The following is a 72089-nucleotide window of genomic DNA, read 5'->3' as shown; positions in this document are numbered from 1 at the left end:
GAAGATTTTTTTGCAGGTCTGAGTTGAAAATTTAGAGTTTAATGTGCCATTGGAAATGCATGGGACCAGTGAAAATGTATGAGGACGTTTTTGTTAAATTTGAACGTCAGAGGCGAAACTGAAAAAGACCCAGTGATGCATGAGTTTTTGGAACATTTCAAAGTGGATCGGCCAAAGTGTGTGGGTTGAAAACCTGTATGGAAACAAAAAAAAAAAAAGAACATTATATCATTATATACATTAGAGGGAGGGATAAAAACATTTTAAAGGTGAGAATTGAGCATAGGACTCTAAATAAGTAACCATCTCACTAGATGCTGTGTTTTTACATGTTACCCTTGATACTGTATATTGAAAGAGCAGCATTCATTTATACCTCAATACACACTGTTATGAAAGAAATGCATGCATACATGAGCTTGTGTGGAATCAGAAGGCTCTTATCGCTCAAGGGAAGCTTCTTTTTCCCATGTAGAGCAGAGGACAAGTAAAGTATTTCACCCCAAAACACAAGTTACCATTATGTCCTTTACACCATGTTTTGGTAAATTGATACTTTGGTAAGCATTACAGCCATCCATGCGAACTGCTGCAAGGTGTTGCCATCTAATAGATGCCGTTTCCCATCCAGGTGGTTATGCAGCTGCAAAGAATGCTCTCAGAGGTCCTTTTGTACAATTCCGTGGGAGGAAGGACACATGGGTTCCTCAGCTTGTGTTAACAGTACAAATGCTTAAAGGCTTGTACAGATGATTTGGTGATGTTGTCTTCTATAATTCATTATATTGTTGGTATAATATAATAAATTATAGAAGACAACAATTTCACCTTGGAGATCTAAGCAAAAACTGCCACATTTTGGATTCAACCCCCTTTTTTTTTTTTTTTTTTTTTTAAGTTGTTTTTTTATGTTTACTTACTTGGCGGTTACCCAGCCAAGTAGATATCAAATCTGGTTGAAGTGATCCAATCTGGTTAAAGTGGACGAAGTTATGGGGGTTAAGTTTTTTTTTCACAACAGCATTCCTGCCCCATCGACCAAATCCTTTACAGTGATACGAAAGTGGTGAGAATGTTACTACATACAGAAGTTTCAGGTTAAGACACACCTCAACGGGAAAATATTGCCTCTTTTTAAGACAGAAATTTCTTGATACAAAACGCAAAAATACAGTATGGCTGGTACTCGCAGCTCCCAGAGTTTACTAAACATAATATACTTATAGCTGCTCTGCAGATGGCTATTGCCTAGCATTCCTGGTAAGCGGGACCTCTCCTGTTCGTATATGTGTGTATCCCAGCGTCCTCTTCATTCGCCCCTCGTGTTCCGACAGCTTTTTATGAGGGTATTAACTTGAGCTCTTTATTCTTGGTTTTTTACATTGTGCACAACTCAGATTTTATGTTTATTGTGCTATAAATTAATTGTAACATGTATTTGTTACATATTTTGATGCATTTCTATTCATTATAAAATATTTGTCGGAATTTGGGGGGGCTTGGAACGGATTAGGGTTTTTACATGGAAAACGCGTCTCTACTTCCAGAATTTTCAAGTTAAGAAACTACTTCTAGAACCAATTGATTTCGTAAGTAGAGGAACCGCTGTATATGAGCTTAGCTCACATTTTAATTAGTAATTATTGTGGCAACATGTGGGGGGGGGGTTTAAAAAATGTATTTAAAATTCGCCAAACAACGCCACCCTGGATTTTGTTCCAGGGAAAATAAGTACTTTTTAAAAAAGGTATCAAGGCACCAAAGTTCGTGCTACAGAGGGAGCAAGAGGCAGGATTCTGAATAGTACAATTCTTTATTTTGTCAATGAATAACTAAAATAAAAGAGACTAAGTAAAAAGACTCCAAAAATAGTTTGACAAACTCACGGGGCTGGGTCTTACCAGTGGGGGGACCCAAAACCGGCGGTGAGGCGAACCCCAAAACACAGCAAACAAAACCAAACCTAACACAAGAATTCACAGCAACCCGAGGTCGCCACCACCCAAACGCCACACCCACTGTTAAGTCCTCAGCCCTGAAAATAGAACAAACAGTGATAAACAAATAACATTGAAATAAATGTTCCAAACTAAACAGTGGGAAAATGGACAACGGCCTCGAGGGCCTGCCCGAAGGTACCATCCAGGTGCTACCAGTTCCGATTGGACGGTAGAGCAGTGCGCTTCATGCGACCCGTCTGCTCCGTATAGCGGTGACGTTCGCCCGGCACCGTGATGATGTCCGCTCCGTCCAACGCGGAAGAGTGAAATAAACGAAAAATGATGGGAAGCAAAGCAGCAGTGTCTCGAGATCGGCTGTGGCCACGTCACATGGCCAGCCCGCAATCACTTCATGCTAAAAAGAGAAAATTTAAAAAGCAACGCACATTAACCAAAACTGGCCTAAAAAGTTTTAAAAAAAGAGGCCATACATACCGATCAGTGTCAGTGGTCCCGCATGACAGTTAGAATGTCTGCAATTTGGTTGTCTCACACCAATCGTGCCAGATGTGACACATCTACGCTGACAGCAGCAGGAGGAGGAGATGTTCGCTAACCGCCGCAACACTGAAGCGATCGGTGTATCTTAGCGCAACATTAACAAAAAGTCACAACTATGCACATTCTTACCCAGCTGGCAGCTGACAGAAGCATAAGTGAGGCAATCGCTTGTGGGAGACCTCTAGACCAAAGAGTAATTGATGGACTCAAGATAGATCCCCTCCTTATATAGGAGGGGTCTACGATCTGATTGGCATCCTGGGCTGATTAGCCCAAAGTGGCAACAGGTGAACGGTCTAACTCCTACTGCCACAATCCGCCCCCCCCCAATTGCATCGACGCCCCGACGATGCACAGAAAACCAAAAATTTAACTCCAAGGTCTGAACAGCGATGAAACAATAGTTGAGACCGAGCCCGAGGCCTCAGATCCCGAGTCCCTAGTAGATCTCGGTAGATGGTGGGGGTTTGAGTGTTGGCCCGCTGTCGACCTCTGTGTCCGCCGAACTGCTACTTCATTAGCACCCGAAGATGATGCCAACTGGACCCGATCCATCACCCCAATTGGGGGAGAGGCCACTGATGGAAACTTTACCTGGGAGGAGTCTCTGGTCACTACAACAGTGGGGATGGTAAGAGGAACTTCCTGCCTCACCAAAACCAAATCACCATCATATTGGAAATCATCCCCAGAGATATCAAGAGGGGATGGACCAGGGGCTGCCGTAGTTTCTGGGTCATCCACTCCTACTGCAACCTTCAGGAGGGATCGATGGACGTGCTTGATCTTACTCTGATCCCCCACCGGGGCAATAGTGTACACAGAGCCCCCCGTTTTTGGGGCCTTAAGAACCCTGTAACACGTTGCACCCCACAAATCCTGGATCTTATGTCGCCCCTTGGCACTAAAATCTCGCAGCCACACTAATTGACCCTCTTCCAGTGCAGTATCATTGACATGTCGGTCATGGTTGTTTTTGCGACGTTGAGCAGCAACTCTCAGTCTTTCTCGGGCACCTTCAAATGCCACCTGTAAACGAGCTTGATGTTCTTGAACCCAGTCGTTGACACTGCCACTAACTGGGTCTTGAACGAGTCCCAAAAAGAAATCGACTGGTAGCCGAGGCTCCTGCCCGAACATCAAAAAATGTGGACATTCCCCAGTCGATTGATGGGGGGTAGTATTATAGGCATACAAGAGCTGGGGAAGGCAGGTGTGCCAATCACGCTTCCGAGAAACAGGGAGGGTTCGCAAAAGGTTGTGAAGGGTGCGATTGAACCTCTCACACTGTCCATTACCAGCCGGATGGTACGGAGTAGTTCGAGATTTCTCGACTGCATACAGCTGACAGAGCTGCTGAATCAGGGTGCTTTCAAAATTTCGCCCCTGGTCCGAATGTAGTCGTGCTGGCACCCCAAATTTGCAAAACCATTCGTTTGCCAAGACTTGAGCCACAGTGGAGGCTCGTTGGTCACGAGTCGGAACAGCGACTGTATATTTGCTGAACACATCTGTCATAACCAAAACATTCTCCAGCCCGGTACGGGTGGGTTCCAATATTGTAAAATCCATGGCCACGATTTCATTTGGCCGAGAAGCCAGCAAATGTCCCATGAAACTGCGAGCTACAGGCTGGGCATCTTTAGCGACCTGGCACCTCTCACATGCCTGACACCATCGTGTTGTATCGGCGGCCATACCCGGCCAGTAGCATCGCTGTCGCAACAACTCCAAAGTTCTCTCAATGCCTTGGTGACCCTGCCTTTGATGGACTTCAGTCAACACCTCGTTTTTGAGGGCCGCTGGCAACAGCAGCTGCCAGACTACTTCCGCCCCATCGGGACGCAAAACCTGGCGATACAAAGTGCCATCCTTTTCCACCAAACGATCCCATTGACGAAGTACTGCCAAGGCCGAGGGAGACAGTTGTTTACGCTCCTCCTGATTCGGTCGTCGCTTCAGAGTCCAAAATGCCCGGACTTCCTGAAGGACAGGGTCGGCCTGCTGGAGTACACAAATCTCATCTGGGGCACGACAGGGCAGAGCCACCATGGCAGCTTGAACTGCCCTAGAGTCTTGCCCCCTCAAAGCCTCCTGCAAAGGTATTGAAATGGAGGTGCTTGGTAGCATTGCCAGCATGTCCTGTGAACCAGGAGGGTGTTGACGAGACAGAGCATCGGCATTTTTGTTGCTGCGCCCAGCACGATACTTGACCTCAAAGTCAAATATAGCCAACTGAGCTGCCCAGCGCTGCTCCGTGGCACCAAGTTTAGCAGATGACAAATGGCTGAGTGGGTTGTTGTCAGTGAAGACAACACACTTATTACCAAGCAGGTATTCCCGGAACTTCTCAGTCATGGCCCACTTGAGTGCCAAAAACTCCAATTTCATGGAGCTGTAATTGGACATATTGCGCTCAGTGGGCCTCAAGCCCCTGCTGGCATACGCGATGGGCCTCACTACACCCCCTTGCTCTTGCGACAACACTGCTCCGAGGCCGCCATGGCTTGCATCGAGCTCCAGTATAAAAGGGAGGGAGAAGTCTGCATATGCAAGAACAGGCGTTGTAGTCAGCTTGCGTTTAAGCATCTCAAAGCTTTGTTGACAGTCTTCCGACCAGTTTTCCACAACGGCACCCTTTGACCCCTTCCGCGATTTGGAGCCATCACATGCTGCAACTAGCCGATGTAGGGGGGCTGCAAACTTGGCAAAGCCCTCCACAAAACGGCGATAGTAGCTAGCAAAGCCCAAGAATGACCTTAGATCAGAGACAGTTGCCGGAGGTTGCCAGTTAGCCACCACCTCCACCTTGCTTGGATCTGTAGAAACGCCCTCTGATGAGATCACATGCCCCAAGTAGCGCACCTCCTTCTGAAAAAAGGTACACTTACTCAGATTAGCTTTCAGGCCTTCATGCTGTAGCCTCCCCAGTACTACTTCCAGCCTCTCCAAGTGTTTCTCAACAGTGGGGGAAAAGACCACGATGTCATCCAAGTAGAGCAGCCATGACCGACTTTGTTGATCCCCAAATATTCTCTGCATCAGCCGTTGAAAAGTGCTGGGGGCATTACAGAGACCAAACGGCATGCGATTCCATTCAAAAAGGCCGAAAGGGGTACAAAATGCCGTTTTAGGCCGGTCACTTGGGGCCACTGGGACCTGGTTGTAACCACTGGCCAGGTCTAATGTAGAAAACCACTGAGCACCAGTCAGCGCATCCAGGGACTCCTCGATACGAGGGAGGGGAAAGGCATCCTTCCTGGTCTTGCTATTGAGTTGTCGATAGTCAACGCACATCCGGAGACTGCCATCCTTTTTTCTAGCAAGTACAATAGGAGATGCGTAAGGGCTGCTACTTTCACTGATTACTTGAGTTTTGAGCAAATTGTTGATATGCTCCTTCACAGTCTCATATTCTGAGGGTGGAATACGTCTGTAACGCTGCCGGACAGGTATATCATCTGTCAGCGGAATCTCATGTGCAATCAGGTCAGTGCAGCCAATATCGCTGTCACCAGCAGAGAAGACCAAGGAATACTTTGAAAAGAGAGCCCTCACTTTACCTTGCTGCTCAACAGGCAAGTTGGACAAATCTATTGCTGCCATCTGTTCAGGAACCGAGGCCATCACCGACTGTGACGCCATGACCGCAACGTTAGATGGTACTTCGGTCACGCCTGCTGGTAGGCTTACCACATTGACCTCCTCCAGACTGCCAACAGCCGTACGGGGATACAGTAAAGCATCCGTTGACCCAACATTCACAATGGGAATGTAAGCGGTGCCCCTTTCCACATGTACCAAGGCAGGTGAGGCAAGCAGTCCCGCCGGGAGACCGGAACTTAGGGGCTCAAACAACACCGTAGTTCCAGAGTATAATTCAGAACACGTGGCCGCCACAATTTTTGTCACTCCCCCAGGGATCCGCCACACCTTCTTGCCACGCACCCGGACCCTACCCGCGACCGGTAGTGGGGCCTGCATGGTTGCTTGGTGGCACCTCTGAAGTGCCTGCTGGATAAAGTCTGGGGCCTCAGATACTACAGGAGACTCAAATAAGGCTGGTCCATGTTGACCGAAGAGTTCTTGATAGCATCTCCTAAGCACATTCATTCCCAACACCCCAGGGACATGATCAGAGCCGCCATCAGGAGGGTCCCGAACCACTAACACACCACAATGTGGAATTTGCTTTTCACAGAGCTCAATTTCCAACTCCAAATAGCCTATATATGGAATGGCCAGCCCGTTGGCAGCCCGAAGCTGTAGCCAGTTGCAAGAACGCAGCTTTTCTTGGCCCCAGGGCTCAAATTGACCACGGAAGAAGCTTTCAGTTATAGTCGACACCATGGATCCAGTGTCAATCAAACAAGGGACACGAACTCCTCCCATACTTACACTCAGCTTGGGGCAAGAGGACATTAGCATTACCCTGTCAGAGCCTGTGGCTACACCCCCCGAACTGTGGCTCCGCAATTCGGCGGGTGCTAGTTTTCCGAAGGCTGCGGTGGCTGCTGGGTAAACCGGGGCGACGATGTAAGTTGTTGCGTGCCAGAAAGTGCACGAACCCCATTGCACTCTCTGGCAAAATGGCCAGGCTGCCGACACCGTCTACAAATAATAGGACCACGGGAAGTGGGGTGACTCGGAGGTATCTGGAGTTGGGCGATGGTCTGGGTGAGTCTATTCAGCTGTTCTTGTTGGGTTTTAAGCATCTCTCTCAACTCACTTAGGTCAGATGCCCCAGGTGGATTGGTCATCACTGGAAGACTTCTGACCCCATATTGAAGGCTGAGGACCGAAGGGACGGAATGACTTCGACTCCTAATTCCTCCCGGGCTACCCTCACGCTCCCATCGAATTGCCTCACCCCGCACCTCGAGCAATGTAGCCGTAGGCTGCCTACGCACAAATTGTTTTAATTCGCGGCGGAGAGCGCCATCAAGTACATACTCAACAAATTGATCGCGCAGCAGGATGTCCGAATTTGGCATGTCAGTGGGTGCACAATGTTTTACCGAGGCCATGAGACTCATCAATGCCAGGGAAAACTCCAGCAAGGTCTCCCCCTCCTGCTGCCGCCGTGAAAAGAAGGCCTCCTGCAAGGCCACATACGAGTCGGAGCAGCCGTACAGCTCCTGTAACACAGCAATAATTTTGGCTGGGTCTGCTCGCTCGGCATTAGATCGAAATTTTATCTCCTCCCGGGCCTCCCCCTCAAGGTGATCAAACAAGAAAAACGCCTGATCGGCTGTAGACAAATGGCGTGCTCTCATACATGCTTGAACCTCTTCCAACCACTCTGTTAAACTCACCCCTGTTCTTCCCCTAAACAGTGGACATCTACGGTCCCTGGGAACAAACACCAATCTCTCCATAACTGTGGCCGTAGATGGTGCAGAGGCCGACTCTGAAGTTGAGGGCCCCATATTAGGGCTAGGCCTAGCCATGGCCTGTTCCCGCCGCAGCTGTTCATTTTCTGCTCTCAACTGGGCTACTATATCCCTCAACTCCTGCATTTCGCCTTCCATAGCTGCACCGTTTAAAAAGGAAAGAAGAGAAAAAAAAAAAAAAAAAAAATTTTTTTAGGGGCAGTTTTAGCTAGGGCGGTCCCACGAGCAAAAAATTTATATATATATATATATATATATATTATATATATATAGAGTGGTAAGGTTTACCGTTTCAACCACAGATAAAAACAAATGTTTAAAAAAAAATAAAAATAAAAAATAACACACGAGACCGACTGCTGCTTTGCTTCACGAAATTAAAAGGCACCCTCATACAAAACCAACGAAGGAATGAAATAAACCAAGCCTTTGCTCTCAATGTAGCGTCCTGCCAACAACGCCAGAATGTGGCAACATGTGGGGGGGGGGTTTAAAAAATGTATTTAAAATTCGCCAAACAACGCCACCCTGGATTTTGTTCCAGGGAAAATAAGTACTTTTTAAAAAAGGTATCAAGGCACCAAAGTTCGTGCTACAGAGGGAGCAAGAGGCAGGATTCTGAATAGTACAATTCTTTATTTTGTCAATGAATAACTAAAATAAAAGAGACTAAGTAAAAAGACTCCAAAAATAGTTTGACAAACTCACGGGGCTGGGTCTTACCAGTGGGGGGACCCAAAACCGGCGGTGAGGCGAACCCCAAAACACAGCAAACAAAACTAAACCTAACACAAGAATTCACAGCAACCCGAGGTCGCCACCACCCAAACGCCACACCCACTGTTAAGTCCTCAGCCCTGAAAATAGAACAAACAGTGATAAACAAATAACATTGAAATAAATGTTCCAAACTAAACAGTGGGAAAATGGACAACGGCCTCGAGGGCCTGCCCGAAGGTACCGTCCAGGTGCTACCAGTTCCGATTGGACGGTAGAGCAGTGCGCTTCATGCGACCCGTCTGCTCCGTATAGCGGTGACGTTCGCCCGGCACCGCGATGATGTCCGCTCCGTCCAACGCGGAAGAGTGAAATAAACGAAAAATGATGGGAAGCAAAGCAGCAGTGTCTCGAGATCGGCTGTGGCCACGTCACATGGCCAGCCCGCAATCACTTCATGCTAAAAAGAGAAAATTTAAAAAGCAACGCACATTAACCAAAACTGGCCTAAAAAGTTTTAAAAAAAGAGGCCATACATACCGATCAGTGTCAGTGGTCCCGCATGACAGTTAGAATGTCTGCAATTTGGTTGTCTCACACCAATCGTGCCAGATGTGACACATCTACGCTGACAGCAGCAGGAGGAGGAGATGTTCGCTAACCGCCGCAACACTGAAGCGATCGGTGTATCTTAGCGCAACATTAACAAAAAGTCACAACTATGCACATTCTTACCCAGCTGGCAGCTGACAGAAGCATAAGTGAGGCAATCGCTTGTGGGAGACCTCTAGACCAAAGAGTAATTGATGGACTCAAGATAGATCCCCTCCTTATATAGGAGGGGTCTACGATCTGATTGGCATCCTGGGCTGATTAGCCCAAAGTGGCAACAGGTGAACGGTCTAACTCCTACTGCCACATTATCATACTTGTTTAGGTGATTTCATAATACAGTGTAAACTTAAGATAAAAAATTGATTATTCAACATTTCCAATTTAGGTTTTTATATTCCTGAATAGGCAATGTTATTGGGATGGATCTGCCAATATCTTCCAAAGATCAGAAAAAAATCATATTGCAAACAACAAAGCATATTGCCTCTTGTGTAGAATTTAGCTCATTATCGGTTAACGGAAATTTGGCAAACATCATAATCTAATTATAGATAATTCGTACTAAATTTATAATCACATTATCCAATTGATTACAAGACTAGAACACCATGAAATATCTACAGTTCAATGCACAGGCAATATTCTAAGTTTAACCTTATAATACTGGATGACTGAAAGTGACATGAGAAAGTTTATGCTATTTATTGTAAAACAAAGATTGTGATTAAAAAAAAAAACTATTCGACCAAAGTAAGTTGAATTGGATAATTTCCCAAAGCAGCCATAGTGACATCTCATGGCATACTGGGGACACATGGGAGCCTGGTTGGGAATTTGAGTGCTCTATTGGAGCACTATTCATTAGAACATTTCATATGTCCTATTGCTAAAGAGGAGATAAAAAATTTTTAAAAAAATAGAAATCTCTTTGAGGTTTGACTAGGCAATTCCAAAGTACCGAATTAAGAATAGCAGGTAACCATTGCTACAAGTGATGTTTTTAAGGCGGTAGTTGTCCCTTTGGCCCTTCAGCAATAAATGAATCACATGCCATTTTTAATTTTACTGACCCAGTATAATTAAAAAAACATGATTTTATGAAACTTGAGAATGGATTTCACTTATTTTAAGACATATCCCGCCTACTTATTCATTTGATGAATGACTTGTCTTGACTCAAGCTTCCACATGAGCAGAGTTGCTGGTAATCCACAATAGTTGAAGGTGTGTTCACTCTGATCCTCGGTAGGTTATCCCCTCAGTCATCTTCTGCCTTCTTTAAAGGAGCTATTATTAACTTTTGCAGAGGTGAAGCACTTTCTAGTTCTTCGACATTAATGAAAAGGTAGTCAGCAAATGAATAATTCAAGTTTATCGTCTTGATTCATTGCTGAACTCTCTTTGGGTACAAAACTCCAGTTTTTTGCCCTTCAGCTGCACTTCATTGCATAGCTGCACAGTTTTAGGAAATGTTTTGTTGCACATCCCTCTGAATAAAACATGATTAAAAAAAAAAAAAAAAAAAAGCTGCATAAAATTGTTTAGAAAGTCAGGAATTCTAGCTATCCCTTTTCAGTCAGCGAGAACAGCACCATTTAACCATTTGCCCTTCATATTTAAGTTCTAAGTCATGACTAATTAGAATTCAAAGACATGCTGAGAATGCATTTATGGAAATATTTGTAAGCCATTTCAGCATTTCATTTAGCTTTTGCACATTTTCCCACCAGGGTTTTGAGTCAGACCAGGGTCATTAAAGTGCTGCAATGCTTTTAACTTTGGTATGACCTTGTCACAAAGTTTATAGTACACTCATCACTTTCTAAATTGTTGTTTTCTGACTAGCCACATTTACTGACCAGTCACTCTTTCATAAAAAGAATAAAGTGATCCCTCGCTACTTTGCGCTTCAAACTTTGTGCCCTCAGTCAATAGCGGATTTTTTTCAATAAAAAACAAACAAACAAACAAACAAACAGTATTTTATTTAAAAATGTTAAGATACATGCATGTATACATGTACAAATCATTGTTTTCTTTTATACATATCTCATTTGCATCATAATCATTACATTTGCAGTGCTTAAAAACCATTTATAAAAATATATACGTACATATACCTGTACATACAGCATGAGGCTTTTTTTGTTTTGCTTTTTAATTATACTTTTGGGTTAACAGCTAAAAATAAGGGATCACTGTATTGACAATAACACATTGGTTTGTAAGCATCAAAACCGTTTTCAAAAACCAGAATATGCTCCTGAATATCACTCTTCTAACCTAGCCACCAGTAGGCTAATTTCCCTGTGGAAAAAAAGGGTATGAAATTTTTTTTTTTTAATTAGGGCTGTCAAACGATTAAAATTTTTAATCGAGTTCATTACAGCTTAAAAATTAATTAATCGTAATTAATTGCAATTAATCGCAATTCAAACCATCTATAAAATATGCCATATTTTTCTGTTAATTATATATCTATTCTGTAAAATAATTTGTTGGAATGGAAAGATAAGACACAAGATGGATATATACATTTAACATACGGTACATGAGGACTGTAGTGGGCATTTCACTCTACTGTCATTTAAATCTGTCTATGCTGTCCTCACTCCCAAGCGTCTACTTTTTCCAAAGCTAGACAGCTAATGAACGACGCCTTAATAATCAGACTTCTTCCTTTTTCATCTGATTTATTAATAAAATGGCCTCAAACCATTGTCCTCTTTAGACCGTAGTGAAACTACAAAAAAAAGTACACAAGCATTGCATTAGCAACAACGTTAGCTTAGCACTCTATACAGGTTCACTGAACATAAACAAAAAGCGTCTCATACAAAAAATATAACATTTCGCTTACTAACATAATATGTACATTCTTTACAACAACCATACTTACGGACAAATCTTGTCCAAGGATCATATAAGCACAACATTACAATGTAGGCGTCAGCCCGAGACGTCGTGCAGCCATATTGAACTGGCAAGAAAGCAATAAACCATGTCGCAAAGCGACCACAAGAGTTCGCTGTTAGACAGCACAAAAAACCTTGCTGTAAAACTTACCAAAAGGCAGAATACTGTCTGAGTGGGACATGTGCGTTAATTGCGTCAAATATTTTAACGTGATTAATTTAAAAAATTAATTACCGCGCGTTAACGCGATAATTTTGACAGCCCTAATATATATATATATAAAATACTTTTGACTCTTTGTGTACAAGACAACTGAATTTTTGGAGCTACTGAAAACAGATTTAATCACAATTTCATTGTCGATTTTAAAAACAGGTAATTCATTTACATGTTGAAACTATTATTACCTCAAAACACAATGAACGCCTAAACTACAGGTTTCTGTACTCATTAAAAGTTCTATATCAGTATATTAAACAAACAAAAACAGGGATTTGTCAAATCGGAGCTTGAGCTGATAGGGAAGACTAACAAAGGTGTGGCAATCCCACGCGGAATGCCTGGAACATGCATTGTGCCATTACTAACTATAACCTTGTCTTTTATACACTGTCTACCGATACCTCTGCTCTGCTCCCAGTGTTGGTAAAATGGGCTAAGAAGCTCAGTTTTGTGACCTTCAAGAGGTTTTGGATCAACCAGAATTTTATTTCAGAGCTAGTCAGAAGGGTAGTAGAGTGGGCAAGAGTTCTGAGGCAGAGCTGGGTGTCATATGCATAGCAGTGAAATTGAATGAAAATATGCCAAGGGGGAGGAGTTCGATGTTGAAGAGGAGGGGCTTCAAGACAGAACCCTGCGGCACGCCTAAAGTGACGGAGGCTAAGATGGATGGCGAGGACTTTATTTTGATAAACTGAATGTGGCTACAGAAATCAGACATGAAACAGTTGAATAGATTGTGGGGGATGCTGATAAATGTGAGTCTTTGAGGATGGTTGTGTGATAGACCGTCTGGAAGGCTGCATTTCGATCGAGAAGGAGTGAGGAGTCCAGAATAAGCTTCCATGAGGAGGTCATTAATAATCTTAATGAGTGCCTTTTTAGTACTCTGAACTAAGAGGAAACCAGACTACAACTTTTCATATATGTTATTATTAAATGGGTGGGACTGTAGTTCAGAGGCATTTTTTCCCCAATGATTTTGGATAGTAGTTGCTGAAGTTGGAAGGGATTGGTTTTTTTTTTTAGGATTGGGGTGTTGGCAACAATTTTGAAATATATGGGAAGAGTGAATGATGACAGTAATGAGGGGGATGAGAGAAGGAAGGCAGCCTTTGACAGGCTGTGTGTGTAGGGGATCCAGTTGACAGTTGGATTGCTTCAATTTCTAGATGAGTTCTGTGACTACTGAGGAAGTAGGGAGTTGGAAAGAAGAGAATGTGTGCATAGGGTCCCACATGGTCTGAGGTGGCACCACAACAAGCCCCCCTACTCTTTGACATTAGTTTGTGCAGGATTTAATATGTACTTTAGGCGAAATATGTGTGGTGACACCATATCCGAAACAAACAAAAAAAAAGGATTAGACGCGGCCCGTGCCTCACTCACAAGTAAGTAAATTTGCCGCCACTGCCGAGCATTGCAGTGCACTTCACTTTAATGTGATGTAAAGTACTTTGAGCACTTAGTGCTTTACAAATAAGTTTGCCTTGCCCGACTTACCTGAGTTATCACTTTGTCAGTGTATTAAAAAGATCAGCTCACAGCATGAATCAAAGAGGATAGCAAAAGTCTGAGGTTAAAAAATATAATAAGATGAAAGGCAGATTAAGCACATTTATAATTATGACAATTGCAAAAAGATTAAAATCATCAGAATGTAATCATTACAAATAACACAAGTCTAATTTGTTGTTTTGCTTCTGTACTGATGAAAATTAACAATTTATGCCTTTGAGTAAAAAAGCTTCCTTCCCAATCTGTTGCACCCGAGGCATTCAGAGCTTTGGATATAAGCAGCCACAAACATATGGCCCAACATAAAGTATACCATGGATTGAAGTAGTCCCCTCCTGTTTGAAAAGAAAGATTTCGATCAAAGTGGCAGTGCAGCCGGTGACATTTTAAAGGGCAAAGAATGGATGACAAAATGAGGCTCTCTCAACCATATGATTGACTTTTCCATCATGTCCTTCACGCTATCCCAAAAAACTGTCTTTGATACTGACTTGAGGAGGGCATTCAGCAAGGAATTAATCAACCATGAAAACAGTCTTCTGCAGGGTTTTATCGAAGTTAAATTCTCTTAGTCATAGCTGAAATGTAGCTCGCTTGTTATAAGGTGTAGAAAAAAAATCAACTTGTTATTAATACAAGACTGTAACACAGAATGGGAAGCAGCCCTAATGGTGGGCTACTGTGGTAGTTGGTTGTCAGAACACATGTCATTAAGTCATGTTTCAGAGTTGTCACAAAGTCACAGAAGAGTCCCTTGATCTCGGAAGTCAGAGATAGCGAAGGGACTGGTAGATGCGAACTTTACAGCCAGTAGCTGTTCCTGACCACATCTACAAGGTGGCAGCCACATACAGATAGAAAAGAAATAATTTTTCATCAAAATGTCTTCGACGTTAACTTATTTTGAGTTTATTTGGAATGGCTTTGTTTAAGAAATGCGAATCGACTTTTATATTCCCGTTGAATTGAATGCCACAAAGTGGATTTGCGTAAAAAAAAAAAAAAAAGTGATAAACCATAATCATGAGGATGTTTCGAACAAGTTGTTATGGAGATGCACTTCCAGTTTTCAGTTTCCTGTTTAGTTTTGTGTCGTCTCCATCTAGTTTATCTCGACATACGAACTCCTCGACATACGATCCTTTCGACATACGACGTCAAATTTGACTGGTCATTTGTCTCGATATATGACGACATGCTCGAAATACGATGATTTACAACAGCGTCGCAATTTGTCATTTAGTCCTTCCCACAAGAAGGCAGCACGGTGGATTTTCTTGTGAGAGAAATGAACATAGGTCCCAAGAACGCTAGTGGAGGGTGTGAGAAAGGGAAAAAGTTTACGCTTCCATTGAAATTAAGATGGAAATGATGGAATATAGCTACGATCTCGACGGTCCTCCTCCGACCTCCGTTCGCCAGTCTTTGTAAAGTTGTCACAACAACTTCTGAAATGAATGCACAACTGTTGTGCAACACAACACGGCTACGGTCCGCCGTAGCCGACGCCAATAACAGAACATGAGAAGTGAAAGTAAAAACTCTTCCGCACCTCTCTTACTTTCTCGTCAGTCACGGTGCGCTCAGGAACAGCATGCAAAACACAACTACCACATTAGAACCCGAACCGTTAGGTTATTATTATTTTATTATTATTGATATATCTGATTTGTATTCATAATTTCTTTGTTTTGCTATGTGCAAATGCTAGTTGTACTGTAATTGTACCTGCAGTATTTATGAAGGATTTAGCGTAGGTCTTTGGGTTGTGGGAGGAATTAATCGAATTATAATTAGAGCTGAAACGAGTACTCGAGCAACTCGAGTAACTCGAGTTTAAAAACTGATCCGAGTAATTTTATTCACCTCGAGTAATCGTTTATTTTGACAGCTCTAAGCATCACGTTTTGCTCGGACTACTTTTAATGCGGGACAACGCGCTGTCACGTGCGGAGAGGAAGAAGGTGGGGGGGGGGAACTTACTGCAGCCGACAGCCGCCACAAACGACGCCAACGTTGCTAAATACTAGCCCGCACGATGCTATGTTGGTACAGGTAGCGTCTCATGCGTCTCATAGAGATCACATGTATGTTGAACTAGATGGTAAATGACAGACTCGGCCGCGTCTGGGCAGCTTTAGTGAACAGCCGCCATCTTAAAGCAGTACAGCGCTAAGCGCTAATAAAGAGCGCTAAGCGCTAATAAATAAGATTAACGTTACTGTTCTGAAGTAACGTTAGCCCTGCGGAGGGCTAGGTTTCTATTAATTATGACCACTGTCGATGCTTGGCTAACGTGTCTTACATACAGGCTTTAACATAACATAGCATTGTGGAGTGATGAGGGTGTAAAATAAAAACTTAATCATGCTAACTATCAATTTTAGCTCAGTAGTCATTGCTGGATAAAACACCAAGTAGCACTGGTGCTAATGTGCTCCAATACAGCCTGTATCATACATTTATTTTGAACACTGCAAAAACTCAAAATCCTATCAGGACTTGCAGTTTAGACTAACTTAAAACTTAACTAGAACTTAAAAATGGCTTAAAACAAGGAGAAATTCAATTGAAAGACGTGGGGAAAAAATCCAATTTTTTAAGTGATGTGTGTTATCAAGCATAACGGCATTTTTAGGTAAGATATATATATATTTTTTTGTAATAAGATCTAAAGTTTTTTGAGCGAAAGCAGTGAATTAGTCTTTTTTTTTTTTTTTTAGTTCTAGTTCCATCTGAGATGCAATTGTTGGCTGTTTTCAACAATATACATCGAAAATAAAGACATTGATTGACTGAAAATGGTTCAAAATTAGATGAAATGTCTTGTTTTCTCATGTATATTTATAATTGCTCTTCACCTAAAAATATATTTGTTTTATCCGATTACTCGATTAATCGATAGAATTTTCAGTCGATTATTCGATTACTAAAATATTCGATAGCTGCAGCCCTAATTATAATGTATTCTTGATGGGAAAGTCCCACTCGGCATATGACCATTTCGACTTACAACCCAGGTCCTGGAATGAATAAATTGTTATGTATAGGTGCCACTGCACTACCAATACTATTCGTTTATGAAACAGGTAGCACTGTTATTTGCTAAATATACACTGTAGATCAATATTTTCAGATACAATAATAACATACAAAACAAAACAATAAAAGATGTTTTTTGACATGAATCAAATCCTTCAAAATGCTACATATTGATGAAGCCCAACAAAATATAGTAGATGGACTTTCAGTCAGCTGTGGCCTTTGCACTGAGCAGTAAGTGGTTCACAAAACTGAAGAAGTGGAACATTCACTTGTTGGAGAGTTGAGGAGCCAAAGCAAGCACCCAGCTGTGAATGAGTGGGGAGCCTAGATGCAATACAATGCAATCACTTAGGCCATGGCTGAGTGGTTGGTCTGCATCACACCAGCACACTGAAAGGATTTGATGTTTGAAATGTCACCTTCCTGCTGCTTTTACCAATCTTTTCTTTCGATCAATAATACGCATGATGTTTCTGACCTAATCTTTACCTGTATATATATATAAATGGAACTTTGTCTGTGTGTGGGGGTGGGAGGGTGGGGGGAGGTGTTCATTCCCTATGGACTCTGAAACAGCTCGGCGGATTTTGACAAATTCTACACAGTTGTGCGTTATGTGTCTGGGAGTGTTTTTAGATCAGTTTGATCCTTTATTTAGTGTGTAAAATTCATTCGAAACTTCAAAAATTTGCATAGAAAATCCCTGATTGTGGAGGTGACAGCATCATCTTTTGCGCAAAAGACGTACGTGTCTCTTGCGAATGTAATGTCGTAGTTGGCTGTCAAATTTTACAGTTTCATGTACAGATTTAAATGTGGTGCAATGACAAGTTGTGGCTTTCAGTACTCCACAACAAGACGCTGGATTTTTTAAAAAAATTGCAAAACTTTCCGGAATGTTAATAAGAGATTCATTTCGGCTCAAGGGCGTAGGTTTGCATAGGGACGGTAGGGACATAACACCACCACCTTTTCTGGATGCTTAAATTGTCCCCACCAACTTTTAAGCAAACTTATTTGCCTTCTATAATGACTTCAGTTACAGTGGGGCAAATAAGTATTTAGTCAACCACTAACTGTGCAAATTCTCCCACTTGAAAATATCATAGAGGCCTGTAATTGTCAACATGGTTAAACCTCAACCATGAGAGACCGAATGTGGAAAGAAAACCCAGAAAATCACATTGTTTGATTTTTAAAGAATTTATTTGCAAATCATGGTGGAAAATAAGTATTTGGTCTATACCAAAAGTTCATCTCAATACTTTGTTATGTACCCTTTGTTGGCAATAACGGAGGCCAAACGTTTTCTGTAACTCTTCACAAGCTTTTCACACACTGTTGCTGGTATTTTGGCCCATTCCTCCGTGCAGATCTCCTCTAGAGCAGTGATGTTTTGGGGCTGTCATTGGGAAACACGGACTTCCAACTAGTGTTGCACCGATACCATTTTTTGGCCCCGATACCAATACCAATACCTGGCTGTGCAGTATCGGCCAATACCGATACCATACCGATACCACCCTGTTTATTTATTTATTTATTTCCCCCCCCCAAAGAACTACATAATTAGATGGGAAATCATTGCTATCAAGGCTTTGTCAGGCTGTTGCTTACCTTTGCAAAATAAGAAAAAGACTAGTACAAAGTATAATACTAGCCCAACAGTAAGAAAGTAAAAATAAGTTAACAATAATAAACTCTGAATGAACTTAGTAAACTTTTTTAAACCTCTCAAAGGCCAAACAGTGCAACTTTCATGAAATTATGGTCACATTGTGCTGCTGGTTAGATTGTGTTTTGTTGCTGGGCTGTTAGTGGGGGCGTTCCTGACGTCGCACCTGAATCCAATGCAAGCTCATCAACGCAGCATTTAAGCACGGGTAAGCTCAGAGAAGGCTGCCGAGATATTTGCTTTGCTGATCGCCATTTGACATCTCGCACTATAGTCTCGCTACATTTGCTTGTTACGCCCCTGCATTGGGTTTTTTTCTGTTAGTGTGCTGCACTCGTTTGTAACCTCTACCCTGTGCAGGTATTTGAGTGTTTTTATTTTGGCTTTTTGGCTCGCTGCCTATCGTCTTAGTTAACCTTCGAGTTTGTAGTATTGAGCTCCGTCGACCTGCTGTCACGGACTCCTTTTGTTATTTCTGCTATCCCGCGATCGCGTGTTATTTATTGTTTGCAATCATTAAACCCTTGTACGTATCCCCCGCTTGTTGTCCGCTTCGAGGTCCAACCTTTTTTCTGCATTTGCGGACGCTAACAATTATAAGTAATAATAATTGACCACAGCATCCCGTCTCTCTATTAGCCTCCTTTTTTCGGGGGGGGGTCCCTTATTTCTATTTCTGAAAGGTGTCAACCCTACTTTGGAAACAGGTCCCAAATTACTGCGACATTTCTCTCAGTAAAAGACAATAAAAGTAAAGTAGACGTAGTAAACTGACCAGAGATTGTTGCTCCGGTCCTGCGCCCTTCCTCTGGAGAGCAGTCCTGCTCTTGCAGGCTCAAACTCGTTGTGTTCGTTCACGTTTCGTCTTCAAATGTTTTATCAGGTTCGAGGTATTGAAACTGGCCGATTTAACTCCACATCTCGAAACTTTCAGGCCGCAAATCTTGCATGCAGCCATTGATTTTAATTGACGGGATTTCTATTTTGAAATATTTCCGACCGCCGCCATGTCGGCGCCGCCAAGCGGCCTTGTCATTGGTCAGGAGTGGTTATTGGCCTGTTCTCATTGAGCAGGCCAATAGCGATAGCTGCTTGTTGTTCATGTGTCATCACACAACACAGAGACAGAGTGTAGTGAGCGCCAGGAGGAAAAAAAAAGGCTGCGGTCAAATGTTATAATATTGGACGTGTAAGTGGTATCGGCGCCGTCTTTGTTGGTACTCGCCGATACCGTTACCACCATTTCGGGCCGGATCGGCGCCCCCTGCCGATACTAGTATCGGTATCGGTGCATCTTTACTTCCAACTCCCTCCGCAGATTTTCTATGGGGTTGAGACCAGGAGAATGGCTAGGCTACTCCAGGACCTTGAAATGCTTCCTACGAAGCCACTCCTTTGTTGCCCTGGCTGTGTGTTTGGGATCATTGTCATGCTGAAAGACCCAGGCACGTCTCATCTTCAATGCCCTTGCTGATGGAAGGAGAATTTCACTCAGAATTTCTCGATACATGGCCCCATTCACTCTTTACTTTACACAGATCAGTCGTCCTAGTCCCTTTGCAGAAAAACAGCCCCAAAGCATGATGTATCCACCCCTATGCTTCACAGTGGGTATGGTGTTCTTCGGATGCAATTCAGTATTCTTTCTCCTCCAAACACGAGAACCTGTGTTTCTACCAAAAAGTTCTATTTTGGTTTCATCTGACCATTACACATTCTCCCAGTCTTCTTCTGGATCATCCAAATGCTCTCTAGCGAACCGCAGACGGGCCTGGACGTGTACTTTCTTCAGCAGGGGGACACGTCTGGCAGTGCAGGATTTGAGTCCCTGTCGGCGCATTGTGTTCCTGATACTGTGGTCCCAGCTCTCTGTAGGTCATTCACTAGGTCCCCCCGTGTGGTTTTGGGATTTTTGCTCCCCGTTCTTGTTGTCATTTTGACGCCACGGGGTGAGGAGGGAGTTGAAAGTCCGTGTTGCCCAACAACAGCCCCAAAATATCACTGCTCTAGAGGAGATCTGCATTGAGGAATGGGCCAAAATACCAGCAACAGTGTGTGAGAAGCTTTTGAAGAGTTACAGAAAACGTTTGGCCTCCGTTATTGCCAACAAAGGGTACATATCAAAGTATTGAGATGTACAGACCAAATACTTATTTTCCACCGTGATTTGCAAATAAATTCTTTAAAAATCAAACAATGTGATTCTCTGTTTTTTTTTCCACATTCTGTCTCTCATGGTTGAGGTTTACCCATGTTGACAATTACAGGCCTCTCTAATATTTTCAAGTGGGAGAACTTGCACAATTAGTGGTTGACTAAATACTTTTTTGCCCCACTGTATATAGGTCATTTAGATTGTCTCCCCATATGTTGTATGGATAGAATTGACTCTACCATTATGGAGTGAATTATTTTCATTATGTTCAGACTTATCCCCTTTTACTTGCTGAATGTGACAGTCCATTTTTTCCCCTCAAACGCACGTTTGATTGGCTGATGACTTGACTCCCCCACACCCACAAGCAGCCAACCCCGACAGACACAGAAATACAACATTTTGACAACATGCCGCCTCCTCCGCCGCCTTTGAAGAGGGATATTAGAAGTTATGTTTCGGCCAGCTGCAGACACTGTAAGTACTGGAAAAAGACGTCAATGTTGTGGAGGTGGGAAACACACCACTAATTTTTCTACTGAAAGTCCGACCAGCATCAGAGTTATTATTACATTTAACTGTCTGAACTTGCTAAACTGCAAAACTCGAGTAGGAAGCTGCTTGGAGAGAAGTGTCATCCTGTATTAATTTTCCACTGTTAACGTTAGTTAAACTGTGAAAAATGTAGTGAACTCTGCCGGAAACCATAGAACCAAAAAAAACGTGAGCAAGAAGCTGCTTAGAGAGGGAGAGAGAGGTCACAGGATGCAGTATCTGTTCCACAGGAAAGTGTTGACAGTCCAAAAAAAAAAAAAAAAAAAAACACTGGCTTATTGGTTTTCTTCTTTTAAACGGCCTGGTTTAGAAGGAAAGAAGGCTACAGCATGTTGTGACTTTACACGTTTGAAACTAAATATGTTTTAGTGCATTTCATTTATTAATTAAAATGTATGTATTTATTTTCTAAATTATTTATTTAAAACTATTTTTTATTTGCAGCCAATGCAAACATTTTTCAGCGAATCATACATTGATCATAATCGAGGTAAAAAGTTGAATTCATCCCGATTTAGATTTTTTCCCATATAACCAACTGATGCACTTTAGAGATGCCTGTGGACAAAAGCAGTAGCATTTTTACCTGAAGGAAGGCTCCATTTTAATTTATTTTTGCTGATCCCTGACTAAGAACCTCCTTCAGTAATATTTAATATATTTATTTAGACAGACAATGTTGAGTGGTTTTAAGAAAAATGTTATTTTTTTTTATTTTTTTTTTTTTTGCATTCCTGGATAGTTAAGAGATTAATAACAAGTTTGTATTTATTCAGTTTGCTAATATAATTTAAGTTATGTTCATATATTGCAATTTGAATTTGCTAATAAAGTCCAAACATTCTGGAATTGTAAAAAAAAAAAAATGGAGTAGTTTTTGACAACAAAGGTTGGAAACGAACAGATTATCACTTGAATCAGTACACATGAAAGTTAGTATGAGTCAATACAGATTTAATTTGCATTGATCATTTAGCCCAGGGGTCCCCAAACTACGGCCCGCGGGCCGGATACGGCCCACCTCCACATTCGGTCCGGCCCCCTGAACAATAGGCAAGGCAAGGGCAAGGCAAATTTATTTATATAGCACAATTCAACACAAGGCAATTCAAAGTGCTTTACATCACATGAAGATCATAAAAATCACATTTAAATCAACACAACGTAGAAACGAAAACAAAAGATCGCATTTAATCACAGAATAAAAATAAATAAATAAAATAAAAATAAAACAAAAACTACTACAAATAATAATAATTGAAATCAGCAATGGAGATAAAAACAAGAGGAATAGAAAGCAGGTAGATTGAAATATATAGACAGTTATAGATATGCAGTGCTAGTGCAATACCAGAGAGCTTTTTTTTTTTTCCCCCTAAAATTGTTATTTATTTCCTGGCTTTTTTCTGTGAAGAACCCAGAGAGGGTTATTTGGTTATTATCTATTTAATTAATAGTGTTATTATTATTTATTATTATTATAATGATATGATATGATATGATATGATATTATTCATTCATTCATTTTCCATGCCGCTTTTTCCTCACGAGGGTCGCGGAGGTGCTGGAGCCTATCCCAGCGAACTATGGGCAGTAGGCAGTATTATATATATATATATTTTTTTTACTTTTGTTCTGTGAAGAATCCAGAAAGGGTTATTTGATTGTGGCTGTCTGAAAAACAATACATTTTTACATTTAGGCACTCCTGCAATCGTCACACTTTTTCTGTTACAAACTGACCCCGGCCCCTCATCAGAGAAGGGAAATGTTATGTGGCCCCTCACAGGAAAAAGTTTGGGGACCCCTGATTTAGCCTATCAATTAATTAGGTTCATATTCGTAAGAAAAGTAGCCCTGACCTCCGTTCAATAATCTGTTTGGTCTTACTAATGCCCCGTCCCCAGCAAAAAGTGTACATGCAGGTTATGTTGTTATATCGTCCCTACCAATGTTGAGACCAAACCTATGCCCTTGTTTCGGCTGGATATCTTTGTCCGTCTGGCTGGCTGTGTGTTCATGTTATATGGACGCCAAAATGCTGGGCGGATTTTGACGAACTTTTACACAGTTGTACTTTATGTGTCTGGTGATGTTCTTGGATGAATTTGACCTCTGTAGGCCTCCATTTAGTGCGGAAAATTCTCTCAAAACTCAAAAAATTAGTAGAGAAAATGCAAATTTTCACTACTCCACCTGAGCAACGGCGGGCCATACTGCTCGATAAATCCATCCAGCATACATCCAAAAAAATATATATATCATGGGGAAGCTTTGATTTCCAAGTTTCTTATGTGTTGATTTAACAAACCTTGGCCCCAACAACCCAGCACAAGCAATATACGCCAGGCCATACTGCTAGTGTAAAAAGGATAAAATAATTGGAAGGGAAAAAAAAAAAAAAAACGGTCAAACGCTCTTTATATAGCATTTCCAGCCTCCCCACTTCTAATAAAATTTCAGACCTGAGTGTTTTTCCCCCAAAGCATTGAAATGATTCTTGACCCTGCTGAGTACCATCTTCAAAACACTCATAGAAATGGGGTGATGAGATGGACAGAGACATCGAAATCAATTTCAAACCGAAACAAAAAACCCATAGAAAGATGCCTTTTGAATTGCATTAACCTCTTGATCATCGACCAAGCCACACACTTCAGTGGTGAATTTATCTGCTAGTCCTGAAGGCAAAATATAAACAACAAAAAACGAGTGATTGTATAGATATACAGAGGTACCTCGACATACGATTGCCTCGACACACGATCTTTTCGACATCCAACATAAAATTTGACTCGCCATTTGTTTCTACATCCGACAACATGCTCGAAATACGACGATTTACGACAGCGCCGCAGTTTCTTTGTTTTCCCACAAGACGGATTAACGGCAGATTTTCTTGTGAGAGAAATCAACATAGGTTCGAAGAATGTTAGTGCGGCTGGTGAAAAAAGGAAAAAGTTAAGGCTTACCATTGAAATGAAGATGCAAATGATAGAAAAATGTGATCGTTGTGTGCCCATCCATGAACTGTTCGACAACACGGCCGTAGAATGTCTAAGATCTCGACTGTTCTCCTCCATTCGCCAAGCTTTATAAGTTAAGGTGACATTATTATTGTGGTAACATCACCTAAGAAATCGCCAGCTTCATTAGGTTTTTATTATATATTTCTTCAGTACTTGTGCAACACAACACGCCTGCTCTCCGCCACAGTTGATGCCAACCACAAAACACTAAAAGAAAGTTAAATCTCCACTGCACCTTTCTCTCTCTGGCACGTCAGCCACACGGTGCTTTCAGGTACAGCACACAAAACAAGTCCGTCACAATAGAACCCAATTCGTTACATTATTACAGGAATTATTATAGTTATTATTATTTTATTATTTCATTTTTTATACATAATTTATTTGTTTTGCTATGTGTGATTGCCATTTGTACTAGTATCAGCAGTATTTATCAACGGTTTACTGTAGGCTTTCAGGCTGTGGAACGAAGTAATGGAATTATAATGTATTCTTATGGGAAAATCCTGCTCGACATACGACCATTTTGATTTACAAACAAGGTCCTGGAACGAATTAAGTTCGTATATAGCGGTACAACGGTATATACTGTGTATGTATATATATATATATATACACAGTATATTAATTAATTATAGCTTAAAAATTAATTAATCATAATTAATCGCAATTAATCGCAATTCAAACCATCTATAAAATATGCCATATTTTTCTGTTAATTATTGTTGGAATGGAAAGATAAGAAACAAAATGGATATATACATTCAACATACGGTACATAAGTACTGTATTTCTTTATCATAACAATAAATCAACAAGATGGCATTACCATTATTAACATTTTGTTAAAGCGATCCATGGATAGAAAGACTTTCTAAAGAAATTTTATATCAAAACCCCTCTTCATGTTTTCGTTTGAATAAAATTTGTAAAGATTTTCAATCAAAAACTAAACTAGTAGCCCGCCATTGTTGATGTCAATAATTACTTACACAATGCTCATGGGTGCTAAAGCCTATAAAATCAGTCGCACCCAAGCACCAGCAGAGGGCGGCAAAACTCCGAAAAACACAAAAGTACACCTTTCACAGTGCTCTCATTTTAATCTGTCTGAGCGGGGCATTTGTGCGTTAATTGCGTCAAATATTTTGGAAGGATTAATTTAAAAAATTAATAACCGCTCGTTAACGCGATAATTATGACAGCCCTAATATATATGTATATAAATAAATATATATATATATATATATATTTTTTTATTTTTATTTTTTTTTTAATTTTTTATTTAATTTATTTATTTTTTTAACATGCAAAATTGACATATGTATATACATATATATGTACACACGTAATGTTCGTTTGTAGCTTATAACTTATAACTTAGTAACTTATATTTACTGTTATAAAAAGACGCACATCACACCGGTCCGTGGTGCAAATAAGGTTGGGGACCACTAGATTAGAACATCATTTTGAAGCATTGCTTGTGCACGATCTTCCCATACATCTGAGTTTTCTCTGGGTTCAGTTTCCAACTACTCACACTCACTTCAATGGTACTTAAAAATACCAGTGGAGTGAGTGTAAGTATACTATACTTTTATACTTGTAAATGTTTGTGTTCTATGATTAATCACCTCACTGTGTATTTAGAACCGTATTACCTGCAACGCTCATTAGGGCCAGAAGTGCAGAAAGTGAATGGATTAATCGGAATAAATGTAGACACAAAGAATTTCAGGTTGTGTCCATTTCTTATTTCCAGGTCCACTTCAACATCACCTATAAATAAACATCTGCAATGAGTCATTCTTGAATTGTGCATCACATAAAAAACATTTTGTTCCCTCTGTCAACTTTATTAAATAGAAAGTCAGCTTGAATTCAACGTGGGAGTCCATTTAAAAAGCGAGGCTCGGTTGAGAGAGAATAATGAGAGAAAGAGACTGTTATTTAAGACTGGTGCCATGACAACTGGGGACCACTGCTGCTGAAGGGCTAACAGTTGAGCTCTTTAAGCGAATATCATAAAAGTGAAAAAAGCAGATACAGTGTATCGCAAAAGTGAGTACACCCCTCGCATTTCTAAAGATATTTAAGTATATGTTTTCATGGGACAACACTGACAAAATGACACTTTGACACAATGAAAAGTAGTCTGTGTGCAGCTTATATAATAGAGTTAATTTATTTTTACCTCAAAATAGCTCAAAATATAGCCATTAATATCTAAACCCCTGGCACCAAAAGTGAGTACACCCCTTAGTAAATACGTAAAGTACATCCCTAAATGTCCAAATTGACTACTGCTTGTCATTTTCCCTCCAAAATGTCATGTAACGGTACACAAGAAAGTGTCTTTCTTGTGTACCGTCTTCAGAAGAGGCTTCCTCCTGGGGTGACAGCCATGCACACCAATTTGATGTAGAGTGCGGCGTATGGTCTGAGCACTAACAGGCTGACCCCCCCACCTCTTCAATCTCTAAAGCAATGCTGACAGCACTCCTGTAACGAGTTACATGATATTTTGGAGGGAAAATAACAAGCAGTACTCCATTTGAACATTTAGGGATGTACGTATTTACTAAGGGGTGTACTCACTTTTTTTGCCAGGGGTTTAGATATTAATGGCTATATTTTGAGTTATTTTGAGGGCAAAATAAATGAACTCTATTATACAAACTGCACGCAGACTACTTTTCATTGCGTCAATGTGTCATTTTGTTAGTGTTGTCCCATGAAAAGATCTAGTTAAATATCTGCAGAAAGGCGAGGGGTGCACTCACTTTTGTGATACACTGTATGTTGCTGTAATATTCTAAGGCATTTTATGACTAACAGTTTGTCACATTCTGTGTTTACTACTGTTGTCATGATACTAAAATGTTCAACTCGATATTGATGATCTAAAAAGTGCTCAATACCATTTTCTGTACTAAATATCCAGATATACTAGTTTATGTTTTCCATTATTAACAGAGGAGTAGCAACAATTTACCCATGTGTGTACAGTGGCACAAAAAGGTTTTTGCATACCCAGGTTGCCCAATGGGGAAGTTCAGAGTTTTTGACATCATAATCTTCGAGTTAGCGAGGGTTTAATTAGTCGGTTGAGTTGATTTCAACAAATTCCATGTAGTTTGTTAGTTATTTGTTAGTTTCAAGGCTCTGGAGAGGCTAAGGTAGCGCGAGTCAATTAGGCCGATTTAGCATGCCAATAAAAAACAACATATGCATACATGAAATCATTGATGACCCATCCATTCAATAGTCTTGGTTATGTTTTCTGGAAAAAGTTATTAAAACATACCATTGCATGTCAATAATTGCTGGTTGAAGCTCTGCAGAGGAGGAGGGCGGAGTGATATCACATCGTTTTTTTTCACCGCTTATTTTCTGTCGTAGCCAGAAGCAAGTAACCAGATTATGTTGTTCCTCTTTCTTCATAGGGAATTTGTGGAAACTTTCCTCTGGCCATTTCTTCTGTCTTCTGTTTCCACAGCCTCTAAATATACATTTCACCATGTTGCCGGCCGTCAGTTAACTCAGCAGACTGATGCTGCATTCAGGGAAGGTGGGAAGTCAGAGGTCCCAACCTCCGATCTGTAAAAACATCATTGGAACGCCTCCAGTATTTGATCGCTTATGACAAGGAAGGTTTGCTGGAGGTCAAAACGTCTTATGATGGGCAAAAAAATAAAACAGCTTGTCGCGATCAGCCATCTTTGCTGTTTTCATTCACTTGGAACGCTTTGAGGTCGCAGAGCGGGATAAGTCCGACTTTCCACATTCCTCGAATGCAGCGTGAGCACAAGTGGCCAAAGCACTCCTCTCTATTGTGATCATATTATGCATCTAAAAAATAGTCCTGCAGAATGAAATGAATTACGGCAGTTTTTTTGTGACATTATCTTGGCCGCATGTTTCGGAACAGTGAGCTGCATTTTGAATTTATTTGACTGTGTTGGATCTGTTCGTAGATCTGTATTGCTTTTTACTGACATGCCCCATTGACTCGCGCTAGCTTAGCCATTCCGGAGCTCGGAAACTAACAAATAACTTACAAACCGCACGGAATTTGTTGAAATCAACTAGACCAACTAATTAAACTCCCGCTAACTCGAAGATTAAGCCTAATGTCAAAAATTCTGAACTTCTGTTGTAAAAGTTTACAGGCCATATGATTATATCACAAATATTTTTTTTTTTCAATATTACCCTTTACTTTTGTGCTTTTCAAAATTTTAGAGATAACTTTTAACACTGTTTACATATATTTTAGGGCTGTCAAAATCATCGCGTTAACGGGCGGTAATTAATTTTTTTAAATTAATCACATTGAAATATTTGACGCAATTAACGCACATGCCCCGCTCAAAAAGATTAAAATGGCAGCACAGTGTCATGTCCACATGTTACTTGTGTTTTTTGGTGTTTTGTCGCCCTCTGCTGGCGCTTGGGTGCGACTGATTTAATGGGTTTCAGCACCATGAGCATTGTGTTATTATTGACATCAGCAATGGCGAGCTGCTTGTTTATTTTTTGATTGAAAATTTTACAAATTTTATTAAAACAAAAACATTAAGAGGGGTTTCAATATAAAATTTCTATAACTTGTACTAACATTTTTTTCAAACGGCAAGTCTTTCTATCCATGGATCACTTTAACAGAATGTTAGTGTTAATGCCATCTTGTTGATTTATTGTTATAATAAACAAATACAGTACTTATGTACAGTATGTTGAATGTATATATCCGTCTTGTGTGTTATCTTTCCATTCCAACAATAATTTACAGAAAAATATGGCAAATTTTATAGTAGGTTTGAATCGCGATTAATTACGATTAATTAATTTTTAAGCTGTGATTATTTTAATCGTTTGACAGCCCTAATACATTTTAATCGATTTTGAAATATTTATACAATACAGAAACGGAAAATGAAATATTTTTATGTCGTGTCTTGTTTAAGCATGCTTAAAGTGCTACATTTGGTGACCTATACTCCCACCCAGTTCTTTGGCTACCTATGGGAACTAATTATCTTCATCTTAACTATCAATCCATAACCCCGCCCACACACAAATACACACACACGCATACACACGTGCACCGAAGCTCTGAGGATCGTGGGAGATCTAAACTCTAAAGTATCAAACTCCTCAAGTGAAGGCGATTATTGACAAGAGGAATTAACACCTTCAATTAGTCTGTCTACAGTTAACTATTGATCACATGTGGAAAGAAAATTAGTTTCACACAATCACATGGGCATACAGTATGCACATTTTTCAATAATGTACATAAGTCTCTGACTCACAGCAAAGAAGCGAATCATCTGTAATGGTCAGTGATGCATAGCGTATTAAGTTCTATATATGGTTGAAGTCAATCATCCTCACACCAGTGGGTCATACTTAAGTGTGAATGAGCAAACCTTTATTTAGCTTAAACATCTCATGATGCCATGTGTCAAAGCTTCAAACGTGAGGCAATTTAACAACATTTACGTTTAAAAATATGACAGCTTTATATATCACTGCCAGTTCAGCAAGTCATGCTGACAAGCTCGTCACCAAAAATGCTAGATGAAGGAATGAGCGATAGAGAGAAAGAGAAACAGCAGGGGGAACGAAGGGTGATGTGGGAAGAGTGTGTGGGTGTGTAGATTTCCCACTGGGGACGGAGCTTTCACCCAGAACACTGCTTCACATGAGACACGCGAGGCACAATCTTGAATATAAATATAGATTTGAATTTAGGAAGAGACCGTTTTAATCACCCTTCATTAATTGAGATCTAAACTCACTGACCATTTCATCGGATACATCTGCAAGAACCTTCTTATTTCATCCAAAAATTCTTATTACGCTGCAATAATGGTCAGTTTTGAATGATGCTGTATCATAACAAAATATAGTTGTTTGGTTGTCAAAAGTGTCGAAAAGTATTGAAATATCCATACTGAAATCGGTACTATTTAATTTATTTGTTTTTGCACGACACAGATCACGAGAAAGTGTAAATTTGATTTTGCCCTACTCATGAGAGTAATGGAGGAATTTTTTAAATTTTCCTTGTGAACTCATTGGCTGCCATTGATGGGCGCAAGTCATCCAATCAATTTGAAGTGGGAAGGTTGGCAGCGAAGAAGGCATGTTCATTCGCTAGCTGCCATTCTCCCAATTCAAAAGGTTTGGACCTAATGACAAGCTCATTTAATAAGTTTTAAATGTATCTTTTAAGAGCCACATGATTGGACCTCTATCATTGTGAATGGCACTGGAAGAGTTCATTTATTAAAACATTTAATTTTTTTTTTCATTATCGTTTTTACAGTATCAAAAATTATATGGAGTATTCCTTCATTATAAAAATCAATGTCTGTTTTCAATCACAACTTTTAAGCAAATGACAAAACGACGTGAACCATGAGTGAAAAAGACTTACTTACATGTGATTTTCTTTCTTTCTTTTAATGTAGACATGAAGATTTGGATTATCAGAATATTACAACAGTTATGATCAGAACATTGGTGACACTTCTGTTTTCTAGATTTGTGAGTACAACTAAATCACAATATGCAAGAAAAGAACTGAAGCATGAAACTAAATCTCAACCGCTTTTAAAATGCTGACTTTTGTTTTTCATTCTACATGTCGCACATAGAGACAGACAAGATAAGCCGATTAGAAGATGAATTAATTCTTCATGTTCGTAAATCGCAATTCTGTATGAGCATTTCCTCAAAGTAACATTTCCAGCAATGCGTCAGAATTAGGTGTTTTTGTGCAATTTTTTTTTTTTTTTTTAAATATTGTGCTAAGTGCTTCACAACATATTTTTTGATATGGTGAATATATTTGACTGCTTAATCATAACAAACACCAAACAGAATTTTCATTCACTGATCATAACTACAACTCCAAAGTTTATTTTTAAAAAATCAATGTTACACGCCTAATTATAATTCTGCCATATAGTTTGTGATTTACCTCATACAGAGAATGACACTACACACTTGTGGAGAAAAGAGGTTCAGTGTTCCCTGAGGGAACCTCTATAGGAAACAGAATAATATTTCCAACAACCTTTTTTACTTTCTTGACCACAGCATTACCTTAACCTGCACCTCCAATTTAAATGTCTTTACAGTTTATCTGTAGGCCCCAATATGTTTATTATTGTACTTTACAATTGTGTATACTGCATTCTTTATGGAAAATATAGTCAGGGGTGGGTAGTTATGCGTTACATTTACTCCATTACATTTAACTGAGTAACTTTTTGAGAAAAATGTACTTCTAAGAGTAGTTTTACTTAGCCATACTTTTTACTTTACTTGAGTAGATTTGAGAAGAAGAAACGCTACTTCTACTCCAATACTTTTGGGCTACAATAGTCGTTATATTTTTCCTCTTTAATCTACATATTAAATATTTACTTTTTTTTCTTGCCAGAGACACCAACAGCGGCTCTACCAGTTTCACCAATGAGGCGTCTCAACAATAATCACATGCATCCATTATAGCAACCAGACTCAAGCTTGCTGTTCTATGATCACGCTGGCCTGTTCAATCACATGGCGTCTTTAAAGCACCATAAAAAATGAAGTATTTGACACAGAGCGCCGACGTCAACATGACTCGAAAGCACAGATCTAATCGTTCTCCCAGTTTTTATTTGGCACCGATTGACCACGGAAAAACGGCAATATGATCCTTTTAGTTTTATAATAGGAAATATGTTTTCTCCACTAGAGTCCACTCATGCTCTTTAGACGAATAATATGTCATTTCAGTAGATTTTTTTTTTTTTCTTTCTTCAGATTTCAATGATATTTGTATTTCTTTGGCTTACAGTGGTTATGTACCAGATTATAGTACAGTATAATAATAACAGTTCATATAGATAACTTTGTGCTGAGAAAAAAAACACCATTGTTTAAAAATAAATAAATAAATAAAACAGTGGAAGCAGTTACTTACAATGTTACTCATCACTTGAGTATTCTTCTGACAAAATAATTTTTTACTTGTACTTCAGTGCATTTTTTTGGATGACTACTTTTACTTTTACTTGAGGAATATCATTTTGAAGTAACACTAATCTTACTTGAGTCAAATTTATGGCTACTCTATCCACCTCTGAGTATAGTGATAGTTCAAGTATGTGCGGCAAATTATGAAAACGTCATATATAACCTTTTCCCGGGCCGCAACAAAATGGACAGAAGGCTTAAATGACTCCTGGACAAGGGCGTAGGTTTGCATAGGGACGGTAGGGACTTTGCATTATATAATGACTTCAGTTCTATAGGTTGTTTAGATTGTCTTCCCATATGTTGTAAGGATAGAATTGACCCTACCATTACTAAGTGAATTACAGTATTATTATGTTCAGACTTACACTACATTGACCCCTTTTCACTGGCTGAATGTGCCAGTACACTTTCCACCTCAAACGCACGTTTGATTGGCTGATGACTTGACTGCACCACCCCACCCCCACCACACACATGCGAAATACAACATGCCGTCTCCTCTGCCCCAGACAAGACAAGGACTGTAAGAAGTTTTACTGTAAGTAATATAAAAACATCAATGTTGTGTAGGTGGGGAACACACCACTAATTTTGCTACTGAAAGTTCGACCTGCATCAGAGTTACCAAAACATTAATCTGTGCAAATTTCTAAAACTCGAGATTTGTTTTCTACTGTTAACATTAATTAAACTGTAAGAAATGTAGTGAACTAAGGTTATCCCTCTACTCCCGTTTTCATTTTTATTTATGTGGTCTTAGAGCAGCCCAAAGGAGCTTTCATGTATTGTTGAGTTTGGCTGTGCTTGTTGACAAAAGCAGTTATGTTTTACCTGAAGGAAGGCTCCATTTTTATTTTTATTTTTTTTTATTCCCTGACTACCTGACTAAGAGTTTTTGTTGTTGTTGTTGTTGTTATATTTTATTTATTTAGACAATTTTGAGTGGTATTAAGATAAATGTTTTTTTTTTTTTTGCATTCCTGGATTCTTAAGAGATGATGAACATGTTTGTATTTCGTGTGTATTTTAATATGATTTGTGTTCAAATAATGCAGTTTAAATTTTCTAATAAAATCCAGACATTTATTCTGAAGGTTTTCAAAATGTTTCTTTGGTAGTTTTTGAAAACAAAGGTTTGAATCGAACGGTGTATAACCTGAACCAAAACATATGCACTGCAAAAACCCACCTCCTCCAAACTGAACCCCCCCCCCCCCCCCCAAAAAAAACCCCTTAAATTATCTTACCTTGTTTTCAGTGTAAATCTACTAGAAATAAGTGAAATTATCTGCCAGTGCTTCAAGTAAATTTTACTCAGATTTCTTGAAATAAGAATAACTAGCTATTAATAAGCTTAACAGACTTATTTTAAGCAAAACGTGTAAATATAGTTAAAAAAAACTTGTTTGTCAGAAATGTTTCAATTCAAGAATAGATATTTTCAAAACATTATTTGAAAGCATTTTTTCTTGATTTAGGTGAGAAATTACCGACTTTTAGATATATGTGCTTAATTAGAACAAATAGTAATATTTACTAAAAGTAAGTGGAAGAATTTAACGCATTAGTCTGTTAACTAGCCTTTAAAACTCAAAACAAGATGGAGAAAATTATTCAACTAGATTTAAGAAAAAATATCAGATTAAGACGTTATACTGTAAATTTGCAGTGTGAAACTTAGTACAGTAAAAGTCAATACATTTATTTTTGCATTAATCATTTAGCCTATCAATTAATTAGGTTCTTATAAATGTAGCCCTGACTGCCATTCACCCAATCTATTTGGTCTTATTAATGTCCCATCCCCAGCAAAACGTGTAAATGCAGGTTTTGCTGTCATATCGTCCCTACCAATATTGAGACCAAACCTACGCTCTTGCTCCTGGGCCGTAGTTTGGACATAAATGTTTTAACATACATACATACATACATACATATTTGAATATATATCGTATGTACAGAGTGTATATAGAAGTGTTTATTTTGATTGTTTTTTTTTTTTTTTTTTTTTACATTAAAGTCTGCAAGGTTATTAACTGTCATAAGTGTCATCTTTGTCATTGCCTTTTCGAGGAGCATCTTCACCAGATTTGAGTTCCATCAGTTCCACTTCATGCTTGGCGGCAGTCTCCAACACTTGCTGTTTGTTGTAGAACACCACAAAGTTATTAATGATGGGATGTATGGGTAAGGCAATGGCTATGACGCCGCACAGGAAACTGACGGCCGCGTTGCACTTGCCCAAAGTGGTTTTGGGGTAGATGTCTCCGTATCCCACCGTCGTCATGGTGATGATGGCCCACCAGAAGGATTGTGGAATGCTCCTGAAAAGAGTCTCGGGGTGACTTTGCTCCATGGTGTAACCTAGAGCTGAGAACACGAAGATGCCCACGCCCATGTACATGAGCAGCAGCCCCAGCTCCTTGAGACTCCTCTTGAGCGCGTACGTGAGTGTTTGGAGTCCCGAAGAGTGGCGCGCCAACTTGAAAAACACGCGCGATGCGCATAATGCGCAGCGCTTGCACCGCCTGCTGTACGTTGCCGAGTTCAATCATGGAGCTGGTGCCGAGGTAGGTTAGACTTAGGACCACGTAAAAAGGCATAATAGCCATGAAGTCCACGACGTTCATGAAGGAGAGCGCAAAGTGTAACTTATCTGGCGAGGAAGCAAGGCGCAGCAGGTACTCTGCGGTGAACCACAGCATGCACGCCGTTTCAATAGCCTCCAAAGTCGGGTGCTCCACAAGCTCCCCCTCGGCGTCCGTCACCTGCAATTCGGGGATGGTTCCCACGCACATGACCACCGCCGAGACCAGGACAGAGAGGAAAGATGTAATGGCGATGACACGCGCGGGGAAGGAGAACCAGGCTTCTCCATGAGGCGCCACAAGAACCTTTGGCATCTCTGGGTGCCCGTCGCATTTTGGTCTACCTCCATGTCCTCCAATATTACCTTCACTTTGCTCGCTATCTCGCTCAGCTCCCCCTCCTTTTCGCTCAAATAACTTTGCAGCACTCATCTAGAGCACTTAGGTCTATTTTCCAGAACTCCATCTCCTTGATGAAACAAATTGGGCAAAAGCCGCGTTTGATGTGGATTTCGTCGAAGTAATAAACATCGATGATGCACTTGAACGCATCTGGATCCCGGTCAAAATAAAACTCCTTCGGCCGGGGTCAAAGTCGTCACAAAGAGACGAAAAAAGTTCATCATTCTGCGCCGATGAGCAGTTCACCAACTCAGCCAGTCTGCTCTCGGGGTAACGATTCAAAACATCCTCGTAAAGTACTACTCGGACCCCGCCGATGTTCACGGTTATCTCACCGTCACCACACGAACCAGTTCTGTATCGTGGCTTGGGAATAGTCCACATTTTACATACAGATTTTTTTTTATTTTTTATTTTTTTTTAAATCAAACTAACTGCAGTAACTGGCGCAAAGAGTGATGCCCACTAAGTACAGTGGATGCACATGAGTTCCAGATGCAACATGTTTTGCTCTTAAAGCTGACAGAATGACAGCTTGTATGCGTGTGTCTTTTCATATCACCTCCTCTCGCACGCGCTCAGCGAGAGAGAGAGAGGAGAGAGAGAGAGAGAGAGAGAGAGAGAGAGAGAGAGATGAGAGAGAGAGAGAGAGAGAGAGAGAGAGAGAGAGAGAGAGAAGAGAGAGAGAGAGAGAGAGAGAGAGAGAGAGAGAGAGAGAGAGAGAGGAGAGACTGAGAGAGAGAGAGAGAGAGAGAGAGAGAGGAGAGAGAGAGAGAGAGAGAGAGATGAGAGAGAGAGAGAGAGAGAGAGAGAGAGAGAGAGAGAGAGAGAGAGAGAGAGAGAGAGAGAGAGAGAGAGAACCGTAATTGATACATTAAAGAAATAAATTGAACTTGCGCCCCCTAGCATTCGGCTATAGTATTGCATTCCAATACACTATTGGACAAAAGTTTTTAGACTTTATTCAAGTGTACGGTGAAAAGCCTCAAAACTTGTGACCGCGGGTATAGAATAACTACTGATTTCTGATGTGTGATGTGTTGACTCCGGTTGTCAAAAGAATCAAAAAGTATTGATGTACCGATACACAAAACATGACAACAGATGACCAGAAATTTGTTGTCATTGGGTAAATCTGATTTTGCCCAACTCTTGATGGTGATGGAGGATATTTTTGCATTTTCCTTCTTAATTCAAGGGCGGCGCTTGACGTCCAATCCATTGTGGGAGGGATGGCAGTGAATGTTCGTTCGTTCACACCCTCCCAATTTAAATGGATAAGATATCTACTAGTGATAGTGACTCATATAAAGAGTTTCAATTAGTTTTTGAGATGACTGGATGTCTATCATCGTCAATGGTACACCTGATCATTCACTGCCAGTATTCCCACTTTAAATGGATTGGACGTCTACGAGTGATAAACTCATTTAAAGAGTTTTAATTGGGTTTTGAAGAGCTACGTGATTGGACGTCCATCAAAATTTACCCATAGTGTTACTGCTACATGACAATAAGCATTAAAATGTCTTATTTACCTTTCTAATCTTATTTACTGCCCTCCTTTTAAAAGGGACTATTTTACTCGCGACTACCGCTTCTGGCCTAAAGCGTGCATGAACGGCCATGAACATAAAGGAACGAGCGTTTGGCCCATCAATCAGCACCAGAAGCGTAAAACCAGCTAGTAGCAAGTCTTAAGGGGGTTATTAAAGTGTTTTTGCCAAGCGGAGACAAGGTAGAGGACGTACATGTGTTCGCCCAGAGTGATCGACCCGAAGTCCTGAACCCTATCTATTTAAGGTTAAAAAAAAACATCAATAAAACATTAAGAGCTATGTAGATCATAGTTGGTGTTTTTATTGTTGCAAAATGTATTAATGTACTTAATTCATTGATATGGAACCTGGCTGGACATGACAGATTGTCCATGTTTGGTTCTTCTGATGGTGGAGTACTAGCTGAAGTCCTGCAAGTTGCTGTTGATATTAAAGCATATGTAGGAGAAACATTCCTGTTGGCAGAGTCCTGGAATGTCACAGGTTACCTGAGAGAAATACAAGGGTGACATATGTATGCTTTCATCCAAAAAACTAGTACCGGTATTACGAAATGTTTATAAATTCTCACTATTCTTTCAGATCAAAGTTTTTTCAGAGAAAGTAGTTTTGTATTTGACATGATGTGTTCGTGACTTCTTTAATTTTGTAATTTTGACCCTGTAAAAGTACTGTACATTTAACTTTTCAGCAAGCAAAAGGGTTGCACGCAAGCAAATGGATGACAACTTTGTCCCTCACCCAAACACCACCTGACCCAAAAATTACAATAAAACACTCAATACAAAGCAGTATTAATGTAAATGATTAATCCTAATGTAATGTTCAAAGAAATAAACAAACAAATGGATAAATACAGTGTGGGTACTTGTAGAAAACCTAGAAAAGCAGGGAGAGCATTAACCCCTTGATGCCTGAATTAACATTTAACTCTTTCAGTGCCATCAACAACGCTAGACATCCAATCATGTGACATCGAGTCATCCTTCTGCCGTGAATAGAAATACGTTTGTCAAAGTTGTCATTATAGTAGATGTCTAATCCATTTCAAGTGGGATGTGGCAGCAAATATATAGAGCATTGGAAGAATGAATAGGTACTTAAAAATACTATTGATTCAGGGGGAAAAAAACAGAGAAAGAAAATTCAATTAAAAAATAAACCTAAAAATTTGAAAATCATAAAATAAAATTTAAAAAGGAATTATTTAAAAATGAATTAAAATATTATGATAAATAAAAGTAATTGAGTAAAACATTTTTGTATTTATATATTTGCAAATATATAATGCAATCATGAAAAGAGGTTAAAAGGTATATATACAATATATATCCGTATATTTCAGGTATCAAGAGGTTAATGTATATGCCACATAGGAAGGTGGGAGCCTGGATTGGAATGCCTGACCTCAGAACTGTGAGGTGAAATGTAATGTTGCTTTCATTGCATTGCATATGTTTTAGAAAACAATGGTGCATAATTATGTGTCTTACGTCTGTCTTGCTAACAGTAGCCATTGGGTCAAGATGCATGAACAATGAAGCAAGTTCTTGTCTCAATTTCTCTGAACACTTTCTGTCTGAATGAAGAAGCAGGGCCTGATAGTTGACTGGTAAGCCATACCTGTTGGTATAATGTATATGAATAAGAGACCCCTCGCTCAGAAAAACTAATGATTCATAAACTGACATGAACTCATTGGCTGCCACTGACGGCGCTAGACATCCAGTCCATTTGAAGTGGGAGGGTTGGCAGCGAATTAACAAACTTTTATTTGCTGCCACATTCTCAGTTCAAACGGATTTGATGCCAATTCACAGAAGAAGGATAAAAACAGCCATGTGATGCACTTTCGCTGTCATTGGTAGTGAATGAGTTAACTGTGACTCACCGGAGTACTGACTCCACAAACACCCTCAATGCTTTCAAGTGGATCCAGGCCATAAACACTTGGCTATAATTCACCTTCAGCCAACGCGCAAACATTTCCTGAAGAATAATATGGTACAACATTAATACGTTTAGAAAAAACACACTTCTAACGGAGTGACCGGATATTGTGTCGCACTGCATTGCAACTCATGGCCCTGATTTGAAGCGTTAGATGCTTATGTTTTTCCTGTAAAGCGTTTGCAAGAACAACGCAACTGCTAAATGCAGTTTCAAATGATGGAATTAGAGGTCTTTTGTGGAAGACAAAAAAATATGTTCCCTAATTCATTTTATGTTGATTGCAGTTGATAAAACGTCACTCAAAAAAGTATTCTAAGTGAGGCTAACACCAATTGACACGGTTTTAAAATGACCCAGATCCAAGCGAGAATTTAAAGAAATTTTAATATAGATGATATAGCATACTGTAACTCATTCTTTAGCCAGTCTTGGAATAAATCATCTAGCTCAAAAATTGCAGCAAAATATCACCCTTATCTAAAATGATTTTGGTGAGTCTGCCATCGAAGCGCAGGAAGACAGATTTGCACCTTAGATGTATGTCATTCATTTGTGAACAACAGCAGCGAACCATCTGCTTCGTTGAAAAATATGATAACATGTTAAATCCTTAGGAAGGAACACATCCTACAATCTGATCTACCCGGTATTTACTGTATAGAGTACGTACATAGCTGTGCATGTGAGACATGTTCAACTCACATAGTGCTCTTTCCTGTGAACACTGAGCTCCTTCCGCGCTTGTTGCCGTTTCTCTTCCAGTTCAAAGCAGTACTCACGGACAGTGAACCTATGTAAGTTGTAGACTACACTATGGTAAACAACACAGATAACACACTTTTGTTCTAATAATATTTTTTGGAGATTCAGCTTGCTTACTTGCTTTCCTGAGCTTTGCCTTTGAATTCATGCACGGCTCTTTTGAAAAGTGTTACTGTGAAAATGCCACCTTCTCCATCCTCATATAGTTTTCTGGTGGTGATGCACAAGAAATTAGGGAAAGGATGGTGTAATAATTTTAAAATGTTCAGTGTTATCAGTGCATTTACATTCAGGTCCAAGCTTAAATAACACACTGTGAGATATACCTATATACTGTATTTATATATACATACACAGTAAGCATAAAAACCGTATAAGCAGACACGTAAGGCCATATTGTGTCATTTAGCACTTATTTGCTCTCTACCAGTGCCATAATTGTCAGTGCCAAAAAGCTCTTATTTTAACTTCATGTACAGTTCTTAAAACCTCCATGCATTTTCCCCTTGTCAGTGGTGGTTTTAAGGGTAGGGCCACAGGGGCACTGGCCCCACCTCCAATTTGAATGGCCCCTGAAGTGCCACTGATCTCATTTTAGCACAAAGCATGGCGATCGGTGAATCCTTCTTTTCTAAAGTGAGAAAGAATGAGATAATTGTCATATCTGTATGCCTTCTCAGTTGTTTTTTCTTTCCAGCATCTGATTCAGCTGGATGGGCGGGGCCGTGGCCGCACACCTGTGGCGCATTAGGAGCGCTCACTATTTAAGGATTCCTGTCACCGTCTGCGAGTGTCGGACTATTGCATATGCTTGTTCCTGCCTTGCTTACCGCTGTGTGCTCATCGTCATCCTCGGTGCCTTCCGACGTTCTTCGGTCGTGTTCTGGTTTGATCTTATTTACTTTTGTGCTCTTCTGGTTTTTGTAGTTAGGATTTTGTACTCTGTTATATTCACGCCATCTTGGGTGCTCTTTTAGTTATACTTGTTATATCCGCGTTTTCTAGCGTGCTCCCTAAGTTGTACTTGTTATATCCGCGTTTTCTAGCGTGCGTCCTAAGTTGTACTTGTTATATCCGCGTTTTCTAGCGTGCGTCCTAAGTTGTACTTGTTATATCCGCGTTTTCTAGCGTGCGTCCTAAGTTGTACTTGTTATATCCGCGTTTTCTAGCGTGCGTCCTAAGTTGTACTAATTAAACACAAACATTTGTTCTATTGATCTCCTGGTCTGTGTTTTTGGATCCACATTAACGGCTTGCCGTCATAACAGAATAGTCCGACCATGGATCCCACAGACTCGGAGGGTATTCGCCACGCGCTTGCCGGTCATGGTCATATGATCAGCAAGCATGAACAATCGTTAAATGAACTAGTGAACGTGATCACCGCGCTAACCACTAGAATTGAAAATATGGCCCCACCTGCACAGTCCGGTGGCGTAGGTAACGCTGCCGCGGCGCCCGGTCACTCCGCCCCGTCTCCGGTTGTTCCACCGGCTGCTTTCCGGGAGCCAGTGTTGCCACACCCCCATCGTTACGAGGGAGAACCCGGCGCTTGTCGACAATTTCTGCACCAGTGCTCCCTTGTATTTGACCAGCAGCCATATACGTTCGCGAGTGACAGGTCCCGTGTAGCGTATACCATGAGTCTCCTCGCCGGTAAAGCGGCCACTTGGGCAATGGCGGTAAGCAACGCTAATCCCGCAATCCGTCAGTCATTCGAGATTTTTAAAACAGAGTTTGTGAGAGTGTTTGATCACCCGGTTAGAGGCAAGGAGGCAGGCAGCCGCCTGCTGGATTTTTTTCAAGGCGAGCTTAGCGTGGCGGACTACTCCATCCAATTCCGCATTTTGGCCGCGGAGTGCGGTTACGATGAGGCGGCGCTGTGTGGAATTTTTCGGAGGGGGCTGTCGTCTGCGGTGAAGGACGAGTTGGCGGCCCGGGAGGATTCTTCGGGCCTGGAAGACCTTATCTCCTTGTCCGTGAAGTTGGACAATCGACTGAAGGAGCGCGAGAGGGAACGAGCCTTGGAGCAGCGGGGCCGTCGTGGGTCGTCATCGCGGTACGGTCCGGCAACGTTACGTGCAGACGGCTTCGTCGAATCACCATCAACCTCTACGCCGACGCGGAGTCCGGTCCTGGCGGGGGAGGAGCCAATGCAACTCGGCAGCGGTCGTCTTTCTACGGAGGAGCGGCGGAGACGGATGAGGGCGGGCTTATGTCTTTACTGTGGCTTGCCGGGGCACCACGTTGCCGCCTGTGACGCGATCTCTTCACGTCGTCCTGGATCTTCGGCCCCTGGGGTTCCTCTCGCCAGAGGGGGGACCAGGTTCGTACATCATGGCAATCAGTCTAATGATTTGCCTCGCAACGAGTCGATTGAACTAAAACAAACTCGAGGTGTAATGAGACTGCAATTGCCGGGAGAGGTTTCGCATGGGGGGGTTAATTTTAGGTTCACTGCTTTAATAGATTCAGGGGCAGATGAATGTTTTATAGACCAGAGTGTTGTTGATGCTCTTAAATGCCCATTAATAAGACTCTCTACTCCTAAAAAGGTTCTAGATCTCGATGGGCGACCCCTGGCGGACGTAAGGTTTATAACGCCCCCGCTTAAAACAAAGCTGTCCGGGAACCATTTTGAGGTTCGTAGCTTCTTGGTTATGCCATGTAAATCGGCTTCGGTTGTGCTAGGGCTCCCCTGGCTAAAGATGCATAACCCTAATATTGACTGGACTAAAACACAAGTAGTGACTTGGAGTTCCTTCTGTTACGCGCACTGCTTACGCTCGGCGTGCCTGCTTCCGGATCAAGCCCAAACAGTTGCCGAGCCTGTAAATTTAGTAAATGTTCCTGCCGAGTACCATGATCTCGAACAGGTTTTTAGTATAGACCAGGCTAAGACCCTGCCTCCGCACCGCCCTTACGACTGCGCCATTGACTTGCAGCCCAATGCCCCACTACCTAGCTCGAGGTTATATCAAATTTCTAAACCTGAGCAGGAGGCTATGAGAGATTATATAACCTCTTCCTTGGCAACTGGCCTAATTCGCCCTTCGTCCTCACCGTTGGGAGCGGGGTTTTTTTTCGCTGGCAAAAAAGATGGGGGTCTTCGGCCGTGCATTGACTACCGGGGCCTTAATGAGATTACTGTTAAAAACAAATATCCGCTGCCATTATTAGATTCGGCCTTCGCACCGTTAAAGTCAGCCACCATATATACCAAGTTAGACTTGCGCAGCGCTTACCACTTGGTTAGGATTCGGGATGGAGATGAGTGGAAAACCGCTTTCAAAACCCCGCTCGGACATTTTGAATACCTAGTCATGCCTTTTGGTCTGACTAATGCACCCGCTGTTTTCCAGAGCCTCATAAATGATGTGCTTCGTGACATGCTAAATGTCTTCTGTTTTGTTTATTTAGATGACATCTTAATATTTTCTAGAAACTTGCAGGAACACCGCCAACATGTCCGCATGGTCCTCCAAAGGCTTCTGGAAAATAGGCTGTTTGTCAAGGCCGAGAAGTGCGAGTTCCACCGCGGGTCAATGCAATTTCTTGGTTTCATCGTCGAAAAAGGGCAATTACGGCCTGACCCAGCCAAAATTCAGGCAGTTGCAGATTGGCCAACCCCCACTTCACGTAAGCAGTTACAAAGGTTCCTCGGGTTTGCCAATTTTTATAGGCGTTTTATCCGGAACTATAGTATGAGGGCCGAGCCCCTTACCAGGTTGACCTCTAATAAACGCCCGTTTGTGTGGTCCTCTGTGGCGGAAGCCGCTTTTGTAGGTCTTAAAAGGGCATTCACTAGCTCACCTGTCCTTGTTCACCCTGACTCAGATCTTCCTTTTGTGGTCGAGGTTGATGCGTCGAGTTCCGGAGTGGGGGCCATCCTATCCCAGAGGTCTGCAGTCGACCAGAGACTACACCCCTGCGCATTCTACTCCCGCCGCCTCACCCCCGCGGAGGCAAATTATGACGTCGGCAACGGGGAGCTGCTCGCTATAGTTCAGGCTTTACAGGAATGGAGGCACTGGTTGGAGGGGACGGAGGTGCCGTTCCAAATACTCACCGACCATAAGAATTTGGAGTACCTCCGGGCTGCCAAGCGCCTCAACACACGCCAGGCCCGTTGGGCGCTGTTCCTGACACGTTTCAACTATGTGATTACTTACCGTCCGGGATCACGCAACGGGAAGCCCGATGCCTTGTCAAGAATTCATGAACCGGTGGAGGAAATGTCTTCAGAGGAGCCTGTTGTTCCAGAGAACCTGATCATCGGCGCACTCCGATGGGAGGTTGAGCGGCTAGTGGAAGACTCTCTACGGGGTGTTAGGGTGCCCGGAGGCTGCCCTGCTGGCAAACTTTTTGTTCCGGACGCTCAGCGTGCAGGTGTGCTAAAGTGGGGGCACACCTCGAAGTTTGCCTGCCACCCGGGTGTGTCCCGCACGTTCTTCCTCATTTCCCAGAGGTTTTGGTGGCCGGGTATGCGAAAGGACGTCATGGACTACATTTCTGCGTGTTCCATCTGCGCTCGGGGCAAATCGGCCCATCAAGCTCCAGCAGGACTTCTGCGTCCGTTGCCTGTTCCATCTCGTCCTTGGTCCCATGTTGCACTCGATTTTATTACTGGCCTTCCACGCTCAAGGGGATATTCCGTCATCTTGACAGTGATTGACCGATTCTCCAAGATGGCGCACTTCGTCGCTCTCCCCAAGTTGCCTTCAGCTCTGGAGACCGCTGACCTGCTGGTAACACACGTTTTTCGAACCCATGGCATTCCGTCTGACCTAGTTTCTGACAGGGGACCCCAGTTTGTGTCTCGGGTTTGGAGAGCATTCTGCAAAGCTCTGGGGGCCACGTCAAGTATGTCTTCCGGCTACCACCCACAGTCCAACGGACAGACAGAACGGGTCAACCAGGAGCTGGAGGCTGCCCTCCGTTGCGTTTGCCAACTGCATCCGGCCTCCTGGGCCTCACACCTGCCTTGGGTGGAATATGCCCACAACACCCTCATTAGCTCAGCCACTGGGAGGTCGCCTTTTATGTCGGCATACGGGTTCCAACCACCACTGTTCCCTTCTCAGGAAGCCGAGGTCGTCGTGCCGTCCGTCCAAGTGCACCTGCGGAGGGCCCATAGAGTCTGGAGGGACGCTAGGGCTGCACTAGTCCGCACTGCAGCCCGCAACCGCCTGATTGCTGACCGCCACAGAAGACCCGCTCCGGTCTATCGTCCGGGCCAGATGGTCTGGTTATCAACGCGGGATTTGAACCTTGCTGGGACTTCCAAGAAGTTGGGCCCTAGGTTCGTGGGCCCTTTTGCTGTGGACTCTGTGGTGAACCCCGTCGCGGTCAGGCTACAGCTTCCCGGTTCAATGAAGATCCACCCAGTCTTCCACGTGTCTCTGCTCAAGCCGGTCTCCACTAGCCCCCTGAACCCTCCACCAGTGCCTCCTCCTGCCCCTCGCGTGGTTGACGGTGGGCCGGTATATACGGTGCGTACTATTCTCGATTCTAGGAGGCGGGGAAGGGGGGTGCAGTACCTGGTCGACTGGGAAGGTTATGGCCCTGAGGAGCGCCAATGGGTCCCCCGCTCCTGGATCCTCGATCCATCGCTTTTGCGGGATTTCCACTCCCTTCATCCCTCGAAACCAGGTGGTCCGCCAGGGGGCGTCCGTTGAGGGGGGGGGTTCTGTCATATCTGTATGCCTTCTCAGTTGTTTTTTCTTTCCAGCATCTGATTCAGCTGGATGGGCGGGGCCGTGGCCGCACACCTGTGGCGCATTAGGAGCGCTCACTATTTAAGGATTCCTGTCACCGTCTGCGAGTGTCGGACTATTGCATATGCTTGTTCCTGCCTTGCTTACCGCTGTGTGCTCATCGTCATCCTCGGTGCCTTCCGACGTTCTTCGGTCGTGTTCTGGTTTGATCTTATTTACTTTTGTGCTCTTCTGGTTTTTGTAGTTAGGATTTTGTACTCTGTTATATTCACGCCATCTTGGGTGCTCTTTTAGTTATACTTGTTATATCCGCGTTTTCTAGCGTGCTCCCTAAGTTGTACTTGTTATATCCGCGTTTTCTAGCGTGCGTCCTAAGTTGTACTTGTTATATCCGCGTTTTCTAGCGTGCGTCCTAAGTTGTACTTGTTATATCCGCGTTTTCTAGCGTGCGTCCTAAGTTGTACTAATTAAACACAAACATTTGTTCTATTGATCTCCTGGTCTGTGTTTTTGGATCCACATTAACGGCTTGCCGTCATAACAATAATGTTGTTTCTAGAATAGGCCTGAACAATATATCGTTTGAACACTGTCATTGCAATGTGCAGATGCACAAAACTCACATTACAAGGACATGCGAGATATACATATATATATATTTTTTTGAACACGCAAACTTGTTTCTCTGCTTCATGCTCGTACAGCGCCACAGCCTCTCTTCTCCCTCCTTCTAAGCAGTGTGACCAAACTGTTATTCTTGGTCTGAAGTGTGCCGTGGCAACTCATTCATTATGTAAATGAGAGGCTGTTCTCGGCAGACTGAGTGAATTTGAGTGGACTCACTCAATGAAGCATAATGGACAAAGTAAATGTAGACACCCAATCCATGAAAAAAAAAAATGCTTGTTTTTATTGAATGCTTCATTCAGTGAGTGCACTCAAATCCGTTCAAGCTGCTCACTTACACACAAGGAGTTGCCACAGCAACTGTTTAACAAGTTAAACGATGTTGACGCATGCGGCCCTTTGAAGTCTTGGCTTACAAGTGTCTCTGGCAAGATCAAACCTTGACTGTCTGTCAATCATCGTTAACTTTGATAATCAACTCCAGTGCACTGCCTGACCAAGAAAAGCGCAGGAGCGAGAGTGAGAGACTATGTGATCGGATCGGGACAGCTGTATAAAACATTGCATTTATTTATTTATTTATTTATTTATTTATTATATTGGGGAAAAAAATCCGCAATGGATCAAGGACGCGAAGTTTGAAGCATGAAGTAGCGAGGGATCACTGTGTTTTTACAGTCACAGACAGGATAATCTGCGTATTGGGCCTGTATAAAACACTGCATTTATTTATTTATTTATTAATTATATTGGGGGGGGGGGGAATCCACAATGAATCAAGCGTGCCAGGTTTGAAGCACGAAGTAGCGAGGGATCACTGTATGTTTTTACGGCCACAGGCAGGATAATCTGCGTATTGCCTTGTTGACAAAAACATACACTGAACAAAGATGGCAGCGACACTTGGCCCCGAGGGTTAGTGTGGCCTCTTCTTGGCCCGTTTCAGAAAAATCCTAGAACCACCACTGCCCCTTGTCCTCATTAAGATCACATGTGTGAATTTAGTGTCATCAATCTACCTGGACATTTTTGGAATATGGGATAAAGTCAGTGTATTGGGATAAAACCAATGCAAAAACAATAAAACAAGGACAGCGTAAAGCCAAGCACCAGCCTCATCTTTTCTTTGGACAGCATTCACCCTGACCCAATGCATTACAATTAGATTATTAAAAAAAATTTGAATTTCTTGGAAAGTTTTATTTATTTCCACAATTCCATTCAAATATTGTATACTGTTTAGATTTTACAATAAGTAAAAAAAAATGCATAACTCTTGACTAGAATCAAAACCATGAAATAGAGAAAATTAATTATTAAAAAGATAAATAAACAACATAGCCAGTGTAACAAATGTTGCTCATAATTGCAACTATTCGATAATTTACTGGATCTGAACTTTCAATGACTGTATAAAAAAATAATAATAATAATAAAAAAAGGGTTACTCACCTGCTTGACCGTGGAACGACAAAGTTCGTTAAAGATTCATACTTCTTCTCCCAATTACCATAGTTCTTCCTGGGATCCAACATATTTAGACACAGAGCACAGTAAGAATGCCACACAAACACATAAACTAAAAGTTCAGTAGAAACATAATTATTACACATTCAGTGAGATCCAAAACATGACATAAATATACTACTAGTCTAAAGAACATGTAAGCTATACAGCACATAGTACATATTATATACAGTTGATCTAAATCTCTATATCTACATGTACAATCTACCTATTTCCTATCTTCCTGACCTGCTCACCACAACCAGCAGGGTAGTGAGGTATTCTGAGACCACCAAGTCATCTCTCCTCACCATGCCATTCAGGCTGCATGTTAGCAAACTCCCTCTAAGAATACAAACACCCTGTCTGTTTTGATATCTGCATATGTGTAACACCACTCTATTTATATCATTCACATATACAAAGTGTAATATCACTTACTCTAATTTGTTTTCAAGGCGCAATAAGTTTGCTTTCACACTGCTGTACGCTGCAACTCGCGATTTTAATTCCACCTCCACCTGAGAAACCTCCTGACAAACACAATCAGAGACCAACAGCAAGCATAAATAAAATGTTTAATACAGTTAATTAACTGCTACATACAGTGAGGCAAATAAGTATTTAGTCAACCACTAATTGTGCAAGTTCTCCCACTTGAAAATATTAGAGAGGCCTGTAATTGTCAACATGGGTAAACCTCAACCATGAGAGACAGAATGTGGGAAAAAAAAAAAAAAAAAAAGAAAATCACATCGTTTGGTTTTTAAAGAATTTATTTGGATATCATAGTGGAAAATAAGTATTTGGTCAATACTAAAAGTTCATCTCAATACTTTGTTATGTATCCTTTGTTGGCAATAACGGAGGCCAAACGTTTTCTGTACCTCTTCACAAGCTTTTCACACACTGTTGCTGGTATTTTGGCCCATTCCTCCATGCAGATCTCCTCTAGAGCAGTGATGTTTTGGGGCTGTCGTTAGGCAACAAGGACTTTCAACTCCCTCCACAGATTTTCTATGGGGTTGAGATCTGGAGACTGGCTAGGCCACTCCAGGACCTTGAAATGCTTCTCACGAAGCCACTCCTTTGTTGCCCTGGCTGTATGTTTGGGATCATTGTCATGCTGAAAGACCCAGCCATGTCTCATCTTAAATACCCTTGCTGGTGGAGGGAGATTTTCACTCAAAATCTCTCGATACATGGCCCCATTCATTCTTTCCTTCACACATATCAGTTGTCCTGGTCCCTTTGCAGAAAAACAGCCCCAAAGCATGATGTTTCCACCCCCATGCTTCACAGTGGGTATTGTGTTCTTTGGATGCAATTCAGTATTCTTTCTCCTCCAAACACGAGAACCTGTGTTTCTACCAAAAAGTTCTATTTTGGTTTCATCTGATCATATTACATTCTCCCAGTCCTCTTCTGGATCATCAAAATGCTCTCTAGCGAACTGCAGTCGGGCCTGGACGTGTACTGGCTTCAGCAGGGGGACACGTCTGGCAGTGCAGGATTTGAGTCCCTGGCAGCGCATTGTGTTACTGATAGTAGCCTTTGTTACTGTGGTCCCAGTTCTCTGTAGGTCATTCACTAGGTCCCCCGTGTGGTTCTGGGATTTTTGCTCACTGTTCTTGTTATCATTTTGACGCCACGTGGTGAGATCTTGCATGGAGCCCCAGATCGAGGGAGATTATCAGTGGTCTTGTATTTCTTCCATTTTCTAATAATTGCTTCCACGGTTGATTTCTTTACACCAAGCGTTTTACCTATTGTAGATTCAGTCTTCCCAGCCTGGTGCAGGTCTACAATTTTGTCTCTGGTGTCCTTCGACAGCTCTTTGGTCTTGGCCATAGTGGAGTTTGGAGTGTGACTGACTGAGGATTTGGACAGGTGTCTTTTATACCGATAATGAGTTAAAACAGGTGCTATTAATACAGGTAACGAGTGGAGCCTCGTTAGACCTCGTTAGAAGAAGTTAGACCTCTTTGACAGCCAGAAATCTTACTTGTTTATAGGTGACCAAATACTTATTTTCCATTCTAATTTGGAAATAAATTCTTTAAAAATCAAACAATGTGATTTTCTGGGGGGTTTTTTCACATTCTGTCTCTCATGGTTGAGGTTTGCCCATGTTGACAATTACAGGCCTCTCTAATCTTTTCAAGTACAATTGGTGGTTGACTACTTATTTGCCCCACTCTATGTACATACTGTACTAACAAGGTGGGGTTCATATTTTTTGTGTAATTACTTAAAATTTCATAATTACATGGAAATTACACTATGTTTACCTTTGAGAGCTATTGAACTGTTTTAAGTTTTAATTTATTCAATTTTAGTCACCCATACCAGGTAGGCAATAAAAATTTCACTGTTTGTATGAGTCATTTTTCATGTTTCACAAAGGTTTTCAAGCAGTGCCAGACCAAGCTATGATAGCAATTGTTTAACATACAAGTTATCATGCAGTTAATTAGTATTATAAGAAAAAAAAAGTTCTTTGGGATTATTGTTGTTGTTGTTTTTTGTGTTTTTTTCCAACGGGCATGGCATTACTGCACTGGCCTCTACTTTAGATGGGCATCAACATTAATAAATATACCGGTAATAAATATAAGCTGGTATTCAGTGTAGAAATAGAATAAAATATTATTATTCAGTATGCTTTTTTTATGTTTCTTCACCATTACAATTTCAATTAATTTCCATCATTAGTACCTTTTTGATGATGTTTACCAGGCTGGAGAGAGGTAGAGATGTGGGATACTTGGCCTTGTCCCAGTGGAAGCTTGTCACATAGTTAATCATGTCCACTGACATAATCACAAACATACAGACACCGAAATACACAAATATAAAATGATTTTAATCTGCGAAGCAAAATCTGTTAAATTGCAACACACAAAAATTCACTATCATATAATTGAAATCAAGAATGATGGAAGGAAAAAGCAGTGAGGCACAGCATCATGCAATTGCAAATATAATACCTCTTAGAGACTTTATGCTGGCTGGATACTGAAGATCTCTCTGCTTTATGCCCTTGGCTGTTGATGCATTTTTTATCTTATTAGAAACATTTATTACATTTGTGTTCTACCGGCCTAATATTTCTACAGTACATATTTAAGAAATTGGGTAAGCCCCAGATGGTATGTGTGTATTCATATATGTTAATCAAGCTCATCTAGTTATCCTTGTGTTAACTCCTTTTTGTCACGAACATGTGTCTGTGTGTGACTCACCTCCATTGGCTGACACATTTTCCATTACGCTGTCACAGGCTTGCTCCACCATCTCTCTTATACACTGACATGTTTTGTTCATCACACTTAAATCAACAATGAATATAAAATCAGGAGCAAAAACTGGCCATTATTCATCTTTATCCATCATCATGGTGCATATCGCAGATGAACTCAGTTACTAGCATTACATAATTAAGGATCTAGCAACCGAACCGTTAACCTTGACAGAAAATGTCTGAGAAAAAAAATAGCACTTATTTTTTTTTTTTTTTTTTTTTTTTTTTTTTTTTTTAAGTTTTCTTTTGTTTTCACCTTTCAGTCAGTGTGTCGAGTGTGGAGAGGTCATCTGACACAATGAGGAGACTGTCCAGTATTCCAACCTGAGGTGAAGTAAAGACATCACATTGCATGTCCTTATACAGGTTACAAACTAATTACAAAACCTACTGTTTAAATGTAACTCCAGGCCATTGAACTCATTGAGTGAAATGGGTTACATGGAAATTTTGCAGCAAACCGAAGGCAGCAACCTGAGCTTTCATTCCTTTACCAGAGAAGGACACCAAACACCGCACCCTCCTCAACTATCCTCACTGTCATAAGTATCTTATAGGCAACTTAAATGCATGTAATGCAACGGACAACGAAATCCATGTAATTCAAACAAAACTTGGTTAACTTTAATTCAAACAACACTATTTCACTAACCTTCAGATCTGGAATTGTGAATTTGTAGCATGATGCCTGGTTTGTCTTGCTAATGATGCGCTGCAATTTCTCCACATTTTTTACACTTGTCTTATCCAGGGGAACAGATATCAACCACAAATCTCGCATACTCCCCGGTACTTAAATAAAGACATTCAGATAAAAGTCCAGTTTGGCACTGATGAGGGAGAAAACAAATGTATTGAGAAATGGTTGTGCAAAAAGAATAAAGCATATGTGGAAAAGCATATTTTCACATGGTCCAACAAATCAAAGGCAGTTTGGTTGGAAAACGTATTGATAAAGTTAAACAACATAACAATTTTAAGGTTAGGATTCTTACCTTCAAGTTATCGTCTTTGGTACCCTTTTTCTTACTCCCACACAGTGAAGGGTGCAGAGAGTCTACTTCACCAGTGACCGCCTGACATCCAGCCCACTAACTTCTCTAGTCATTTGATACCAGCACATTTGCATGAATTACAAAAAAGGCCTTCATTCAATTTAAAATATTATTAGGCCTAATGTTCGTGTTTTATTCATATTTACCAGGTAATAAAAATATGTAAAAGTAGTCATATAAGTGTCGTTTATTCCATAGATATCATATATTTAAGGCAAGATGTCTTAAGGCGGAGTCAATGGCATAAGTAACTAGCGGCCATCTTGCAGGAGAAAATTTATCTATAAGAAGTGATTTTCTGAAATAAAATAATCTTATTCGCTTATTTAAAGAAATAGTTCGTATAATTCAGGCTGCATGTTTAATTTTTATGCGCGCAGAAAATGTACTGCTTCTCTGGATTTTATTTATTTATTTTAAAAAAGTCATTTAAAAATTTGCTGAAAATTTAGCAAAACACATGCTCGATTTACTTTGATGTTATGTGTATCAAATGAAATGGCTGTTTACTTATATTTCACACAAATGATCGTCTTGACAGGTTTTACTCAATGGTGGTCAATAGTAGTTACACTCTTAAAAAAATGAAAAACTAATCGAGAATAAGATACACAGTATAACATGTAAAAGTATTACAGTTTTATTACATATCTTTTAAAATACCATGGCATTTGATGACGCCCGTCCTTGTTGGTGGGCACTAGATAGCATTTTTCATTTGGTTACAGTTACTGTATGGCATTATGAGCTCATCACACATCTACATGTAAACACAAATAGTATGTCATTATTTTTTTTTGCAGATTAGATCGCAATCAAACTTTTGGACAAAATGATTCTATTCCTTCTTTTATTTAAAACGATTGGTGCATCTGCAAAACAAGTCAATAAATCACAATTTATAAAATTATTAGAAAAATATTACTGAAGGTGAAGCATAACTCGAGCCTTCCAACATAAAAGTAGGATGCACATGGTTTCTAAATATGCACATCAACATACAGTAGCCTAAGTGTCGTTGTGAAGCACATCAAGTTGTCCTCCCTTGCCTAACAGCGTTTTCCACCTGTAAACAAACGAACAAAAACTTTTAACACTTGCATTTATTCATTTAGGGTAAAAAGCCCATGTATGACTTGTTGTAGATGATTGTTTGTTTTCCTTTTTTATCGTTGTTTAACTAGATTTAGCAAAGCTAATGATCTCAAATGTGACGCAAAACACAGAATTATAGTCAAATTGAACATCATTGAGCCATCCGAGTACACATGCCGATTAGCAGCAGGCTAGCAGATAGCATGTGTTGCAGCCAAAGCAGGACAGTAGTTGTTGTTAATAATATTAAACATCATCAAATTACAATCATCATCATAATGACAATATCAAAGACAACAAGTCGTTTCATGCGCAAGATTTTAGCTTTAGTATTTTTGGAGCATTGGACACATGGAAATGCAGGACTAGGGAAGACCATACCTTCCATAACACAACAGCAACATGGCTGCATAAATATCTGGTCTTTGTGCTGTCACGGGCTTGGTTCCACATCTGCCTTCATGAAGTTGTTCTCCTCCCATGTCGTGATGATGTCAGATTGATGCAGTATTTCCAAATTGTCTTTTTTGAGGAATTTTGATGAGTGATGCCACTCCAGCTCCATTGTTGTTTTGGTTAGAGGACGTGGAAAACGGAAGTAACAAGCAGAAAGGCCGAAGTACCTCGGAAATTTGTCTATGCACTCAGGTGACCTGAAGTTCCGCTCTGAGACCCGCAATTTGACCAAATTTTTAAATTTTCCGATATGCATGTGTGATACATCATTGGAAAGCTTAAAATCTCAATTTTCTGGGAGAAGAAACATTGTGAACAGGAGGGCATTGAAAAAAAAAATTAAACAGCAAAACCCAATCTGGAGGTTAAAGTACGCAAGAGCAGACTTACAGATGCCATGACAAGATACTATCGCATACTTACCTTGTTTCGATCCAAAAACTCTATGTAGCATGTATCACCGAGTGTCATGACACAGGTGTGAATGGCCACAGCTGGATTTTTGGGGGATTTTATGGGTGAAACATGGTAATATAACAAGGGTCGCGATGCAGAAATCGCAGACATTAAGGTATGGTCAAGATTTTATTTTTCATATATTTACCCTTCTAAACGTTTTTTTTCTTCCAAATTTTCTTTGTTTGGATCGATTATGTATCATCTAACATATCAGAGAAAATGTGACAACAACAACAACAAATTAAGCCATAGTTTTGAGGTAGATATCTGTGACTTTTTTTACAGACACCATTTTTTTCAATGTGACATAATTTGTTTAAAAGTTTAAAATATGCGAGTGAATAATTTTTTAGTTTTTTTCTTTATTTATTATTTTTTTTTTTTTACAAAATATTAGACAAAGATTAATGATTCTAATCTAAAAATGATAAACACTTTGAATGATAAATATAATTAATTACCTTCGTTTTATGGCTGGGTGGAAACAATTAGGCTCGAGCGTATGACGTGGCACTCGCGAGGTTTCCGCCGCTATCGCCATTGTGGAAGCGAGAAACATAAACTGAGGCATTTCAAGTTACATGTCGCTCTTTAAAAATGGTCGGAAATTATTGTGCGGTAAAGAATTGCAACAACCGATCGAATAGAAAGGAGAATGTACAGCTCGACGGAACACCATTGAGTTTCTTCCGGATCCCTACATGGAGAAAAGGCGAGGGAAAGCTCATATCTGAACTTACCAAACGTCGAAGAATGGCATGGGTGGCCTCGATCAGAAGGAAGGGCATAACGTTTGATTCTCCAGTTACACACTGAGTTTGCTCTATGCACTTCCACTCCGGTAAGTTAATTTCGTTTGCTTACGCAAATTTCAGTAACTTTACGCCCTAAGTCGGCCTGTTGTTAGCTATTGCTACAGCTAAACAACTAGCATGCATACATGTGCATTGTCTTCATAAGACATAATTCATGTCGTTGCTAAATGAAAAAGCTGTAATATTTTGACGTGAGAGAGTGGCAAAGAATTTGTACACAGGCTACATTTTATGCAGCAAAAGATTTGTACATCCGTGTTCACAGACTAATGTAAACACACATTGCCTACCTTTGCTAGAAAGATGGTGTTGCTGTTTGCTATGGTCATAAAGTGAAGATCCTGCACCCATCCGCAGCAAAACTGTTCGTAGCATTGTAGCGATTTGTAGTTTCGGAATTGCTGATGAGTGTAGTAACATATACCAAACACTAAATACAGCATGATGTCCATTTCGCGTAGTGGTGGAAGCTTGTCGACATCTTTATTCCATTTGTGTTCGGCTTGCTCGTGAGGGTCAACATTGTTCACATCCTTAAAATTGCTCACATATCTGTCCTTCGCCGTGGTAACAAGTTTGTCTCTGTTTCGAACTGGCAAGTTTTCCCTACATTTTTCCATCTTTGGCACTCGTAGTTGAATTGTGCCGTTAAGTTTAAATGTCCCGTGATGCAGACGTGCTTCCGCAATGGCAAATCTCGCACGATCCCGTGCTGCTGTGACGTAAACGCTCGAGCCTAATAGCGGTTGCGTCACGTGTGTAAATGTGGGTTTCCGGGGTACAACGGACTAATTAAAAACAGTTTGGGGGCTTGATGCGCCATGAATCTGCTATGGCAGCTTACAGTACAACCTTGTTTTAAACATTGGATGAATGAGTTACAAACATGGCAAACAAGTAGGAATCTTTATTATGATGGAAAATGTTTTTTTTTCTTTTTTTTTTTTTTTTTTTTTCCAGAATGTTGAAAATGTGTTAGCCCGTTGTTTGTTTGTAAATTTGGATAAATGTGTGAATTATAAAGAAAAAGAAAAAGAAAAAGAAAAAGAGAAAAAAAAACGTTCTGCTCAGAAACCCACGCAGCATGTACTCGTTTCCTGACGGACACATTTGTCAGACGTACGTTTATTTCCTGTTCAGCACTGAAGCAATCACCAACGTGGGTACTCTGCAGCTCACCTGTGTCTGGGATGTTATGTGTAACTGCGGTTTTGTTAAAGTTAAAACATGCAGATATCAAGTGTGAATGATGTGAAAATTTATAATCTCAGCCATGGAAAGTCTCTCCCAGAGGTAAGAAGCACGAATTGGAGCTTGGTTTAATGACATTTCAGCAACTAAAAAAATGTCTTTCCTGCTAGCAAAGCAACGTTGTCTATCCCTAGAATTATTTTGTCTTAAAAGATGATTTTCTCAAAATGTGTCATGCCGTTTCTTCCACATTAAAAAAATAAACATCTATAAAGTATTGACAACAAAGCGATGTATTTAAATCACACCGTTTTTTTTTTTTACATAATTATTATTTTTTTCTGCAGTGGCTGTCAGACCGTAAGAAGCGACAACTACAAAAGAAAGATGTTGGTAAGTTGAAAGTATCAATACTGAAATGTTTCCGGATACGATACTTATTTTAAAAGTATCGATGATCAGTTGTTAATTTACTATCGAAAACGAGTTGAAATTTTTAGTATTTTGACAACCGTAATTGCAAAATATATGGCGGAAAACACAGACAAGACTGAAAAAGCAGTTTCTGCTCTTGCACTCCTCAGAAACTGCTGTATTTTAAGCCTAAACAACTGTTGTGTTTGATAGAACAATATGTCTATATGCGGCCATAGCAGATTCATGGCACACTAAGCCTCCGAACTATTTTTAATTTGTCCGTTTTACCCTGAAAACCCTGGTTTACAGACGTCGCGCAACCGCTTTTGTTTCAACCGAGCCATAGAAAGAAGGTAATTATTGTCATTTTTAGCTTAGAATCATTAATTATGTCTAATATTTCGTTTATATATATATAAAAAAAACTTTAAAAATTATTCACTCGCATATTTTAAACTTTTAAACAAATTACGTCACAATAGAAAATCTTGGATATCTACCTCATAACTATCGCTTATTTGTCTTTTTTTTTTTTTTTTTTGTTAATGTCGCGTTTTCCCCGAAATGTTTGATGATAATCGATCCAAACAAAACAAAAAAAGAAAAATAACATTTAAAAGGGTAACTATATGAAAAAGAAAATCTCAACCACTCCTTGTTGTCTGCGATTTCTGTATTGTGACCCTTGTTATATCACCACGTTTCACCCATAAAATCCTCCCAAAAATCCGGCTGCGGCAATTCACAGCTGTGTCTTGACACTCGGTGATACATCCTACATGGAGTTTTTGGATCGAAACAAGGTTAGTACGCGATAATATCTTGTTAAAATTGTGCCGTCTTTAATTCTGCCCTCGCGTGCTCTCGCCTCCAGTTAGGGTTTTGTTGTTTAATTTTTTTTTTTTTTTTTTAAATGCCCTCCTGTTCAAAATTTTTGTTCCCCGAGAAAATAGAGATTTTAAGCTTTCCAATGATGTATCACACATGCATGTAGGACAATTTTGAAATTTGGCCAAATTGGGGGTCTCAGAGCGGAACTTCAAGTCACCTTATTGTTTTCCGCCATATGAAGTTTGGAATGTCAAAAATGTATTTTCTGTGTTTTCAGACATCCAGCGTAGGATTGAGCTCATCCAGGACTTTGAGATGCCCACAGTATGCACATCCATAAAGGTTTCAAGAGATGGCCAGTTCATCCTGGCAGCAGGTAAAGGTCGATAGTGGGGATTTTTGAGAGTGTGTATTTTATATACTTTGTATAAAAGTTTTTCTTTACACTCTTCAAATTGTCCATCTCATAGGGACTTATAAGCCCAGGATTCGTTGTTATGACACCTACCAACTTTCATTGAAGTTTGAACGCTGCTTGGACTCTGACGGTAAATACCAGTAACTTTACTGTATTTCCATTTTACGTACCCAAATAATTAAAAGTCATTTTTTTGTATGGTTTCCTTCTTATAGTTGTGACATTTGACATACTGTCTGATGACTACTCAAAGGTAATCTTGGAATTGCTTGATATTTTTTACTTCTTTTTTACCTAGGAAATTTTACCTCTTTATGTACTCAAATAAATATTATTTCTTCATTAGCGATGGCATCCCCGTTTTAATGATATAGTTGAATTTCTGTCCAAATGCAATATCTGCTTTTCGTTGGTTAATTTTAAATACATTTCTATCGATCATTAATAATTAATTAATATTTATATCAGTTATTTCAGTGACTAATGACTATTGTATTTTTTTAAATTTTTGAATAATGTAGGGTTAACTAAAATTTTGTCCATGTGTAATTCTGTTTTCTTTTTGTTCTGACGCATATTCTTCTTCTATCCTCAGCTTGTGTTTCTGCATTCTGACCGTTATGTGGAGTTTCATTCCCAGCACGGCCATTACTACAAAACACGAATTCCAAAATTTGGACGGGATTTCTCTTACCATTACCCCTCATGTGACCTTTATTTCGTGGGATCTAGGTGAGGAACGATTTTATTTTTCAGACTCTTTAAACGCCAATACAAACAAATTCCAATTCATCCTTTACATTTTTTTTCATCCAGTTCAGAGATTTATAGACTGAATCTTGAACAAGGTCGATTCCTCAACTCACTTGAGACAGATGCTGTGTGAGTGTAACATTTTCTTTCTTGTAAAAGTGCTACAGTAGCTTCTTTACATCTATGTCATACAGCTTTTCTCTGTTGTTTTTTATTTTTCCTCCTCCACCAGGGAGCACAATGTGTGCGACATCAACCCAGTCCATCATTTGTTTGCCAGTGGAACCTCTGAGGTATTGTATATTTCATGATTACAGCTACTGTTGTCGCGATACTAAAATTTTCAACTCCAAAAAAGACTTGATACCATTTTCTATACTACATAAATAAAAAACCTAAAATTATTTTTTTAATGGACTCTTTCTGTGCCAATTACGTGGCTCTTAACAACTACATTAAAATTCTTAAGATTAGTTTATCACAAGTAAATGTCCAATCCATTTGAACTGCCACCCCTCCCACTTCCAATGGGTTGAACATTTATTGCCGTCAGTGACAGCCAATGAGGTAAAATGGAAAATGCTAAACTATCCTCCATTACTATAAAGAGTAGTGCAAAATCAAATTTTACCCATGGCAACTAGGCAGGTATGATATTCTGAAGGTATGACAACCTTAAGCCAAAATATCGTGGTTTCACTGTATCACAGTATTGCAATTACAGCTCTAAAATGTGTTACTTTGACTGATCTGGGTTAAAAAAAACTGTTCCATTGAACAGGTTTTTTTATTTTTCAAAACATTTGGAGCATAAGTATAATGTTAAGTTAAAATGAATTATAAAAAAATATATATATTCAATGCACTCCTTTACGTGAGCCTAAACCCACAGCCACAGCTCAACAGTATTAGCATCAGAACAAAAATAGTTGAATTATTTACCATAAAAAGTCCGTGTGTATGACTCATATCATGTTTACATTATCTCGTAGCTGGTGGGAAACGTTCATGACAGTGTTTACTTACCTTTTAATTTGTATGAATTCGAAATCATTCGAAGCAGCCACCCTCCGAAAACATGTTTTACATGTCGGTTGGCCCTCCTCCTCTAAGCGGCGGCCATCTGTAACGTTTCTGTTGCCGAAGTATTCCCTTTTCAGCGATTTCGTTTTCTTTGATGGGGGAAAAAGTTCAGGAGTTTCACCTCTAGCCATTGTGTAGCACAGCTGACTCACTGAGAGGGAGCAACAACGTGCGGGGGAGGGTTGAGCCTTGCAGTTGCAAGCGAGGGATTTTTTGGGACATAAAAAATAGCTGATACCTTAGGGACAGTATGACAGAAAATTTTTGCTGTTTTGAGACCTTTACGTTTACCACAGTATACAGTACCTTGAAACCAGTAATTAGCACATGTTATATGGCAACAAATTTCTTGTTTTGATTTTATGTGTTTTCTCTCCAACAATATTTCACTGATCTGTATCTCTGTTTGGTTGTTAGGGAAAGGTGGAATGCTGGGACCCCCGTGTGCGCAAGCGAGTGGGCCTTCTCGACTGTGCTCTCAGCAGCCTCACAGAAGGAATAGAGTACGTAACAATTTGTGGCTCACAATTGCCGTTTGTACTGTTATTTCTTATTATCTTATGCATTTATCTAATTAGATGTCACAAGTTTGCAAATTTGATATTTTTTTTATGTTGTTTGCAGAGTTCAGAGTTTGCCCTCGATTAGTGCACTGAACTTTAATGGTTCCCTCATCATGGCAGTAGGCACCAGCACTGGACAGGTACATGGAAACATACCTTAATGATTGATAATGTTGTCCTCTTGCCTATCTAGCCTTACCTACACACACACACATAGTGTACACAGGAGTGTTTAGCTGGAGTTGAAAGTTGTATTTCAATAATTTGTCCTTACTAAAGGTGCTGTTATATGACCTGCGCTCAAGCCAGCCGCTGCTGGTGAAGGACCACTTCTACAACTTACCTATCAAGTCCCTCAACTTCCATGATCAAATGAATCTGGTTGTGTCGGCAGACCCGAAAATCATTAAAATTTGGAACAAAGACAATGTAAGAATAACAGACATAATTCAAATATACAGTATGCCATATAAATCTTTTAAATTACAAAAATGGGGGTGATCCTCCAAATTGGTATACTGAATTATCCCTTTGTCTTGTTTGCTAGCCAGTCGTGTTGCTAAAATTATCTATCAATGCTGAAATGTAAGATATTTGATTGCAAATGTATCGAGGCTCAGTTTTTAGTTTTCTGCATGAAACTGGTTGTCATGGGGTAAATTTGATTTTGCGCTAATCTTGATAGTAATGGGGTATATTTTCGCATTTTCCTTGTTAACTCATTGGCTGCCATTGATGGTGCTAGACTTCCAATCCATTTAAAATGGGAGGGTTAGCAGTGAATGAACGAATGTTCACTTGCTGCCACCCTTCCAGTTCAAATAGATTGGACGTCTACTACTGATAAACTCTTTAAAAGAGTTTTAATTTAGCTTTTAAGAGCCACGTGATTGGATCTTTATCATCTCAATGGTGCTGAAAAAGCTCATTTTAAAGAATTAAATTTGGTATCGAGGGTTGATTGTTCGTTTGAGTATCAATATCAAAATTTAGATTCTCAACAACAGTAGTAGCTCGAGCAAGAAAGAGGCACAGAAAAATGAAATGAATCATTCACTCTCTGTATTTGTTTATCTTCTGCTCCCGACAGGGTAAAGTGTTCTCCTCCATTCAGCCCGAGAGCAACATTAATGATGTTTGCATGTACCCCGATTCAGGTGAGAATAATCCTTCTTCCACAATTCACTATCTATGCTTGGTACTTTTCAACACTTTTGACAACCTGAGTTCAGTCTGTGCTGTGCTATTTCACCACTAGATGGTGTTATCTACTCTGTTAGTGTGATTTGCTTTCAATTTCCAAAAGTGCAACTAACTACATTATTTATGCGTAAGTTTTGCCGCACATGTAATCTAACCTTTCTGCCTCTCTGTGTGTTTGATAGGTATGCTTTTCACAGCAAATGAAGATCCAAAGATGAACACATTCTATATTCCAGTGAGTGAATTTTGGGATTATTTCAGTGTCTCACGAGCAGCAATCATAAACCTGCACATGGATAATTGACACAGGGAAGCATTGGATTTTAAACTGTTGTTTACCTTCCTTGCCCTCTGTAGCCAATTGTACAGTTGTTCTATTTATTTTGGGGTACAAGAGACAGGTCACATGTTTGGAACATTGCATTTTACATGATTAGTAGTAAATGTAGTAGTACTTGAGATGCACTAGTTGTGGTGTGGTGTATGCTGTTGCCGTCCTGTTTGAAATAAGATATGTCATGGCCTCTCAGTAATTCAACTATGCTAATGTATATCAGTGTAGGTTTACAGAACAAGTTTTACAAGAGGATCATCACAATTTTAGAAATTGATGAGTAAGAAGATATATGATCTTGTCAAACGCCAATGCTTATTTTGTTTGAAATCGTATTTAATTTTCATATCGATCCAGTTAGTTAATTCAGTCACCAGGTTAACCTGGGGTGTGTGTTTTTTGTTTGTATTCAGGCTCTGGGCCCAGCACCTCGTTGGTGCTCTTTCCTTGACAACCTGACAGAAGAGCTAGAAGAGAGCCCTGAGAGCACTGTGTATGACGATTACAAGTTTGTCACTCGCAAAGATCTGGAAAATTTGGGTGAGATCTTGACCATTCATCTATTATCTTGGGGGAAATATGTAATGAGTTCCTGTGGAATCTTTGGAGATCCTTGACTCCCTTCATAGTACAAGGACATATTCCATCTACATTCGTATTACTAATGGCATTGAATGATCATGTTCCAACCATTGACGGCGATAATCCAAATGGATTGGACGTCCGTCACCGCCAATGGCAGCAATTGAGTTAATGTTTAAATTGAATTTACTTTTTGTTTTATTATTATTAACGGTAATAATTTTAGCACATTGAGGGCTAACATTTTTTTAGGTGGTACTTGGATCAATCATGTTGTGGATGATCTGTAACAGTGATGTCCATATTCCAGAAAGCTTCCTCAAAGAGACGTTTTCAGAAATTTTGCACATGACAAAATCATCTCACTTGATGAGTGGACAGGCACTCCAAAGACCTAACTCCCAATTAGGGTTGGTCATCGAGCATTGAGCATCGATGGGACCCGGTTCTAACAGTCAGTCCAACAGTCAGAACCTTTCAAATTTTTTAATTTCGATTCCATGTTACGATGCCCTGACCGCCAAGCGGGAAAAAAATGCTGCCGAAAACCACAAAGAAGCCACTAGAAGCGCGTGTTTGTGCATTGCAACCTGATTACAACAGTGGCCACGGTGCTGCGGCGCTCAAAGGTTTGGCTTAACTTTACAAAAAAAACAAAAAGACCTGTCAGCTCAGTGAAACATTTGCAACACAGCTACATCATGCAAAGGTGGCTGCACGACCGGCTTCATGGAATAAAGCGTATGTGCCAAGTGCAAAGCTAGCCGAGTGCTACGTAGTTGACACGCTGTGCCGTCAGAACCAGTTAAGTAAAACAATACATTACGTCTGTCTTTTGCTGTTCCTGCGATACGACCTCGGATTAAGCGGTGGGTGGGTCGATGGATGGATGGACGGACGGACGGACGGACGGACGGACAGACGGACGGACAGACAATTGTACGAGAATAAGTCGTAGTATTACATCGGGCTATAGTCGATATGTATATACAACTAGATGCAAAATGACAGACTCGGCAGCGTTAGAACATATAAAGAGAAATAGATGCAAAATGACAGACTCGGCGGCCGTAGTAAACAGCCGCCATCTTAAAACAGTAGACGCCTCCGTTAAAATCAACAGTATTAAAAGGATTTTTGTTTTGCAATCTGTTGTTTTGCTTAGTTAGAGAGAAGCAGCCATAAGAAGCATTCGATTACTTTTTTAGTGAACTTGTAGCAGTGAAAACAAAGCATCACATCACAAAGCATCCTAGCCAGACGCTCTCATCTCTTCTTCGCATTATACGTACACACTCCTACTTGCCTGGTATACCAAACTCACCGCTGTTCCAGCGATTGAGTTTGGCGACCATCCGGCGGATCAAATTCCGAGGGCGGAGCAAGCCACAGCAAAGAGACAGCGGAGTGGACCAATCAGCGACGGGCAGACGTGACGTTGTTTTGTTAAAGCGACAAGTTTTTAGCGTGAGCGGAGAATGGAGACGTTTATTCAACATGGCTAGCGCGAGCCATGTTGACTGTTGTCAATGACTTGTGTCGATGTGTTTTTGGTAATTTAAAACTGGTTTTACCGCGGATTGGAACATATTCTCGGCTCCCGTTCGCCATCTGTGTTGTTGTAGAGACGACTTTCGGTGCGCAAGAGTAACGTTACTCGTTAAGAACACGTCACGCAAATAAACGAATCTGATTGGACGATTGATTTTGTACCTTGCTCGAGAGGGCAGTTAATGGGCTGGGTCCCAGACTATTTCTCACAGTGTTTGAAAAATACAGGGAGAATAGTCTGGCTGTGCCAGGCAACACTCCTACAGCGCCACTCACTGGCCTAACTGGTATTGTCACAACATAAACATTGCAGGTGTCGGTAAACACAACAATCGGTTTTACAAATAAGAAAACCTTATTATTTTGCCTCATCTACATCAAATTATAATCAATAGAAGAATTTAGACTAATGCTTCATTGTAGCTCCCAGCTAAGGTACAAATATGGCAAAAGAATATAAATGTTTTTTCTGTGAGCTTTTGAAAAATAAAAATTTTTGTGAAAGTGCACCCCTATGGAAAAAAATGTCATCACATTTGAGTTCAAAGACTGACATTCACATACAGGTTAAAAATAACCCTGTGAGAAGTTCATATAATTTATAAATTTCATATTAATTGTATTAAACAATAATAATAACTTTAAATTCTTTTTTTCAAATCAAGAAATCAAGACATTAATATAAGCTAATACATTTTCAAAGTTAGATTTTTTGACCCTGCCTTTTTTTTTTTTTTTTTTTTAATGACCCTGCCTCTTAAAAGAATCGAAATCGAGAATCGTTCGGGACCGGAATCGAAACATGGAATCGTAACCGGAATTGTACATTTCAAACCATCCCTGCCCAACCCTACTCTAAATATACAAATAATTCAAACGTACATTTTTACAATAGCCTTTCCACTTTGTACATGAATGACTGTTTTCTTTAAACTGTGAAAGTATTTAGTTTTATAATGCTTGTAGTACAGGGGAGAGCCTTCCTAACCTCGGCCGTACTTTGGATGGTTTAAAGATGACTGAGCAAAGCTTTTGAGGGTTTTTGTCAATGTTTGGGGGAGGGTGAAAGAAGTGCTGGGGAGTTGTACCCCTGTGGAAGGGTTGAATGAACATTGGAATGCGGGCTCAGCAGTAAAGAGATCAAATAACAAGGAGCAAAAAAGTGGTTGGCTGCTGTCAAATAACGCTGGGGAGCAGTGGTGTTGATTTACAGAAGATGTGTAACATTGCCTGTTGCATAACCTTTACATACTATGAGGCAACAAATACGTAATGTTCTATAAATGTTATCTCAGATCGGGAAGGCTTCTATGTTTCCTTGGTTGAAAAGTGCTATAGTACTGCATAATGTCCCTTGTAAACTGCCTGCGAGATTGACTGGGAAGGCTGAGTCAGCAGAATAACAATACAGTATTCATTCAAAGTGGCTGCAGCCAAATTTGAAGATGCAATCTTTTCACAATGTTCAGCCATAATAGTCAGTTATGCTTACAGGATTGTAAATGCAATTTCTTCTGCTGCTAACATCCTTTCCCACACAATAAAATCCTTTCCCAAAAAATCTGTCTATAATTCTTTGATAAATATCTTTCAAACTAAAAGAATATGTAACCTAACTTGATTTTTTTTATTCCTAGGTTTGTCTCATCTGGTGGGGTCGTCCCTCTTGAGGGCGTACATGCATGGCTATTTCATGGACATCAGGCTATATCATAAGGTGTTTCTTTTTTTAAATTTCTATTTATGGATAGTTTTGTATGTATGCGTAATCAATAAAGTTAGAATGTAATAAAATCTATAATGCACTAATTAAATTAATGGCTGACAATAATGTCACAAGACACCAAATCAGATTTGACTGGAGGGCTGGTAGCGATCGAACGATGGCTTCCAACCCTCTCAGTCAAAATGGATTGGAAGTCTAGCGCCTCAATACCAGTAAAATGTGATCACTGCCCATTTGTCATTATTATTATTTTTTTATTCTGCATGATCAAGAAGCTGAACAGTGAAGGCATAAAATAAAAACTAAAAGCTTTTGACTGAAAAAGACCATTGTGATCATGAGCATGATTTGAATTCCAAATGCATCATACCAAAATTGCCAATGTATTTTTTTTGTTTATTTCTTAGGTCAAAAGCATGGCGAATCCTTTTGCATACGAGGAGTATCGCAAGGATAAGATCCGGCAGAAGATTGAGGAGACACGGACACAGCGAGTCCAGGTTAAGGTGAGAAATCGTTAAAGGATAGTTCCAGATGTTTTTTTCTAAGTGTGCCACACAAATATCTATCTGAGAAACATGTGTTCACATTGTGCATTATGAGATGGAAAAGATACACCTCTGCTGTTTAATCACCACATTTTAAAACTGCAATTAAATACTTGAGTCACGTACTTTAACCAAACATACAGAAGAAAAGACTTGATTCCTTGACTTCTGATCCGATTTTTTTATTTTAAGATGTTTTGCCGATACCGATCTGATACTCATATTTTTAGACCAGTAAAAATACAGTAATGAAATAAATAGTTAATTCCGTAAATGACAAATCATATTTTTTGTATTAAAGTAAGCCCTACTGTTACTGCCTCAAGAAATGCTCTGTATACTAATACAGTATTAAACGATGCTCTGTACTATCATTAGTTTTTAAAGAAAAGTAGACCCTCACAGCGGGCATGTTAGACTAGTGGTTTGATTTACCGCAGCCGAAAAGAGCAATAGTGCTGAAACAAATTTGATACTATCCGATGCTCCAAAAACAGGCGTATCGGGTACCAATACAGTGTATTGTATCAGGACATCACCAGAATTGACACTGTTATTTAACTTAGATAGGAGACTATATTAAGAGTATTTCCAAGTAATACTGCAATCTATTCCATCTCTTTATAATGCATTTGTCAAAAGTATCGAAGTTCTGGTACTAAAATGTTATATCCATATACAATATTTTGATTGCAAAAGTATGTATACTCACTTATTGGTTTTTGCACGGCTGCAGGTCACCAGAAATTTGTTATCATCGGGTAAATATATTTTTTAATTACGCTTGGTAGTAACAGGATATTTTTGCATTTTCCTTGTTTGCTCATTGGCTCCCATTGACAGCGCTAGACATCCACTCCATTTGAAGTGGGATGGTTGTTCAAATGGAGTTTTACTTGTGTTAAACTCATTTAAAGAATTTGAATTTCATTTTTTTTAAGAGTCACGTGATTGGACGTCTATCTTCGTCAATGCCACTGAAAGAGACTCATTGCTGTAGTCTACAAAGATATCGACATTTTCTCAATGATAATACACACACAGCAGGAAAACAGCTCATTATTTGCAATTAATTACACTCACCTGGACGCCATGAACTGTACTAGTATGTTAAAATGATTTCCAAGAGTTTTAGAAGACACAGTCACCTCGCTAAATGCTAATGCTAACACGAATGCTATGCTAACGCTACAAGACAATTAGGTTAGTGTTAGTGTTAAAGGCTCAAGCAACATGGCAAATCTAGCCAACATAAGAAAGCAAAACTTGCCAAGCAGCACCTGACACATACAGTCCCTGACAAAAGTCTTGTCGCTTATCCATTTTGTAGAAACAATTGCTAATAACCTGATTTTTAATTATTCAATTGGTTTCAGAAATGTCTCATGAAAAAATATATTTGTTCCACTGAAAAAAGATTTATCATTTAATGAAGGCATTAAGGTCAAATTTTGGCAAGACAAAAGTTTTGTCGCCTACATAAAGTAGTGTGAAAATTGAACAAAAAATGTACTTCAGATACAAAAAAATGTTACATAACATAAGCATATTAAGTAGTGGTACTGTGAGATATAAGTTACATAACATAAGCATATTAAGTAGTGGTGCTGTGAGATCCAAATTTAATATTTTGTTTGACTTCCATGGGCTTCGGCAAGGATTCATACAATTTATTGACGAAGTCATCAGGAACTTCAAAGAAAACAGTCTTGCATGCCTCCCAGAGTTCATCAACATTCTTGGGTTTCGTCTTCCATGCTGCTCTGAAACCAATGAAATAATTAAAAGGCAGGTTATTAGCAATTGTTTCTACAAAATGGATAAGCGACAAGACTTTTGTCAGGGACTGTATGTTTCACAAAAGGAGCCAGGAATGGGCACAGGCTTAGTCAGGAATGGGCACAGGCTTAGTCAACGGCTGGTAAATAAGCGTGTGTGTGTGTGTGTGTGTGGGGCGCAGGATTGGGGCAGGAGGCGCAGCACGTCACATGAGTAACACAACCAAACACTGCTAAATGCGTGCTAACTACACATACAATCAGAAAATATCCCACATTGGTAATTTATGACGGAAACTATGGTGAATTTTCATCTTGTTCTCGTGTTGTCCGATGACAACTGGCATCCATCTTGTTATGTTTTAGTCTCTCAAGACACATTTTCAGTATGTCATCGTCATTAAAAAATTGTTCCTTGACGAAATATTTTCATTATCGCCAGCGTTGACGAAAACAATACTGGTATTCTTATAGTATTTTAGTATTAAGAAAGAGTAAATGTTGTGAATCACCAATAACTATGTAGCAACTTAGTTTCTACAAACTATAAATAACCATATGACAGTGTCATTAAAAAGAATTTGCCCTAGTAAACAATGCTTTGATAAAAAGTAATTGGCTTATTTCATGGCGTTTCTGTTTCTGCCTCTGTCTGTCTGTCCGTCCGTTCGTCTGTCAACCGTAACTGAATCAGGCATTGCCTAAAGTCAACAAGGAACTGGCTCTCAAGCTGATGGAGGAGGGTGACGATGAAGTGGTGTTGTCTTCCAGGAAAAAGAAGGGCAAGGTAGGTTGACTTTGATAACAGCATTTGCCTGTGGCAATGAGTTTATTGTTATTGCTGTTGAACTTGCAGGCTCTACCCACTATTTTGGGCGATGACCGGTTCAAGGTGATGTTTGAAAACCCTGACTATCAAGTGGACGAGCAGAGCGAGGAATTCCGTCTGCTAAACCCCATCGTCTCCAAAGTGAGCCAGAAGAGGAAGAAAAAGCTGCGGCAGCTAGCCCAATCTGCCGCTTCTCAGGTATCTAATGCTATACTTAAAGTTTGTCAGGAAGTATACTTATATCTGAATAACGCAGTTTGAAAACATAATTAGCCTTCAGTCTAGGATTCTGCCACCTTTTTGCAGGAAGCTCAGGAAAAAGATGAGGATGAGGAAGAGGAGGGCCGTGCCAGCTCTGAGGAGGAAAGCTCAGATGATGATAAGAGCTGGGTGGAGGAGGTGAGGGAGCAGCGGAGATTGCTCAAGCAGGAGGACCGAGATCGCCGGCGTCAACAGAGGAAGGATGCCGACCGCAACACTGTCCTGCTGGAGAACAACCATGTTGAAGGGCATAAAAACGCCGTCACGTCTGAGAACAAGACGAGCCAGCCTCAGTTCTATCAGATTAAAAGCGGGGAAGAGTTCCGCAGTTTTAATGACGTGTCACGAAAGCAGAAACTTCAGAAGTATGTCCTTTGTTCAAAACCGTTACATTCTTTTGCTGAGTCATCATATAGAAAACCTATCAACATGCATGTAGTATTCAATTTTTGGACATGCTTTTTCTTATGTGTACTTTAGAGCATCTCTGGAGGAGCGTCTGAAGTTAGAGGAATACTCTGGAATCAGCAACATGGCTGACACCACAGTGGGCAGCAAGCAGCTGACTTTTACACTTAAAAAGGTAGTGTTCATGTTTCACTCTCAATGTTTGTAGTCACGGATTAAAAGACATTGTGAGAAATTTTGTAAATCACAGTCGAATGACATGCTTAAATGATTTTAAATCTTTTTAAGAGGTGATATTGTGTATGCTATTGGTAGTCGTTACCACATAGTTGCAGAGGAAAAAAACTACAAATATACGGACCTAGAAGACCCTTGGTCTCCAACTTGACCCATTAATGCATGAATTAGGTTTTTTTTTCCAAACCTAACATGGCACTCATTGAACCCGTTGGCTGCCATTAACGGTGCTCGACGTCCAATCCATTTTAACTGGTAGGGGCGAATGAAGGTTTGTTCATTTGCTCTCCCAGTCAAAATGGATTGCACATCTAGCGCCATCAACGGCACTGAAAGATAAGCTTTCACAGCCAGTCCTCCCAGTTTAAATGAATTGGGAAGTCCATCGCCATCAATTACATGCAATGAGCTAAGCTAAACACTATGAAAAATAATATACTAGTTTAGACTGTTAGTTAGGGCCGTAACCAGAGTGTATTTCGGTTTTTAATTTCTTTAATTTAGCTTTTATGAATATTGTATGACTTGATACATTTAGAATTATTTAAAATCAAATAAAAAATGTTTTTTTTAAAAAATTATATACCGGTAATATTAATTGGTAATATTTAAAATAATATTGTGACCAAAAATAGTCACTTGCAATATAAAGGCTTCATGGTCTTGTTTCAACTTTTGAATAGCTGTCCACTGTAGTGACCACTGTCCCAAAAACGGTTAAAACAATTCATTAACAGAGATAGTATATCAAAATCCTCTTGTGCATGTTGCAGTCCGAGCAGCAAAGGAAGCAACAGCAGGCAGAGCGGGACCACCATGAGGAGAGGAAGAAACTAAGGCGCTCGGCCGGACACCTAAGCAGCGCCCGTGGGAGGGGGTGGGGAAGAGGACGCGGAAGAGGGCTGCACTGAGGAGGGAAGACCCATCTGCAACTGCCTCAAGTCTGTTTCACCAATGAGGCAGATGTTCCAATAGGTGAAGATTGTTTTGAAAAGACTTCAAGTGGCCAAGGCCCAAACTGTGAGCTGATGTGTTACCTCCCCATTTAGGTTGGGTTAATTATGCATCTGTACAGAAACTCTATAAATGCCAACATGATAGACTCACTACATTCATTTAAGAACAATAAGTGTGTGTGTTAGGCATGTGCCGAAAACTAGTTTGAAGGTACCGTATACCGAGGTTTTCCAGGTATCAGATTCTGTAGAAACTCGCCATACCGGTAATAACCTTTTATTGGATTCTGCCCTTTGGGGACGTGGTATCTTAACTACAGACATGCTTAGTGGTTGCGATTTTTTTCTTATTTGGTTTTACACATTTAAAAAAGTGATTTTAATGTTTTATCACTTAAAGGAATGAACAATGAATGGATTGTTCACCCCATTTCAAAGTTGAGTTGTTATCAGTAGCGTTTCTTTTTGAATTTCCCCCCAACCCCCCTCCCATTTTTTTCTGTAGAGCGTAGATAACCAACCACGAAGTTGGTTCCTAGGAGCACAGTTGTAACCCATGTGTAACCCACGTACGTTCTAAAAATAGCTCACCTGTGTTGCAAAATTCTGATCTAAGATTTTTTATATTTATTTGAACTTTGTATGAGATTTTTTTTACTGTGTATTCCATATATTGTTGTAAAATGAATCATTTTCAGTTGGGATACAGTTTAACTGCGATTTTGCGAAATAATTATTTTTAAAACTTAAATTTTGATACCGCAATATTTTGCTCAAGGTTATTTTACTGAGGAAAAACTGATATCGGCCCATGCCTAGTATGTGTGTATACAATATGTACCTGCAGTTTTTTAAAAAAAATTGGAAAAGCTGAAGCTCCCATATAGTAACCGTTTTTATTTTTCATGCATTTGGAACACAGCACATTTTATTCTAAATCAAATCATGAAAAATTTTTTGTTAATCAAAAAAATTCAGAAAAAATGAAAATTAGTTCAAAAATTTGTGTCTGTGTGTTCTTTAAAACATTTAATATTGTATTAACAAAAATTCTATTTAGCATTCATGTGCCTCATCAAACTAATATTTTGTTGTTTATACTGTTTCTGAGAACTAATAGTGAAGTCGACCAACTTCAGGCACCTGTGAAAAGATATTACATTCCATGATAATTTGACAACAGTCCACAATACTGCTGAATCTTTTGGTATTGCCTCAGAAATGGCACTTTTGATGTCGCCCCATACATTTTATGTAGTGTTAAGGTCTGGGAATTGAGCTTGCCACTCTATAAACTCATCATCAATGGTACTGAAAGAGTTCTTTTAATTTGATCTAGTTATAAAAGATGAAAAAAAAAAAAGTAAAACCTATTTACATACTTTTTTTGTAGTGGGGGTTGCATAATTCTGAACAAAACTATATAAGGACTCAGATATTTGGTGGCTAGTTTGTAGTTTTAAACCAGTAATGGAGCAAAAGGCATTTGCTGTCATCGATACATACAGTGTGTCACAAAAGTAAGTACACCCCTCGCATTTCTGCAGATATTTATATCTTTTCATGGGACAACACTGACAAAATGACACTTTGACACAATGAAAAGTAGTCTTGTGTGCAGCTTATATAATAGAGTTAATTTATTTTCCCCTCAAAATGACTCAAAATATAGCCATTAATATCTAAATTCCTGGCAGCAAAAGTGAGTACACCGCATGGGAACTTCGTACATCCCTAA

At 40.2% G+C, this 72089-nt stretch overlaps 3 protein-coding genes across 15 annotated transcripts; 1 reads left to right on the top strand and 2 right to left on the bottom strand.

The window, feature by feature from the left end:
• Positions 1-33781: 33781 nt before the first annotated feature.
• Positions 33782-35877, bottom strand: kcnf1b (potassium voltage-gated channel, subfamily F, member 1b). The gene is given in 5 exon segments (XM_057859807.1): positions 33782-34872; positions 34874-35247; positions 35250-35390; positions 35393-35554; positions 35557-35877. Coding segments are annotated over 5 exon segments (1335 nt in total). The 5' UTR covers positions 35759-35877; the 3' UTR covers positions 33782-34416.
• A 1337-nt stretch (positions 35878-37214) lies between these two features.
• atp6v1c2 (ATPase H+ transporting V1 subunit C2) lies at positions 37215-55419 on the bottom strand. 13 transcript variants are annotated; one of them, XM_057860043.1, is made up of 13 exons: positions 54973-55419; positions 51059-51126; positions 50744-50829; positions 50489-50545; positions 50217-50311; positions 47940-48031; positions 47748-47843; positions 47445-47513; positions 39766-39858; positions 39589-39697; positions 38825-38922; positions 38427-38556; positions 37215-37421 (listed from the first exon to the last, which is right to left on the bottom strand). In XM_057860043.1, exons 1-13 carry the CDS (start codon positions 55300-55302, stop codon positions 37332-37334), a joined length of 1413 nt encoding a protein of 470 aa, XP_057716026.1. In that variant the 5' UTR covers positions 55303-55419; the 3' UTR covers positions 37215-37331. The 13 variants fall into 13 exon arrangements, 11 of the variants coding, with proteins under 11 accessions (XP_057716026.1, XP_057716027.1, XP_057716032.1 ...); XM_057860044.1 differs by having other exon boundaries at positions 39589-39676; XM_057860049.1 differs by lacking the exon at positions 54973-55419 and adding an exon at positions 51455-51918.
• A 371-nt stretch (positions 55420-55790) lies between these two features.
• On the top strand, positions 55791-71642 carry nol10 (nucleolar protein 10). The gene is made up of 21 exons (XM_057859497.1): positions 55791-55975; positions 56221-56266; positions 57399-57497; positions 57592-57669; positions 57755-57792; positions 58135-58271; positions 58356-58421; positions 58525-58585; positions 59793-59878; positions 60000-60078; positions 60218-60367; positions 61029-61095; positions 61324-61376; positions 61889-62015; positions 65246-65325; positions 65742-65840; positions 68355-68447; positions 68517-68687; positions 68796-69115; positions 69231-69333; positions 70169-71642. The coding sequence occupies exons 1-21, from the start codon at positions 55910-55912 to the stop codon at positions 70304-70306; spliced, it is 2157 nt and encodes a 718-aa protein (XP_057715480.1). The 5' UTR covers positions 55791-55909; the 3' UTR covers positions 70307-71642.
• Positions 71643-72089: the final 447 nt, after the last annotated feature.

This window comes from Corythoichthys intestinalis, chromosome 15 (assembly GCF_030265065.1).
Source record: "Corythoichthys intestinalis isolate RoL2023-P3 chromosome 15, ASM3026506v1, whole genome shotgun sequence".
Classification (NCBI taxonomy): domain Eukaryota; kingdom Metazoa; phylum Chordata; class Actinopteri; order Syngnathiformes; family Syngnathidae; genus Corythoichthys; species Corythoichthys intestinalis.
The sequence above is the reverse complement of the archived record's forward strand: the minus strand, read 5'-3'. Positions and strand labels throughout refer to the sequence as shown.

Bases quoted from the DNA above. Each gene is read 5' to 3' on its own strand.
- nol10 (XM_057859497.1), top strand. From the start codon at position 55,910: ATGCAGATATCAAGTGTGAATGATGTGAAAATTTATAATCTCAGCCAT. The intron at 56,267-57,398 runs GTAAGTTGAAAG...CTGTGTTTTCAG, and splicing joins ACTACAAAAGAAAGATGTTG to ACATCCAGCGTAGGATTGAG. The intron at 59,879-59,999 runs GTACGTAACAAT...TGTTGTTTGCAG, and splicing joins AGCCTCACAGAAGGAATAGA to AGTTCAGAGTTTGCCCTCGA.
- atp6v1c2 (XM_057860039.1), bottom strand. From the start codon at position 55,302: ATGGAAAAATGTAGGGAAAACTTGCCAGTTCGAAACAGAGACAAACTT. The intron at 50,546-50,743 runs GTGAGTCACACA...ATGCATCAACAG, and splicing joins AAATGTGTCAGCCAATGGAG to CCAAGGGCATAAAGCAGAGA. The intron at 38,557-38,824 runs GTGAGTCACAGT...TTATACCAACAG, and splicing joins TTTGTGGAGTCAGTACTCCG to GTATGGCTTACCAGTCAACT.